This window comes from Coturnix japonica, chromosome 8 (assembly GCF_054131305.1).
Source record: "Coturnix japonica strain WE chromosome 8, WE-NBRP24, whole genome shotgun sequence".
NCBI lineage: Eukaryota > Metazoa > Chordata > Aves > Galliformes > Phasianidae > Coturnix > Coturnix japonica.
The window spans coordinates 18,253,969-18,324,113 of record NC_140670.1 but is presented as its reverse complement, the minus strand read 5'-3'; the positions used below and the strand labels follow the sequence as shown (position 1 = coordinate 18,324,113).

The following is a 70,145-nucleotide window of genomic DNA, read 5'->3' as shown; positions in this document are numbered from 1 at the left end:
CTGAAAGGCCATAATGAAGTCTCCCTGGAGCCTTCTCATCTCCAGAAATGAGCAAGTCCAGCTTCTGCAGTCTGTCTTCACAGGAGAGGTGCTCCAGCCCTCTGAGTGTCTTGATGGCCCTACTCTGGATTCTCTCCAAAAGTCTTTCCTGTGCTGGAGGCCCCAGGGCTGGATGCAATACTCCAGGTGGTGCCTCATGAGAGCAGAGTACAGTGGGACAATCACCCGCTCACTCTGCTGGCTGCTCCTCTTCTGACACAGCCCAGAATTACAGCTGGCCTATGGGCTGCAAGTGAACACCGTTGGCTTAAGTTCAGCTTGACTGGACTGCTCTCAAGGAGTTCTTCCAGTCTGTAATCATATCTGGGATTGCTCTGACCTAAGTAGAACACCTTGCATTTGGCTTTGTTGACTCTCGTAAAGTTCCCATGGGCCCACCTTTTGGGTATATCAAAGTCCCTTTGGATGGCTGCATTATTTTCCTTACCAGCAGATGTCCTTGCGTGTTTCCTACTATGCAAATTGAGATCAGATTTCTGAAGGATCCAACTCCAGAAACAGTTACCATGTAACAACCTGACTTTTCAGTTTCTTCGCAGTTCTGCCTTTGAAAGATTTTGAACCAAAGATGAAGTTGTTGACCTACTCGCTGTGCTGTTTTGATTTATGCTTGGGGTTTGTTGTTTTTCTACGCTCACAAGTACAGTTGTCTTCATCTTAACTTTGTGTTCTCTGGTTTGTGTATGTTGACTTATAACCCTGTTCTTCAGTAGACAATAGATTTGCCCTAAAACACAATTTAAGGAGGACAACAGTTCTACTTGGACAACCTGATTTGGATGAAAAGGGAGGAAATTGTGAGAGAACATTAGAAATATTCAATGACTGTAAGTGTTGTTTTCTACATTGCAGTGTGATGTAGCCTGTTCCTAAAATGTCAGGATCGCTCTTCACCCTTTCTAAAATGATACTGATAACCACTTGGGTTGGTGGTATAGTGAAAGGTTCTTTATCAGATGATGTGGTAGCAAAGCCCCAAACACCCTGTAATCATGACAGCATAGAAATGGGAAAGCAGTGTATCAACAGAGAAGTTTGTAAACTTTACTGCTTCCTGTGTTGTTCTATAAGGCTGCTGCTCTGTGGTGTCAATCAAAAAGATTGGGGAGTTCCAGCATGTTCCTGTCAGAAGAAATAGTAGTTGGATAATCAGGTGTGTAGAGCCATAGATTATGGTATATTTAAAAGAAAAAAAAAAGGGGGGGGGGGGAAGGGAGTAAATGTAAAAATCTCACTGGTGACAGAAGTATCAGTAGTAGGACTGCTGGAATGGGGGATATAGATGGTGTCTGAACCCGGGTGAGATCCAGGGTTGCAGCTGTGTTTGGCTGTAAGAAAACATCAGGAAACTGAAACTTGTTACAAGTCACTTGTCCCTTTAGCAGTTCTCTTCTAGAGGGGATGAATAAAACCTGAGAACTGTCCCTGGCACTGAAAGCTAAAATATATGCGTACCCTTACTCCCACCATTCAGCTTCTTGACGCCACTCCTGCTCCATGCTTTTGTTCAGCAGTCCCGGTTTGATGACGTCAATGCATTCTTCACAGCAGGAAAAAAAAATCATTTTTCAAACAAACCGAGCATTTCTTTAGACTGGAAAAGCAAATTGGCTGGATGCCTGGTAGCTCTCACAGCCAATCACTATAACCTTACCATAAATGTAGATGTATTTCTATCTTAGGGTTGATCATTGATTTTATTTTAGCCCTGGGACTGTCCCGTCCCAGTTGTTTGGGTGTGCGCCCTACAACTGCGAGTGCTGAGATCCTGAAAGCTGCACTTCTTAGCAAATATTTTGTACATCTCACTCACTCTGATAAAGTTTGACTTTGTGACTATCCCATATATCATAAATGCATCTCTTTGGAATCTTTTGCAGACCTCTGTCCTTATCCAGAGTTTGCAGCTGGCAGCTTAGCTTCAAGTGTCTTGCTGGCAGGTTTTTTTCTCTTAGCTGCTTTTTTTTGCAGGTAGTAATACTGAGATCAAATTTTCTTCTTGCAAAGCTTGGTATAAAGCAAATGCTAACTATCAAATGTGTTACAGATGAACTGTAAATGCTCAAGAGATAACGTGCAAGGCAGTCTAGATGTCTTCCAGGGAATTAGTGAGGAAGTGCTTAAGCCTGTTTCTTTGAGCACTGCCTGGCATAATTTGGTCTTTGATTTCTGTTACTGTTTCCTACAACTGTGAATTATATCCAAGGCTGAATCATAACAGTGACAGTAAGACAGACATATCTGTAGATAAATGTCTGGAGTCAATGGGTAAATGTGTGTAAAAGGAGGTATTTAGTTTTGCTTTTAACTGTTGGTCCAAAGGTGAAAGTAATAAGCTTGGCAGATGGCTTAGTTTCAGGTATTAAGTGACACAAAACCAACCGCACACTGGGAAAAAGCATTTTCTTCATAACATGTTTAAAGTTAACAAAGATTATATTAAAGGCGACAGTGAAGAAGAGAAACTAAAAGTGAAAGATCTTAGTATACTGTCCTTGATTACAGCTTCTAAAACTAGCAAATACTGTGCCTTTGTGATTAGGACCTCCAGTCCACTTTATTCTGTCATGCTCCTATATGGGGATATAATCTGACAAGTAAGATTAGCACATTGGATAATGCAGTGCCTGGTGGCTGATGCTTCCAACTCTCTTGTGTTTTTAATATCATTTAACCTTTAAAATTCTTCTGGGGGTGGAACATAAAGGGGAAAATTTTATCCCTCCCACTAGCATCTCAGATGCAATTTGCCATCCTCTGCAACATCAAACATTCTTCAGAGTGAGAACAGGATGCAGTGTTCTCACTCTGAATATTAGTCTCCAGGCACTGATGTGTGCTTTTTCAGTGGGGTTTGAGCTTCAGGGAGATGATCAAGAGCGAAATGTTGGTAAAGTGGACTTGTGACAGAGGCAGATTTGGACCTGGTGGACTATCACCGTTCCCTGCCCTCACCCATACACCCACATCCACTACACATCTGCACAAACAAGCCTGGGCAGATCACACAGCGACAGGAATGAGTCATATCTCCTCTGCTCAGCTGCACAAGCTCTTCTGAGTTGAGCTTCTGTGAGAATGAAGCAGATAAAAGGAGTACATACAGACTATTTTATTATTCTGTGAAAAAACAGTTGATTGTTTTCTGTCAGTCTCATCAGCAATTAAATGATGGGTTTAGAATCCTGCATGTCTTCAGGGGTGGTTGTAACAAGGGATACAGTAATGTTAGTGTTTGATGAAGCAGTCTGTTTAGTTCCTGGATAGGATGTTCATGATACTTTTCAGCTGACTCATTTCTCATATACATTCTTCTTTGAAGCCAAGCATCCCCAAAATGGCATTCTTTCCACTCTGCATGGGATCTCCTCTCCTGCTGCCACCAGCCTCTGTCTCCCTCAAGAAGTGATGGGATGAAGGATCCTGAAGGAGAACAAGCAGAAAGGTTCTCCACTCTTATTGAGTCACTTTGGTGAGCCATGTGTGAGATCAGTGGTCATTTTGATGTTTTCTTCAGCGAAGCTAAGATTTTACCACATGTGCACTAAGCGGATGTCAAGATGTGTTGTGTCAGTAACAGGGGACTTCCCTCCCTCTGCAGGCAGGGCTGGCTCCCTTCTCCCTCAGCCTCACAAAAGGGCAGATGCTCTGCCCTGTGCCTCACACATGTCAGAGCCTGGACCATCATGGCTTGGTGCATTGGCTTTTACCATGAGGAGCATCTTCTTGGTTCTCCCAGGCACAGTTCCTCTACTCCTGGGTGACCTGGTTCAGAACCCACCACTCTGATTTCTCTTTAGAGGGCCTACATGTAAAAAGGGATCTGGCAAAAAAGTCTGCCAAAGAATAAATATAAATTATTAAAAATGAACCAAATAGGGAAGATTTAACTTCATGGAAACAACCGTCTGTATGGTGTAAGCAGAGAAAAACAAAACAGATGAAAGCCCTTTTTCCCAAGTGGTGTTGTCCCCCACTCCCCCCTGCAGCTTGTGTTTCTGAGGAGGCCAGGCTGTTTGCAATGGGAGTGGTGCTGAGTTTTTAATGATGCCACTACTATGCCTACACTGCTTTACTTTTATACAGTCCAGAAAGGGAAACGTGTTTATGCTGCAGACCTGCTAATTATAGAATTTTCTCCTTTTGTTAAGCACTATGTTCATGCTGTGTAATGCAGACCAATCAGAGTGCAAAGGAAAGATTTATGCTGTGTTGAAGAGGTATGAGCATTTGGCCTTGTCAGTGAATTCCCAGAGACAGCTAAGTACAATACAGGAAGTGACAGACTCTAATTAGGATGCCAAAAGATGTGTGTGTAGTTCTGGTATCCTCCTGTGAAAGCTATCCAGGCTTTTTCAGATGCCTGGACAACAGCATTTTGCAGCAGCAAAAGAAGTTACTATGTCTGTTCAAGGAGTTACTAGCGAGGAACTGAAAGAAAAACCTGGGAAGTACCCAAAACAGTGACAACGTGGTAGAAACAGTAATTCCGAGACAGAAGTATACAAAAGCTTTTATTTAGTGCTGTTAGACTTGTTAGAAGAGCAGAACATGGACAAGGAGGTTATATTGTTTTCTGCTCATGAATACTTGGGATACTCATGAAGTCCTGATAAACTTAGTGAAACTGGGCAGATGTTAGCCTTCCATCTGTGGAACAGAGACCAATGTGCAGCAAGAGCTGTGTCTATAACAGTCTGTATGTGTGCAGTACATGTGTATGGGCATTACAGAACAGTACCTGTGTTCTTTTCCTTGTTAAGAAATACATCGAAAAGCAGTTGAGGTCAGAGAAGACTGCAGCTGGACAACCAGCAGATCAGATCCAAGTCCTCTCGTTTTCCACCCCTTAAGAAGCCAGAAGTTGTCTTGCCATTGATTCCAGTGAAAAACTGACCTTGAAATAGGCTGGAATGAATGAAAACTCTGTAGAGTTCTGTTTGTTTGTTTGTTTCTCTTACATTTGTTTCAGAAATCTATGTCTGACTCTCTCTTATATTCATAAAAGGAAAACAGTAAAATATTCTTTGGTCTGATAAAGAATTTGGGTAAATAAAGGTGGGGATGTAAAACACATTTTGTGGGAAAGGAAAAAGGAGCATTTGGCTGGAAAACTGTGAAACACTTTCAGAAAACCAAGCAAATTATTAAACAAAAATGACATTATCTTGTGCTTCTCAATAGTTGTCAAGACTGTCTGCATGAAAGAGGAAGACCTACCTTATGTAAAAAAAGATGCATCTGCAAAGTAAAGGTGAAAACCTGCTTACCTCAGTCTTTTTGTGAGACTTGGTTGTCATTTGGGGAGGAGTTCATAAACTGGAAGTGCTGGAGTAGGAACAACAGCTGTGTGGTAAGTTTATCCTGGCTAAGTGACCGAACCATCTTTGGCCATCAGTTGACTGGAGCACTATAGAGAATAACAGAGAGGATATTCTAGGCCCAAGCAGAGGCCAAGATGTCTGTGGGGAGATGTCACAGAGGCAGTTGGACACTGCTCAGAGGACAGAGAGTGGCACCAGTGTTGTTCTGTCCTTCCTACCACCAGCACTGAGTTAGGCACCCCTTTGCCAGGTGTGTTTGTCTGCACCCTGTTTGTATCAACCAAAGTGACACCCAGCAAAAATCCTACAGATAGAGGTGGAAATTCCTTTGCACAGTTCAGAGATGCAAAGGTTTTTTTCAGGGCTTCATATTATATACAGTATCCTGCAGGGGAGGACTCTTCTAGATCTGCAACACAGATTATAGCAAGTTGTAAATATACTTGCAGACACTTTGTTGATCTGTAATTGTTATCACTCAGACGACTGCTAAAATCATTAAATGTCATAACCAGTGATGAGAAGGGAAGGTCCCACACAGTCACACCCACTCAGCAGTGACATCCCTGCCCTGCTGTGTTGTGAGACTTACAGACATCTGCTTGTCAATTCTGTATCGGCCTGATTTTTAACAGCACTATGTTTTAGAAAGTTAGAAACTTTAGGAATAACTTTTTACACCTGAATTTGTAATATTTCTCTTTAAAGAAATATCTTTCTCCCTGTTTTGTAAAATCCCCTTAATCACTTCTAAGGGCTAATGAAAAGAAGCATTAACTGCTCAGTTCAGCCTATTGTCTTGGGCTACCTGGATGGATATGGGCTATCCAGAACTGCTGCACTACACATGCCTAACTTTACTGCCTGTTCTTTCAGTTTCCTGCAGTGGAGATGAAATAGCCCCAGTCCATTTTACAATGCTTTGAATTCCCACATGGCTCTTTTCTGATACAAAAAACACACGTGTTAAACATGCTTGCATTTGGTGCATTGTTTTTTACAATTACATGTAAGAGCACTTATTTCCACATAGTGCTATGCTGGTCTCAAAAGTGCATTTCCTTTTTTTCCTAAGATATTTTAAAAATATGTGTTAATTTCACTCTTACTGGTTGTATATTTCCACTTGTTTTCATGTTCTTCAGTTTATTGATATTTGATGCTCATCTCTTCATTGTGACATAGTGTTTCTCGTGGAAGTTTAAAAAACAAAAAAGTTCAACTGTACTCAGCTCTCAGGAGTTGTTTGTTAGTTGTGCTGAGTAACTGATCCAGGAATTTGCTGTGAGGACAGGTTTCCTGGTCCTGCCTGGCAGTGACACCTAATTATGCTGCATGTGCCCAGTCCAGGAGCCAGGAGAAAAGAGTTTGAAGCCATGGCTGGCTCACCTGGGAGAGGTAACTACCTGCTTGGGAAAGTCTGTCTTGAGGGGAACTCCACAGTTTGCTATCAGCCAGAGCCTGCATGCAGAGAAGCTGTGCGCTGGTCAGAAAAGAAGAATTGGTACATTCAGTTGCGGAAAAAAAATGCCCTCTAGTGGTCCTTTTCCTTGCTGCTCTCTGGAGGGGCATCTTGACTGGCTGATACAGGCACTGTACATTGTGGAACTGTGATTTGACTAAACATGCAATGAATCCAATGAAAGTAGTAGCCTTATGAAACCTGCTTCCAGAACATATTTTCTGATGAGAAATATCTGATCTCTCATAATGCACAAGCTCATCTTGAAACTTTTCTTTTGGTGAGAGAACAGTAGGGCTTCTCTTCCACGCAGCTGTTTGGTTTTCTTATTGCTGCCAGCACAGGAATATGCTAATTAAGGAGCTAAGAATGTATGTGAATGAAGAGAGGAGGAAGAACCCCTGCTTTCTGCCTGCCCATGTACACATGTCATGTGGGTCTGAGTTTCTTACAAGTCCAGTGCTTGCTTTTCACAGTAATGTGGTGGGGAATATGTCATTTGTATTGGGCAAGTTTCAAGTGTGTTATCAGAGTGGTTCTGATTCTGGGGGAATCTGTTCTCTCATGACACTTAGGAAATGTGCTTATGTAATGTTATCAGAAACCCTTGTGTGCAGTGTCATTTAGGGAAGATCAGTCTTCATGAACTGTGGACTAGCTACTGAGCAGCTGCTGCGCTAAGACACAGTAGGGCAGAACTCAGCCTTGGCTAGTGGCTTGAGTCCTGATCCAGGATCTCTGGTGGATTTGCAGCTCTTGGTACAGAGACAGTGTTCCTTTGGCTGTGCTTCTGATATATTTAATGTGTTATTTCTGACATGAGGCATGTCCACTCCAGCTGCTATTTGAGATGTGGGTGGTGCCTTGCAGATGCAACATAGAGCTTCTTTCCAGAGCAAATCATGGAGAACAATGTCTCTCCAAAACTGTGTTTAAACTGAGCACATTTTTGGAGGAAAAAATCTGTCAGCAGCTACTACACATGGTGATATTGATACAAACTCTTGTCTTGAGAAATCCTTCTGCTGCTCATATGAAAGCTGGAAGGGTATAGAAAGAAAATTATCACTGCCCCCTTTCATTCTTGAAACTTTGCTTAAGATGGAAGGAAATCACAGAGACATGATATCAGCCTGATGAAGCAGGACTCATTCTTATGGTCTGTTTATTTTTCAAAGAAGGATTGGGGGAGGGGGGGGGAGGGAGCTGTTAGCTCATTTTTACTTTGAGTATTTTCCTTTGATTATTGAATGAGGGGCAACTTTACTTAATGTTATCATGGGGGAAGATCCCTGTTAAGAAGATGAAATTGTGAATTAAAATGCTCATCACCCCACCCTTCAGGCACTTGTCCTTTAGCTCTTAAACAGCACTGACAAAACTGTTTTCCAAATTTTGCAAGTTGAAAACTCCTGTGTTTTACTGTCTTGAGAAAGATTTGAGCTGTTTTGTCTTAAGATATTAGAGCCTAACAGTGATAGAGCAAGTCAGTCTGTGTAGCTGACAGGTAATGGTTGCTCTGACACTTTACAGATGTGCACCACATGACAGCTGGAATGAATCAGGTTATTAGGACTTTCTGCTTCCTAAAGCTTATTTATTCCTGGCATTCTTAAAAGGATGGGGGGAGGGGAAGAAGAAAAGCGTAAAGCCTATCAGTGAGATAGAAGAGAGGGCCTGAAGCCAGACAAACAGAAACATTTTGGGATTCTGCTAATGCTGATAAGATGAAAGGAATCCCCAAATAAAAGGGAGTCAGAGACATATTTAGCAGTCTCATTCCTAAGCAGCCAATTAGATTTAAGCAGGAAGGTTTTCATGCACATCTGAGACGCTTTTTTCCCTTATAAAGTAATGAGTTGTAATGTTATGAGTAAAGGAGGTACTTTTTTCCCAGTTTTCTATAGCAGTTGTGATAAAACTTCAGCTTCTGCCTTTCTTTACCAAAAAAGTATGACATCTACAAGCTAGTGCATGGCCTTTGAGCCTGCATTCCTCGGGACAGCCAAAGACTGTTTCCTAGGCAGAGCAATGCAGCTCCTGTTGGCATGCAGTCCTAAGCATATTTTCTGTTCAGATGAAAATATGTGCAAGTTACTAAAAAATGAAGAACTTTTCTTAAGAAGCACGTAGCTAAGACTTTCCACTGACACCTTGAAAGATAGACATTGAAGAAGTTTCCATTGTACATGGGAGCTTTGCTCGTAATACTACAAAGATCAGGGGAAAGTATATGGAAAAAAAGCAATAAAATTGCTTTTTCAGTTATTTTCCTTTCCCTCAGTGTATTCCAGACATACTCCTCTGATGGACAACATTTTGGATAGATAAACAACATGAAAACAGTTTTTGGCAATGGTTGCGGTGAAAGAAGTGAGCCTTGGGGTATAAACACACCAGGTAAATTGTACTTGGTGGTTTCTATACAAATGAACACTGTAAGTACTTAAAAGTAGAGGGGAAAAAGTGGTGATGGAAGTGGCCTCCTCAGGGGGAGCTTGGCTGCTTTCAGAAGTGATAATTTGGTATTTGTTCTTTTTCTGGTGAAAACAGAAACATGACTGGGCTAAGCTGGTATGTGTCTGTAGCCATAGAGGAAAGTTCAGAGATTTTATCCCCGACACTTAGATTTGGTTCTCAGAATTCTTGTTCTGCCCTGTTCTATTTAGGTTCTTATTCCTATCTCATGCCACATACATTCACTCCCTATTTCCCACCCCTCTGACAATGACCTATGTCTCTGAGAAGAAAGGTATAAACTATTAATATCATTTGATTCCCCATGTGTTTTTATTTAGCAATATCTGTGATCATATCTTAAGCAATGGAATCACTATAAAGAAAAGAAATGCCTGTATTTTGTAATGTCCCTCAAGCTGTACTGAGCTCATTTCCTTGCATAGTTTACCTGTTTGCCTGCCTTCCTTCCTGCCTCGGGACCTTCCATAGTGTAACACCCCAGAGACAGCAGTCTGCAGAGCGCTGGCTCTCCTTTGTGTACTGGAGGCATGGTTGTGCTGTGTCTTGAGAGTTTTACTGTGCTGCTTCTGTTTATCCACAACTACTGCTAAGTTATCTTCTGGGCTTACATCTCCCTTCCAGTCTGCACAGTCCTAACTCTAGCAGACACCCTGGAAGCAGTCCAACCAAACACTGTATCCTCCTTGCTGTATCAATAACTGCTTTCTCAGGGTAAGCTTCTGTGTCACCTGTATTTTTCACAAGAACCATGAAAGCTGGAATTCCCAAATCTTTGATGACTCTGACATGCAAGGTATTTCAAAGTGGTGCATGTTCCCCACCCATACAACCACTCCTCACAGCAGCTATTGCCCCAACTGGTATTGGGATATGCACGAGGCTAAGCTGCTCAGAGTATGATGAAGTTTAACAGAGAGAAGAAACAGTATAATATCTGCATGACCACTGCCTCCCATGGTGTCTACAGAGGTTTCCTGCAGAAGACTGTTTCCTGTATTTCTAGCTATGCAGAGGTGTTTTGTGAGCTGACTGGCAGTCCTGCTGAAGGAGCGTTTACTTGGCTTTGCAGTCTCATACATGCTGTACCCAATAGAGCATCACCACCAGGTTTATAAGTGAACCTTCTCTTGTTTAGGTCTCCACCTTAATTTGGATTCTTCTGGATGTAAAAGCCTTGGATTATTCTTTCTCCACTAATTAATGCTTTTCTCAAAATCTAATGTTACTGCAGTGAAGGGTTTTGCTGCATGAAATTCTTCTTCCCCTTGACCTGATTTGCTGATTTAATGTAGTTATGTGAAAACTGCATGATTTCCATCTGCTATGTTTTGAATGTTGTTTGAAAAGAAATTATTTATTTTTGGCTGTCATTTAAGGGTCTGCTGAAGATATGCAAGAAAGTTATCTATGATCCTCTGCAGTAGATTCCTTACCTTGGTAGGCTGTGTGTTGTTTGCTTAATATCTACTATCTTTTGTGTCCAAGTGCTAAAAATTGAAATTATAAATAGCTTCTGCATGGCTCATGATCCAACACTTGTTAACTTCTGTATCTGTGCCTCCAAGGCAGTTACATTCTTTAGAAGCTCCTTTCCTTAGAAGTTAAATTCCTTTTGGTGTCTAGTCCATAATTCTTCCTATCTGCTGTCTTTACGTGTTGCCTTGTACTCAAATCTCTGCATCAGAAGAAATCCCAAAGTTGTTGTATGGGAGATCTCTTGCATTAAGATCTCAGTTAGGCAGCACTCCATAAGCAAACACATAGTGCTTCTCCCTGTTGCAACAAGACTCACAAAGCAAGGATTGCGTTTAGATCCACGTGTCCTCCTTGGCTCATGTGCGTAGGCCATTTTTGAATTTGTAGTGGTTTAGTGATAGAGTTTAGAGATGCTAATTTCTGATCTCCAGTGATAACTCAAGGGCAATGTATTGTTGACTGTGAAAGGGCTGCTCATGAGACACAGTCTGCCTAGAGAACAGCTGGCTGTAGCCATAGAAATCCAGCCCTCTGAAAATAGCTCATACATTGAGAACCTTTGCTTTAGTTACTAAAAATATGCTCAGGGGCAAAGTTAGCTGGAAGTTATGAAATTCAACAACTTTATTACGAATGTTTTGAGACAGGAGTTTACAATTTGTGTCCATCAGTGGAGCTGACACTAGGACAAAACTCTTCCACAGTTCCTAGTGCTTTGGAAATAAGCTGATGGAGACAGGATATTGATTCTCACCTATCACAGGCTATGGGGGCACCGTAGCAGTCTGTCAGGAGAACACTTACACAACCTTCAAAGACCTTGCCATGAACCCTATGTAACAGCAGGTACCTTTTTCAGTATCCCTAAGTGAGGACCTTTTAAGTGAATTTGTGAAAAATTTGGCAGCTGTTTAGCTCGCCAAAAGTATTCTCATTGCTTTGGCCCAAACCTTTAACAAAAGTGAAGTGTCTCCTTAAAAACGCCTTCCCTATTACAAATGTCTGCTCTTTCAGTTTTCACTGCCTCTTGAATGTAACTGTGGAGGCCTGGACCTCTCTCTGTTGTTCGAAAGTGTGCTCTTCCTGCCAGAGAGTGTCTGCCATGGGCACGGTTTTCTTGCTGCATTTTAGCAACACTCCTGACGTTCTGCAGTGTTTATCTTACACAGCTGAAAGTCTCCTCCTGTTTCATGAGCTCTGCATTGGAATGCAGTAGAAGGGACTCAGGGCCTGTGGCCACCCAGATTAGAGGTTTTTGTAATAAGGTCCCTATATGGTTTTGTTAGAGACTTCAGCTCTGTCTCTCTCGTCTCTGCTCCTTGTTTGGGAGGCTGGTGGGAGGAGAAGAGCTGAAGGGACTATATAACCCTGGTGCATCTGGATACAGTGCACCATCCTAGAGCTGCTACCCCAGCCAAGCACTGTCAGGGTAAGTGGCACTGAACCAACAGTGTGATTTATGGTTTTCTGGATTACTTTAATTATGTAATGTCAAATGGAAGCTATTCAGGAGGATGTACTGCTGTGCTGCAGTTTGCTTAGGCATTTCTTACTAGAATTGAATTGGTAGAATGCTTTTAATGTACAACGCTGAGTTGTATTTGTTTTATAGCACTTTTGGAAGGGAAATGGATCTGATGATTTTGCCGATTCCACCAACACACCAACAGCAATATTAAGACACAGACTGTGTAATGGCACAGCTGGAATTTAAGTGAACCTGTGTGCCCTTGGGGAGTTAGTTTTGGACAGAACAGAGTTCCTGAATGGGTGAATTTGCATGCTGTGTAGTGGTTTCTCAGCAGCTTTGCTTCGGTGCTCTTAAATAAAGCTTAAACTGACATGAGTGTTTTGGAGTGTGACTGTAAGAGAAGGTGGAAGATGCAAAATAGCAGTATCTAGTCTGATGCGATGAGGGTGCATGTGCATATATATATACATCTGTCTATGTATATATATGAAACTGTGTTCTACAAAGTGCCAAACATTTTATTAAAGGTTGTGTTACACACAGTGTTTCCCTGTGAGGCTGGAGTTGTTCTCGTGATAGCATGCTGTGAAGGCTGGGAAAGTGAATGATTATCTTTCACTGTAAAGCAGATAGAAGTAAGAGGCTAAATACTGTATTAATTGCTGGGGAGAATATTTTCCTTTATTCTGCAGTGCTGAGTGACTTTTGCTGCTGGAGGATGTTACTACTGCATACCATGACAGTCCTGAGCTGTAACTCACTCCTTGGAAGCAGTGTCCTGCCTGAATGATTCAGTTTTGGTTTTCCAGCTTTTTGTACTTTATTACTAAATATGGTTTTCATTAGAGTCCACCAAGCTCAGAAATGTAGCCTTTCCTGCTCCCTCCTCCCCCCTCCCCCAAGTGATTTTTGGCATTGCATTCTCTGCATTGGTTTGAGCAAACCCCCTGACCTCAAACTCTGTTCCAAAAACAGACTGTTGGAAAGCATATTTCCTAATTAGGAAATGGTTTGTCTAAACCACTCTGTTCATTCATGTTAGATAACAATTGTACTCCATTGACTAAATGCTTAAATATAAAGAGCCTGTTTTCCCAAGAGTTTAATAAATGCAAAAATTGCAACCTATTTTCCTTTCCTGGGAATAATGACAAAATATCTGGAGCACATCAAGGTGGGATTTCCTTGTCTGTGCCTTCTCCTGGGAGCTACAATGCCTGTACAGAACTGCAGCCTGCAGTGGCAGCCCAGCAGCCATGTCTTGTGGCTGTGAAGGGTCAGCAGCGAAGGGTTTGGTGGAGGCTGTCCCTGCTTGTCCACCTATGGTGGAGTCCGAACGCTGCCTCGTGCTCCCATACTCATCAGCCATGGCTCTCACTGACTCCACTGCTGCTTTGTCCTGCGCTTTCAGCATTCCCATGGCAGTAGGTTTGAGTGGCTGCATGAGGAGCCAGCTGGGCTGCAGGATGACATCTGTCTCCTTTAGCTGTTAACACATTGCAATTTGTTGAACTCTGCATGGAAGTCCGGGCTCCCAGCTAGTCAAGTGATTCCCTGACACACTATAAATTGTGGGCAAATAGTTTTTCTCAAGTGCTGGTATTCAGGGCTTGTTTCCATAATTGACTTTAATACAAACCCTTTAAAGCATTTTTATTACCCTTGTTATCTTCCTGTTGCCTGAGGAGAAAAGCAATTTCTGTTTTAGTGAAGCAGGGAGCCAGCATAAATTACTCTGTTATTCTACAAATGCAGCTTATTAGCTGGTTTGAAATGATGATGGAGCACATACTATGGACAGTTTTAAAACACACGCTGTCCTTGACTGCATTTTAAAGTCAGGTTATCATCTTTCTACATGCTTCAGTCTTGTCAGGATGATAGAGGCAGGGGACATCAGGCTGATTCTGATGCAATGGGACCTTTGTTTATGCAGCTGTCAGTCCAGCAGTCATCTTTATCTCCCACCTACTCCCCAGCGGTGGATTTCCGTGGCTGAATTTAGATAAACATTTGCTGTCTCAAAGCTGTTATTTACTTGTCTGTCCATGCAGCAGGACTGCAATTGTTCTATGGAATACCTTGAATTATGTCTGGTGCATACAACCCTCCTGAGCATCAGTTCTTTTTATACCATATTCACTCTTACGGTGATACCTCACTTTGTTGTTTGTTTGGTTTTTTTTCAATTATTCTTTTCCTGTTGTTTTCATAGGGCTGTTTTCTGCTTGGAGCACCTGCAGACACTGACATAGAAGATGTGTGAGGAGGAAGACAGCACTGCCCTTGTCTGTGACAATGGGTCAGGGCTTTGTAAGGCCGGCTTCGCTGGGGATGATGCTCCAAGAGCAGTTTTCCCCTCCATCGTGGGTCGTCCCAGGCACCAGGTGATGAAGTGCTTTAGTTATTCCATACTGGGCTTGGACACACGCCCCATCCCCAGCTCTCCATCCCAGAGTTACCTTTTCCTGCATCTGGGGCTAACCAGATGGTCTGAGTAACATGGTATTTATAGGCAAAATGTGTCCAGCAGTCCAAGCAGATTTGTTAGCCTTGTGAGAGGAATCCTCAGTTTCTTGCACTTCCTTCTATGCTCTTTCTCCCTCTACTTTGCATCTCCCAGAGAACTTGGTGAGTACAGGCAGTTTAAAAGCAAAGGATACTGGAGAAATATCTCCAATTTTTGACTGCTCTAAAACTGACAATAGATGAAATGCAGGGAACTAAGGGAGGAAGGAGAAGTTGTCAGTTCGCTTCCTATCAACCTTCCTTCTACTTTTAACTGTGTTACAGACAGACACCTCTCTGGGGTTTCTAGGAATTATTTTCTTATTCTTAGTTTTTGGTTTTTTTTCTTCTAGTTTATGCTTTTTTTTTTTTTTTTTTTTAGGTTTTTTTTTTTTTTTTTTTTAGTTTTACGTTTGAGCATATGATACATTCCCATCAATTTTAATAGTTTGCAAACTGTACTTATTAGCTGAGTTGTTAAACACAAGGTTGCTGAGCCATATCAACATTACAAACTAAGCTGGCTGCTGGGTTTAAAATCCAACTAATATCTTCTGTGTCACCTAAGGACATGTTGAAATAAGAAGAGATAGGCTGTAAGATGAGTCACTTTATGCACCTTGCTAATAAGTTTTCAAGCCATTGAGGGCAAGTGAAATACGTGCCTTTTGGTATAGCCTAATTGAATTTGGTATAGCTTCTAAATGAAGCTTCTGAACATTACCATGATTTTAAAAAGTAAATATTCAAATGTTATCTTCTATAGACAGGATTAATTATATTAATTGCTCAAAAATAAATCAGACAGTCATAAAAGGAAAATATACAGCAGATTTCTAGCGTCTTGGAGCACAAAATGACTGAAGTTCTGGTAAGAGTGTTAGGTAGTCAAAGCATCCTACAGTATACTATTTTTAACAGTATTTCTAACTTAAAGCATAGAGACTACCGTACATCCAGAGTAGTTTCCAACTTCCTGTACATAGACTTAGAAAATCTGAATTGTGTATTGCCGCATTCTGGCCCTTAGATGGCAGTGTCCCCTTCCGATGTCTTACACTTCAGCAGACAGGTTATCCCTGAGTAACAACAAAACAAGCCTATTACTCTATTTCATCCTGATGAATTTAACACTGTACTTCTTCTGTGTGAATACAATTGAATATCATATAAAAAATGTACTTGTTTGCTGTTTACTTTAATTGTAGTGGAAAAATGAACTCAAGAGATTTGAGTTGGCTTAATATTCCATTTTGGAAATTAAAGAACAATTGATTCTCCAGTCATTAGTATTTGTGAAGTATTTGGTAATTTGTATTATTGGCAACTGAATTTATCTCAGCTGATGTAACTATTCTGTGGCACCTCTCCTCGAGAGACTAACTCTATTTGTGTTATTTTATAGGGTGTGATGGTTGGTATGGGTCAAAAAGACAGCTATGTAGGTGATGAAGCTCAAAGCAAGAGAGGAATCCTGACCTTGAAATACCCCATAGAACATGGCATCATTACCAACTGGGATGACATGGAGAAGGTACATCAGAACTGAAATAATGTGCATCATTGGTAGACAATCACTTGAACAGAATGTTTAACACATTACTTGGTAAATTTTAGATGAAAGTGTTGTGCTGTCAGGTGTGGTTTAATGAGAAGCTTGTTAGCAGCAAGCTGTAATTAAGCCTGTGCATTTCTCTTTCCTGTTATAAGATTCTATTTATTTTCATTCATTTTTGTGCCCTTTGAAGATATAGATTATCATTAGCAGTGATATTTCTAACCTGAGGATTGAGTGTTTCCTTTTTCAGGTACCTTGGTAATTTCTACCGAGGCTGTAAGAACAAATGCATGCGAAACATACCTTACCATTCTCTAAAGTCCTATAAGCAGAATGCTGGAGCATTAAACCTGTCTGAAAGTCATGCTGAGCTGTTAGTTGATGGTATTTTTCTCCTTTGCCTTCTGTCATTGTCCTCAGATCTGGCATCACTCCTTCTATAATGAGCTCCGTGTTGCACCTGAGGAGCACCCAACTCTGCTGACTGAAGCACCACTGAATCCCAAAGCCAATCGAGAGAAAATGACCCAGGTAATCTCATCCTGCAGCTATGGAATAATTCCAAGTTTGTAGATTCAGCAGAGTGTGAACATCATCATTTCAGTTAGCTGTGACGACTTGAATGTTCTGTAGTGTTTATCTCTCAGTAAGGGAAAATAGAAAGTGACTCTGTATCTGTTTTCTGTGTTACTACATTTACTTGAGAAAGTCTTTGTATCAGTTTTGGATGTGAGAACTCCAGTCTGTCCAAGTGTTGTCACTTTCATCTTTTTCTGTGTGTGTGTCCAGGCCTACTATAAAATGATCTTCAATGTGTCTGTATTAATACATCATAGATATAGATCAGATACAGAGGGGTCTGAAAGGACAAACATTTTATTCAAATGTATTTTCCTTCCTTGTTATTACCAACCATCACTAAATATGAAAAATTTGTGTTTTCCCTTTTCTTTGTTGTAATGCTACAACTAAGCTAAAATCCCTACTGCTAAGCTAATTATGTTAATTGCATTTCAGATTATGTTTGAGACTTTCAATGTCCCAGCCATGTATGTAGCTATTCAAGCTGTTCTGTCCCTGTATGCTTCTGGACGTACCACAGGTAGGCTTCTGGGGTGGCACTGGTGTTCAGAACAGTTGTGTGTGAGCGCCTGAGTATAATTGTGTGTTATCTTCTCAAAGGGATTGTGCTTGACTCTGGGGATGGTGTCACCCACAACGTGCCCATCTATGAAGGCTATGCTTTGCCCCATGCCATCATGCGTCTGGACCTGGCTGGCCGTGACCTGACAGACTACCTCATGAAGATCCTGACAGAACGTGGCTACTCCTTTGTGACCACTGGTAAGGACATTCTGCTAGATGAGAAGGGAAGTTGTTTAACGTGCAATGTTTCTAGTGGCCTTAGAAGGAATAGCAGTGGTTCTGCGGTTGTTTTATTATCAAGAAAGAATCCAACAGGGAAAAAGTAGTTTCTCTGCAGGACTGGCAGAGAGGATCCGTGTTATAATGGAGAGGATGTTGGAGAATGAAAGTGTGGCTGAATGCCATTCTAAAAACTGAATCTTCTCAACAGCGGAGCGTGAAATTGTCCGTGATATCAAGGAGAAACTGTGTTATGTGGCCCTGGACTTTGAAAATGAGATGGCCACTGCTGCCTCTTCCTCCTCTCTGGAAAAAAGCTATGAGCTTCCTGATGGCCAGGTCATCACCATTGGAAATGAACGTTTCCGCTGCCCAGAGACTCTCTTCCAGCCATCTTTCATTGGTAGGTTGCATGACTGTTGTGCTTTGCTAAGCTGCTCATAAATATTGAGTCTCTATTTTCTTCTGATTGTATCCCACTTCTTGCTCATTTAGATATATACCCAAGTATGTCCCCGTGCCCATTATAAAATAATCTTTCAGAACAGTACTATTAATACACTGGGAGGAACTTTATGTCAAGCAGTAAAACAAAATGCTTTCTCAAAATAAACCCTGAGTGTTTATTTCTGGCTTTGAGCCCACACCACTTTGTATATTATGTATTGGTTACTATGAAACTTTTGGCAGCAGAAACACTTTTCTAAATAGTATGAGGGTTATAGTCTGAATGTGCTTTCAGAGAGGGATTAAAAAACAAACAAACAAACAAAAATCACTACTTTTATTCTACTGATAGACTGTCCCAAAATCTGAATCCAGAGTGCATCACATTTGCATAACAAATCAATGGTCAGGGATGCAAGCTTGCAGCAAGGTCACATAAAAGTCCAATTTGATAGAATATCAGCTCAGAAATAGATTAAGTTACTGAATAATGAGAAGCATTGGGACATGTTTTGACTGTTTTGTCTCTGAGCTGGCTCAGTTTAAGAAGAGCGAAAAAAAAGGGGGGAAAAGTAAGAAAAAGAAAACAAATTATTCCAGCACCATATAAGGAATTCTTAGGACATATGAGATTGTCTGCAAAAGCCTACTGGAAACTGTATTGCTCCATACCCATAGAGTTTCTTCTCAGTGAGGAGTTGAGTGTGTACACAGGGGTGGTGAAAGAAGGCTGTTCCTGAAGGAGCTCCCTAGCAAATAATTCAAACAGATGCAGAATGACTTTTCATATTTCAGCAGGCTTGAAGACTGTTGTCTTCCAAAGACAAACTGCAGCTCACACTGTCTGTTCGGTGTTAACAATTTAAATCTCTGTACGGAGTTGCTTTCTCAGAGTTTTGCTGTCATTTCCATAGGGATGGAATCTGCTGGCATTCATGAAACCACTTACAACAGCATCATGAAGTGTGACATAGACATCAGAAAGGATCTTTATGCCAACAATGTGCTTTCTGGTGGCACTACAATGTACCCGGGCATTGCAGACAGGATGCAAAAGGAAATAACTGCTCTAGCTCCCAGCACCATGAAGATCAAGGTACAGTGCAATTATTTGTAAACTACTTAAGGAGGCATGTAAAAAATCCTCAAAAATCTAACAAAAAAATAACAACTCTTTACAAAGGGCTTTGTACATATTTTTAGTCAAGTCTGTATGTTCTACTAAATCATCTCCTGGTAACTGGACTAGTTACCCTGGTTGCTGAAAAAAGAGAGGAGCCTTCTCTCTTCTCCCTTCCTTTCTTATGCTGAGTTCTGCAAACTGACCTAGCAAGGCCAAGGAAAAATAGCATGGAATCAGCAACATACATTTTTGTAGAGCAGCAACTTCTTCAGCAATTTTTGGCTAATGGAATTCAGGTGTAGGAAATGCTGCTTCTGTCCTTGGCTTATAAGTTAAGAAAAAGACTCTAACAAGTTATTTGTCCTTCTGCTGCTTCAGCTCTCCCCTTCTTTGCTTTGCAAACATTTTGTCAGCTGTATCACTAGGAATGTTCCATTGGTCTTTCATTCTTCCAGTCCCCCCTGGGCTACCATTAATGTTTGTCTCATGCCATGACAGCGGTTGCCTCCCCTTTAATCTTTCATGGTCATGAATGCACATACACACATATGTTGCTGTGTTGGGCAGTCTGATTCAACCAGAAGAACTAAGGGTATAGGCTCAGGCTCAGGCAACAACTTTGTAACTTCATGGCTTGCTGCAATGGCTAACTGACATTAGTGCTTGCATACAGTGTTTTCACTAATATAAAGCATTACTGCTTTAATAGTTTTGTGTAACAAATTCATAGCTTAACGTTGTGTTTAATGGTTTCATTTCTTATCAGATCATTGCTCCTCCTGAACGTAAGTACTCCGTCTGGATTGGAGGCTCTATTCTTGCCTCCCTCTCTACCTTCCAGCAGATGTGGATCAGCAAACAGGAATATGATGAAGCTGGACCATCCATTGTTCACCGCAAATGCTTTTAAATCGCTTTATCCTTGTATATCTTTTTAGATATTACTGTGAATGTATTCAGGAAAATACATTCTTAAATTTCATTCCATAAATCTTTCATCGTAATGGCTGGTTAATTGGATATGGTGTATTTTTTGGAATAAATTTTAAATATCCAAATGAAATTGCTGCTCCTATTTTAGAGATGCAGTTGTGGAGTTGCCATTACAGCTGGTGTGAAGCTCCATCTTGTGGCGTAAAGTTGTTACTGAGCTGTGGGCTTAGAAGTGGTACCTGTTGCCCAATGGTATGAACACCAGAAAACACTCAGCTCCCAGCCTGTATGGTGCCAGTGTTCAGCCTTGGTATGCATTTCAGTCTGCAAGCAGAACTAGTCATGGTGTTCCCAAAGTTCTGGGCATCACCAGAGGGGCACAGCATCTGCTTGATACCAGGAGGAGCACGTGTGCTCTGCTTTGCAACTGCTCTGCAGAAATATTCTCTGTCCACATCACTTAGCAGTTCACAGCTACTGTGCTGAAAAAGGCACTTCTTATATTCTGTGGCCCAGAAGTGTATGATGCTTGACATATCTTTTCAATGATCATTTTCTTTTGTTTTATTTTTAATGGAAATTAAACCTTCTGGGAGCTTATCTATGTTCTGATATTAGCTTGAATAGGTGACTTTGCTATTATATGTCCTCAGAATGAGTGTAGCTTACATTGTTGTGATTTTCAGCAAAGTCTAAAGGGTAATTAAGCTGGCTTAATACAATTGCTCTTCAGAAGTTTGTTTGTTTGTTTTTCTGGAGGGGAGGATGTAATGTAATCAGAGCAGATAAAATGGTTTTAGACAATGTTCTTTTTCTATGTCTTTTCTGATTCCACTTATTGTCTTAAATACATTGAGACTGATTTTAAGAGAAGCATACACATAAATGTTGAAGCCAATACTGCTGTTTTAGAAGTATATATAAATAAATAAATATATGTTTATGACCAAAGAATTAATTGAGACAGACCTGAAAAAGGTTTAGTTCTAAGGACCTTGCTGCAATCCATATTCATTAGAGTTCAGGATAAAGGATACTATTTATTATTGTTACTTATTTTTCTGCCTTAAACTCAACTGTTTACTTACCTCACCTACCTGTTACTCCTTACCTTTCAACCTGTAAGCTTTTTGCAGCTACACCTGTTATTTACCACAGCTGCACAACTGCTGGGTTGCAGATCTTGTCCATCTTCAGATTCAGTGCATATTCCATACTCTTTTGTACTAACCTTGTTATTTAAAGTCTAGATCATCTAGGTTCTTGGAACAGATACTAAATAAACTCTTATAAGAGCAAATACCTTTGTATGGTTCTTCCTTTTAACTCTAGATAGAACTTTTTTACCTAACTCTAGCCATGTCCGGGAAATCACTGTCAGGATCAGAGCTTGATTTCAAATAGGAGTTTCTGCTAGAGAGTTGCTGGAAAAAACACAGTTATCCAAAGGACTCTGATTCTTCTCTACTCTTCCAGGATACAATGAGAGTCAGCACTCAGGTGAAGGACTTAACTGTGTCTTCTGTTAATGACTTAGCAGAAACTTGAGATATGTAGGAGTGAAAACAAAATCTCTGAATTGATGTGTTTGCCTCTGCTACATACAATGTAAATTCAGGGAAGCTATGAAGAGATTAATTAGATAAATAGATAAAAAGCCAACCCCGGTTAAAAATATCTGTAATTCTCAGTTAATAATAACAAAAGACAAAAGGAGCATTACTTATTTCAACTTTGTTACTGTAACTTGAAGTTCATTTTATTGTTGTTTTTAGTGAGATGATACATCTACAGTTTCAGGAGTAACGCCACTGAATTCCATCTTGCCAGGGCAACAAAATAACTCCAAAACAGGCAAAAGCAATAAATACCAAACCATTCAATCTAAAATGTATAAATATAAAAGTCATTTTTGAAAACGTAAGAAAAACAGGAAGCCATTTTTCTCTTTTGGCCACTTTATAGCAACATTGCGACTGTCCATCCATATCACCTCAGATCCAGCACAATTATCTTTATGTCTTTCCCAACCACATGGGTGCATGGCTGTGGAAGAAGATACATTATTGACAAACCATTTTCAGTAAATTAGTAGCATATTTCAGACTATTTCTTCCTGTGTCTGCTTAATAATTTGCCTATACATCCAGCCTTAACTCTGCCTACCACTGTGCCTGTTGACAGACAAACCACGCCTTCACAGCTGTGTACTGCCTATACTGCTGTATAAAGCAAGGACTGTAATATAGAAAAAGAAATAAATTTCAGTAGAGGATATTTCTTCATGCATGGTTGTGACACAGTGTAGTGTACAGTAGAGTAGTACAGTGTGATCCTTTGCATATCCCGGCAGCAGATACCTGAAATAAGAGGAGGAAGGAGCTGCGTGCTGTGTTAGAACATGTGCATGGAGGACAGCTGCAAGGGAAGCTTGAGCTCTCTCACTTCCTGCAGAAGTGTCTGCCCATACATTTTTGGGGGTGTTTTTTAAAGCATTTAGGATTGTGTCCTCTGACACAGCCATGACAAAATGAGAATGCATGTTGGATTTGTGGAGAAGTGGTTTTGTTGTAAATCAGAGAGTCTCACATAAAGGTTGTTTCAGAAAGCTTCCTCTATTAGCACCCCTAATATTTTTCCCTCAGGAAAAAAAATACTGTGTTCTTACTGTTCTTGTTGGAAGATGAATGTGTTTTGGGAATTATATTTGACAGGATGTTTTGTATTCAGCATGCCAGCAACATGTCTAATGTTTATGAAACAGTACACAGTAACTTCACTCACACACTAGGTCAGTAAAGGACCATTAAAAAGATTTTGTCTAGAACAAAAGCTTTAGGATTTTGTATCAGACTTGGACGACCTTCTCAGTCCCCCTAGAGTCAGTTGTAAAGGAATAAAGCAAAACACAGAACCCAAGCTCTCTTACTTTCTGAGTAGTACTGATATTCCCAGAGTCCTACAACAAAGAAGTAATGTTTAAAGTCTTTTAGTTACATATTTTGAGCCAGAGGCATCAACTGTTTTTTTTTGTTTGTTTGTTTTTCCAGATAGCAGTGACATTTCTGATAATTCTGAAAGGCTGTGCTATTGAGCCATACACATAGCATGCTATGCTCCTAAAACATCAGAAGATAACAGTAGTTACTAAAAAAAGCCTATGAGAAGGTAGAAAAAAAAATGGAAAATGAACTGTTCAGCAACTGGAATGCTGTGTTGGGATGACACAGTGGGAGAGATGAGCTAATTTTTTTGTTGTTGTTGTTAAAAACTGGAGGGCTCAGGAACAACTCCTATTGAAACTGTGGCTTTTATTTCTGAAAGTAAGTGGTGTGTAGGGGAGCTGTTATGTCACGGCCTGTAGTGATGATTGAGCACCTGGTGAAGGGCTGGAGGTGGCTGACTCAGAGAACACAGATGCAAGCAATTCACCTGTGCTTCCCTCCTGACTAGAAGGGGTGGGCTCTGGATCCCCCTGGGCTCATTTAAGAGCTAGCCTAAGACAGGAGATCATTTGCTGGATGAAGGCTGCTTCCTGAGAAGGAATGTTCCCTGATCACTGCTCCTCACTACGTGCTGGGTGAGTCAACTTTTTTTTCCTGCTTTATGATTTTTGGTATTCCTAACAATATTTTGCCTATTATTGCAAAGAGCTTGTCAGAAGTAATTCTGCTGCTTTGTAGAACAAACAGGGTGACTGATGGCAGCTGCTTGTGGTTAGGTGCTATTTGAATGACAGAGCGTAACAAAAGTCTTATGGCTGCTACTGACTGCTTAAGTCCTGATGTCTACCTTAGATGGTGAAATATGTGCAAAGAGTCATTAGGATAGAAGAAATGTACAAAGGAAGCTAAACTGCAGCAGGTTTAATTTCTGCTTGCAGGACTATGCACAAGAACTCAATCAAAAATATGTTGGATTACATACTTACGTCAAACAACCTAGGGTCCTTTGTATGTGGATGAAATCCCTTCTTTTTGCAAGCAGAAACTTCAAGCATGCCAGCATTAGTCAGCCTGAAGATGCCAGTACTGGAAAACAAACATTAAACTACTGTTACACAATGTCTGTGTAATGCAAGTACAGAAATTCATGCACAAATAATTTAACAAAAGGTATCAGTCACCTCTGATACCTTGGACTCATGTTAAACTATGCTTATTTTCACCAAGAAACAGTAATAATCTAATAACTACAAGATGACACCAGATTAATTAATGTTACAGACAGGAGTAACAGGTTAGAGTTGGTTACAGGGTACCAGCTGAAGCTATGAAGATTATGAGACTACAGAGATTGGAGAAGGTATGCAGACACTGTTGTGTAGTGCTTGTGCACTTACCATTCCAGCTGTATTTACAGCTCTGCTATCTGAATGGCTCATACAAAAAGCTGGCCAACTAGAATGGGATTCATAGAAGTTATCTACAGAAGCAGAAGGCCAGAAAGACAGTCTCAAGAAATGCGCAGCCTACATATCAAAGTTAACCATCAGGCCTTGAAATGTCAAACACATTGAACAATAACCATAGAGCTTTTGAAACTGAAAGGAACCTCTGAAGATTAGCTGGTCTGACCTCCCTTCACAAGCCGAGTCACATTGAATAGGCTGTCCAGGACAGTGTCCACTCAGGTTCTGAGTATGGAGTTTAAACAGTGTCTCTGGACATCTTCTAACAGTATATCTCATTTGTTCTTACAGTTTCAATTTTTACTAGGTTCTTACTGCTTGTATTTTATGAAATAAGAAAATAGAATCTTGTTAGGCAAAGAGTGACCTTTAACAACCTATTCCCAAAGCTCAGGCTTTCACACCATCCTACAGAAGTATGTCTAACACTTCCACTTCCTCCATCAGATGGAATGAAGATAGGTCTGTGGTAGGCCACTGGCAATGAAGTCTACAGAAACAGCTCCTGTCATTAGTACTTGTTTGAGCAGAGTATAAAAATAAATCAAAATCTAAAACCTGGAGGTGGGAATGGAGGAGGAAAAAGAAGCCAGAAAAAATATTGTGCTTTTACAGACTGAGTGGAATGCAAGTCTAAATAGGTCAAAGAAAACAAACTTGTGATACACTCCTTCATCCCAGCTGACACGTGCTGTTTGTATTTGATCCTGTTTTAAGATAAGGAGTAGGCAAATATAACACCATATTAACTTAGAAAAATCAGAACTCACTCATTATGTTTTGGTGAACAAACAATTGCAATGGCCTCTGGTAACATTAGCTGATAAGAACAATGAGTATGAAGATCAACACTGGATAAGAATGCGGTTTGTGTTGGATGTGTCTACAAAAAGAAGGAAAATTCAGTATAGTGAAATATTTCTTGAAAGATAAGGACAACGTGCATTCAACAAGGGACAATAATTCTTAACAAGTAAAAGCATTGGTACTTCCCAGGTTGGCATTTTCTTTATTAATACAGATTCATGGTTGTTAGGGTGGCTTATCAGTTCATGGGACTTAATCTCAAGAAGATGCACAAACCATTTTTCAATTATTAAGAAAAAGAAGTGGAAAGAAGTACAAGATAAGAGGGAAATTATTTTATTGTTCAAAATCTCTAGAGTGAAACCCAAATAATTAATGAAGTTAAATCACACAATACCCTCAGATTTTTCAGTGGATTTTGAATACAGTGGAAAACAGATGGCACTAGAAAGTAATAACATATCCCAAAAATGAGAGAAACAAATCCCTATGATTAGAATTAAACAAAGAAATTCATTTGAATCATGTCAGTTATTTCTTTGGTTCATCATTTCCAGGATTAAACATAATATGCAGAACTGATACAAGAAAGCTAGAATCTGTGACATACGTACATGTATCCAGCCCAAAGTGAGGAGATCAAACTGGTCCTGAATACCAAATAATTCTTCCACGTTCTCCATGTCACAGTAGTCTGGTCCTGAAGATTGCTTTGGCACTATTACATGGGTAATAGTAAATTCGTTGTGTGTCTGTAAAACAAACACTGAGATGGTAACTTGAAGTGGAAGGAGGAGTGTCTTCCCCATACAAATGTGAAAGTTAACTGTACCAGTTTTCCACAGAGAATTCCACATGTCTCTATTCCTCTCAATGTATTCGCCTCTGCCAGCAGCAGAAATCTGTGACAGAGATCCCTGGGTAAAATTACACCTCTGAGTGCTTCAGCCAATTGAGCTAGCAAACAAATGAGAGAGAGAGAGATAAAAATGCATATATAGCCTATGCAGTGACTCTCCCTATAAGTCATTATCCACAGAGGAAGTTATTGAAGATTAAGAAATTAATCTCACCACATCACAGATCTCTAAAACGAGATTACACCAACACTACAAGTACATCATGCTAAACTGAGGTTACCAACTCATAAGATATGCTATAGCCTGCCTCTTGTGGTGACAGGGAGTTGATCTCGTTTTTCAGGCCAGGGCTTCTGAAAAATATCTAACTGAAGCAACTGCAAGTTCTGTTTCTGTTCTCAAGATTCAAGTGGACTTCATGCTATAGGAACACTGAGGCTCCATCTCCAGATGCATCTACTGGTGCTCAGATGGAAATTGTAGAACTGTAAACATCTTTCTTAAAATGAGGAAACTGTAGAACTGTTGAGGGTACATTTAGTTATTTATACTTATTCCACTACAGATGCTCTCAAAGTGTGCAAACCATGGAATCATTAGGTTGGAAAAGACCTCTGAGTCTAACCATTATCACATGCATGTGCAACACATGGTCTGCTATAAGAAGTAGAGATGCAGATAAGGAGTACAGAACATGTGCACTTACTCTGGACAGCACTTAAAGCAGCTGCTGGCTTTAGGGCCTGGTTTGCTGGAGGTGAATCTCCAGTAGAGACACATATGCCACTCTTCTCTTTTTTCTCTAGTAGCGTGGTAGGTGAGGAACTGTTCCCAGGTACAGAAATGCAGGATAGCATACTTCCATCTATCTGCTCAGACATAACCATGCTCTCTTTGATCTTCTGATCTCGAGCCAGTTCTTGCTTCTTAAGCTGATCCTCAAAGAATTGAAACTGTTCTGATTCAAGCTGCTGCTGTCGCATATGTGCGATTCTTTTCTTCTCTGCCTCTATCAGCTTCTGCTGCTCTAGTTTCTTCAGAGATTCAGTTTTACACTTGTTCTGAAACATATGCAAAATACACGGTTGCTAAAATAAGCTATAAAAAGGAGGGAAAAGCAGCAATCTAACTGTATTAGAGAATATTATTAGTATATTATATTAAAACTCACTTCTTAAAAAGCCTTCTGGCAGCTGTTAGCTGAAGTGCCAAATACAACCCTATCCCCCAGAGTAGTATGATACAGAATGAAGTATTGTAAACAAAGAAGTCCTAACACAAACCTTCTAACCTGCGTACCTGTGATGGTTTGTGTTTTACTTAAGCAGTGAGATCGCTGTCCTCACTAAATCAGTTTACTAAAAAAATAGTTTTCAGAATAGCAGTGGTAAATTGATGAGACACAAGTATAACTCCTTAGAGTTTTCAATGCAACAAATGATGTTAGCACAGGTTGGTTGACTTTCTCCTGTTTATTTCTTTCCTTAACTTGCTCTGAATTACTCCCTGTGCTGAGGGGGGCTTAACCCCAATGCTGTGTATATGCCCACCCCAGCCTCAGACACGCTAGATGCCATCTCTTCCATCCCTCTGGTCTGAAAGCCAATATGCATTTTCTACAGACTCATGAAAGTGTCTGAACAATGTCCTTCCTATGAAACTGAACCTAAGCGTATCAAAGATCTGTTTTGAACTTCTTTGGCTATTATGCAGCTACCACAGCACATCTATTTCCAAGCTCACACTTGCTCTGCTTACTTTCAAATGTCCAACTGATCAGATTCTAGGTCACTCTAAGCAGTGACTAGGTTTGTACAGGGTGGATATTTTATTTCTTTCCCTTATGAAGTTGTATAGATGCAAAAAATATTCATACAGCAGTGATTTTATAACCAAGTAAAACTTACTTTGTTTTGCATGTATTCTTGATATTCTAAGCTATATTTTTTTAAAAGATCTCTCTTCAGTTCATCTGTCCGTGGAAATGCAACCTCCTTCAGTTTCTTTGGGTAGGGTAGAAAGATACGCAAGTTAACTTTTCACTTTATAAAAGCATCACCTGAAAAGCAAACTCATCTGTGATATGCATATAAAACAATTAAGAAAACCTACTCTTCTTCCAGGAAAGCAATAAGGAATTACACAGTGAACAATAAGCTTATTACACTTAAATTGCACATCGGTTACATAGCACACTGATAAGCTATATTAATTTACATCACTAGAAGCTTTTATAAGACTACTTGTTATGTAATGGAAAGATTGTTGGATTGTTTTTCCAGTAGTCTGTTACCCCTGTTTAACAGGTGTGTGATGACTAACATCACTTTTTTTCTTTAAGTAGACATATTTTATAAATAAAGCCAGGGCTAACTTTCAGTGTTTCATGTAGGATCAACTCATTTACTCTGGAGCACCCTGTACAGAAATAAAGCATAAAATGCCCATTTCTATGTGGAGAAAAAAAAGAAAGGCTATAGTTGCACATGTGGGTCCTGTGAAAGCTCAGGCAGATTCTTAACTTAAAACCAGCATTGTCAATGTTTATAGCTGATACAGAGGCTGCTATGGAATAAGTTAGAGGCTGTAAGCAAGGGAGGGGAAGTAACTGCGTGCAATAGAGGAGAACATACATTAGAGCCCTTGCCCCTTTCTCAGCAGGGATGTTATCCCGGATTGTGGATAACAATCAACATCTGGCAAGAAGGATTTTAGCTTTGAATATGACATTATGTAACTTTAATGGTAGAAAAATCCATGCAAATACAGCAGCATAAAGCAGAAAAGACACTAATTATTGTTCTAACAATTCTCAGTGAGTAACTCCAGATGTTTTAAGTTCTTTATAAGGCTGTATTTGAAATCTGATATTGATAAACTATGTTGGAGGGGGAAAAAAACTGATAGAAACTTAAAAATACAGGTATATATATTTGGTAATATGCAAAAGTATTCTTTGACTCTTAAGCTGGTAAGCAAATAATGTGCAGACAATAGTAAGGTGTCTCTCTTTCCTTCTGTTTCCAGTGGAGTTTGGATCAGCCATTCATACAGTTAGGATCAGAATGAAACTATGCAGTTAGGTTAGTGTGTTTTCTTGAAGTAAATTTTCCAAAATAGATGTACCTGGGTTTCAGCAATCTACCAGCATATTCAGAGGTTGGTCTTACTCACCTTTTGGAATGTGTAGCAATGACCAAGTGGTTAAACTAAGATAAAACACAACCATCTCGTAGAGAAAGTTATCAGAATTTCAAGCTCTGTTGACTGCCTTAGGCTAAGTATGCAGTGGGGGGAAAAGGAATGATAAGAAAGAACAGAAATGGGGGAAACACATCTCAAAGTTCAGGAAATGGGAACCCTACCTTAATAATAACTTGTTTTTCTGGTACTGCACATTGGTGATAGTCTCGGTGACTGGGCAGCTTCTCCACAAACAAGCTAGAAAATTAAACATGCGTATTTGCCTTGATAGCCAGAGGAATATCTCTGTTCGCTTTTCTTTGGCAGAAAAATCAGTTTCACATATTATAGCTGTTAAACACTGGATTCTAGATAATTTTGGAGCAGACTTCTACACCATTTGTTTGTTTAAACTATTGCTTAAACTTTTGTATGGCCTGGTATGAGACATGTGGGTTAATGACAGGAGGTTATTTTCTACATCTGAATATATTTTGTTTCTCATTATCAGTGGGCTGGGTTAAAAAAGGATTAAGTAGCACTCAGCACCTGCAAATACCCTCCACACCAGCCACTGTTACTAAATCTTATTTCTGCCATCTTCATCTGTTTCCTCAGCTGAAATGCTGAATCTTAAGTAAAACTCGATCATTAAAGCAGCTATTTCTACCAGATTAAGCTGTACAGCTAAATACAGCATTATTAACCCATCCAGACATCTAAATTATGGCAACACTCAGCTGCAGAAAAGTTTGGAATTCACAGGTGCTATCATTTTTCCAGCAATTTATGCTATGTTCACCTCTAGACATTCTTTCCAGACAGATGTGTGTGTTTAACATAGTTGAGGAAAGATTTGGTTTAGTTTTCAGAATACTGGGAAGGGGAGGGAAGGTTTCTTCTGAAAAAAATCTAGAAAGACTTTTCTTATATGCATATTTTAGAAGCAGCAAAATAAATCGATCACTGCTACAGCAAGGAGTGCTACTTAAATTTTACCTCTGCCACTGAGACAGTTTTCAACTGATTACTTCGGAAGTTGTAATGAAAGCTGCCCAGATTTTTTTATTTAATTTTTTTTTTATTATTATTATTATTATTTTGTGATGGAGAACACAATCATACAATGAATGTATATTGTGGATTTTGCATTTACTGCTTTAAGAAGCAGTAAATAATGCTTTAATCCTTTGGGGCAAAAAGCTGGGGTTTTTTTTCCATGTTTTTTTTTTCCTTTTGAATACTGTGCCATGTTTTCTCCTTTAAAATCTGCTGAGGCTCATGGGGCTTAATGATTAGTCTCAGAAATCTTATGCAAACATTGATTGTTAAGGCTTATGCTGTATTTTAACAACATGCTGATCTATACACAGTAACCTGTGGGGAATGGTGCTCATGGTATAGCCTGGTACTGCAAGCTTCAGCCTCCTTACATAATGTTAATTCACCTTGGCAGTCAGAAAGCAAGTAAGGCTACTCCACTAGCAGTAGAGAAGACATTATAATAAAGACTGAAGTTAGATTGAAGATCTCAAAAGAAGGGAGTTATTCTGCAAGAAAACAGTGAGCTTTTCTTCTCCCAAGCTAAAAGGGTGCTCAATTTCATTGCAAATATTTTTTTCCCCTTCACTTACAACTACAGCTATAGTACTGTAGTTTAGAATAGTTGCTACAATTACTATAACCTGTTTCTTACGTTATGAACTTGTTATAAAAAACAAAAGCATTCTCCAGATTTCCCTCCTCCATATATATCGATGCCATTCGCTCCATTTCTACTCCAGATCTGAAGTAACGACGTGGAGTGATGTCCTCATTGATTGCAATATTGCTGCCAAGTTTGCTTAAGGCACGCACTCTCTCTTCTGGTGTCACAGAGATATCCGTGTGGTCAGGAATAGCTACGAGCTTTTTCTGAAAAAGAACAGTGTAGTGAGGAGAACCAGGTACTGTATTTCACTTTCTGTAAATGATCTCATTCAAGAAACTCAAAGGAAATCTTCAGAATAGGTATCAGTTTCCACTCTGCTAGTAGCTGTTAAAGTGTCCCAATGTTTCTCAGTTGCATTACAAAAAAGAAAGGATCCTTTCACTAATTTTTCAAACTGTAAGAAAATCTCAGAAATTAAGTTATGAAAAAAGTAAGTAAACCCCATCAGAAACGATCAAAGGCAACACAAAGCATGTCTTCTTCAAAAATCTTCAAAAATGAGATAAGGTTCTCCCTTCAGTTATTGAAGTAATCTAGTGGAAGGCCTGAAGGTGCAAATCACTGTTACACGCTTCTGTATTGTACTGTGTACAACTTCCAGGTACAGCTCAGCTAATGAAGAGCTGTGTGTTTTCCTGAGCAGACAACAGTTTGTTTTACAGCATTAGATGAAGCAGTACAAGTCTAAGGATCTAGAACCGACTCTGCTAAAGAAACAGGGCTGCTTATTGTAGTAATTACTTTCCTGCTAAGTGGTTAAATAAGTGACTACTGCAAGTTTCCTCTTAGACTGCTGAAAAGGTTTACCTTTTCTATTTTAAATGTTTGCTTCAACTCTTTAAAACTGTGACCACTGAAACAAACTAAAACCCTAAAGGCCATATATATGGAAACAAAATTCCAGTGAAACCAACAGGAAGAAGAGGTGAGAAGCTGTCAGAATTCAAGAAAATTCTCTTTCAGCTGACATCAGTGCTGCTAAACTGTTCTGAAACTGTTGCCTACTTGAAGAGGTGCTAAGCCATTAAAGCATCACTTTGTGATACATACCAAGGAACTAATACTAAATGGTTGTTCCATGTTGCCCTCTGTTTGCAAACCAAGGAGGTCGCTCTTTTTCTCCAGAGCCTCCATCTGGCTGCGAAGGACACGCTGCCTCAAGTATTAATCCAGTGCTTGGTATTTGCAGCCAGCTGCCTCAGAGCCCAGGGGAAACTTGAACAGAGGTAGGCTGATTGTGGTCAGGTGCTGGATGAAACAGGACAAATCATTCTGGTTAGAAATACATTCAAATGTCACATCAGTTTGCATGCCTGTATCCATTCATTAATTCAGTTTCAAGTGCTTACATGCTTACTAGCAATCTAAAATTTAGCAGGCATCTCGAGTTTGAAGTAGGGAATGCACGGGGTCTCACAGAACATTTGTGAACAAGCTGACTTACTCCAGCATTATCAAAGTGGACTCAAACACAACATATCAAATTATCTTTACAATCTTTACAGCAACTTGGATTTAAAAAAAAAAAAAAGCCCAAGAAAATAAACCAACTTATAAGCATTAAGTCTTAAAAGTTCAAAGACTAAGCACAGAGTCTATTTCCTTGTGCACAAGTCATGACAAGCATTATTTAAACCAGCATGAATCTCCCATATTTTTTCCTGCTAAGCCTATAATTAAAACAGCATACAAACTCATATCAGTAATATGAAGTACCACGTGCTCAAACTGTATAACTTGTTGACTCCAACTCTGCTCAAATTACAATGAAATATGACAAGTTGACTGATGGTAATTACTCCTTGAGCAGCTCTGAACAAGTAAAGACAAATATTTAGAGTCACTGTGGTCATAAAAAAGAAGAAAATTAATTATCTAAATTATACTGGAAATATAAATGTGAAGCTGCTAATGTGGCCTTTTACTTCTGTGCTCTCAAACCTAACAGACTTTATTCTGAATGTCAAAGATGCTTCATATGAAGTAATATATGTATTGCATCATATTTTAAGCATACACTGTAGGTTCAGCACAGATCTTTTCTCAGAGTTTCCCTCTCTGGAAGCCAGAGGGCTCTGGGTTGGAGGAGAACAATCCTAACGTGTTTTCAGCATCGATTTCTGAATCTGGGTCTTCCTCGTTTTTATAGGAACTACCACTACCTGTTAGGTCAGCCTTCAGTTTTAACCATTAATGTTATAATGAAACATTATAGGAGAAACTGAATCTACATCAGCAATGTATTTTCTTTAAAAATAATTTGAATTGTCCTGCTTAATTGCAAAATTCCTTACTTGTCACGCTTGCTGAATGAGTCTTACCCTGTTTTTATGTATCATCCCCTAATCTCAAGTAACTTATTCTTGCTTGACTTTACTGCCGTGTTTTCCATTTTCAAGAATTTTATTCATGTCATCTGGCATACCACAGGTCTGTGCACCTAATTTAAAGACCATCTTTTTTCAGTGTAAGGCATTCAAAGCCCTTGCAAAATTTGTGACACACCAATGGATGTTAAAAAAACAAACAAATGATGAAGCTTGGCTTTTACACCCAAGACATCAATATTAGCTGTGGTGGTAGCACCAATGGAAAATGTTCTCTAAATGATTTAATTTTATACAAATGGAGCTCTGGTGCAAATGATCATCTTGGCAGGAGAGTCCTATTCATTGCTGATTCACAGTCTGCAGAGGCCCCATGGGACCACAGTAATGAAATAGCCTTGGCTAAAGGAAAACTAAGCTTATAGTTCCCTGTGGCTAGTTCCACCCAAACTTAGCTGGATCATGGCAGCCCTAGTAGGCTGTGAAAGGGGAGGACTGCCAGCCTGGAGAGTGAAGAGTTTACATCAGCCTTCTTTCCCTGCAGCTCTGATGCTCAGCACAAGTTACAGCTTCAATAAGAGGCTCTGCATTCATACTGTCTGGCTTAGGAAAACTAATAAAAAAAACCCTCAGTTCTAAAAAGCGTGCATTTTAATCACAGAATCATGGAGTCATAGAACATTCCATGTTGGCACTCCCACAAGAATGATCAACTCCAATTCCCTGTTCTACACAGGGCCATCCAAAATGCAGACCCTGTGTCTGAGATGAGAGCATTGCTCAGATGTTCCTTAAATTCTGGCATTTGGGTCTGTGCTTCGATGGGAAGACTGATTCTCAAGCACCATGTCCCTTATGGGCCTTCTCCAAAATCTAGCATGGAAATGGGCACAAGATGAGATATGGATTATACACTTCTTTCAATTGATCCCGCAGCTTAAAGGCCTTACAGCCTTGCTGGTCAAAAAATGGGAAAATCTTAGGGCTGCAATTGAGAAACATGTAAGTTTCATTTTTATTTTTATTTTTTTTTCCATTTGTTCTTCCTCCATCATTACCAAAAAAGTCTGTTAAAGAAGCTTGTGGTATCTCCAAGCCAAAATCTTGTGAACTAGTAAGAGAGTGTCATGGAACATCTTGGATGCCTCTAAGAATACTAAGGCTAAAAGAAGAAGTTATTTGAGCCATTTTTAACCAAAAGAAGCATTATTAATAAGAACAAAAACCCACATATGACACTGGATATTTTAAAGAGAAGAAGAAACTCCCACTTCCTCAAATTGTGCCAGCGCTCGGAAAGGATGCAGTGTCTGTGCAGAGAGTCAGGCACCGAGCACAGCCAGGTCACTGAGTATGGGGGAGCAGGGGAATCACAACAGATGAAAGAGGAAATGCATTTTTTAAACTCAGCTTCAGGGGCTCTGAACAATGGCTCCTTGTCTTGTGGAAACAATTTCAAGTTTTACTCTACAACAGCAAAGAGAAACACAAGAAACTGAAACAGATTTTATATTCAGAAATACAAAATAGTTATGCTAATACAGGGAACAAAATTCCAGCCCCAAGCATGGAGGATAAATGCCAACAGCAGCTTGGAGCTGTCGTCATCTATTACAGCATAAAGTGCTCTAAAGTCTAAGAGTGAACATGCAATTTTCTGCTGTACGGTTTCAGGCACTCCAATTAATTTAGATGGACTTAGGTAATGTCTGATTAAGAAGAAATGTCAGAGCAAAGAAAAATACTGTTTAAAATGTTATTGAAAACTATTCTTTCAGTTCAGTTTAAAAAGCACAGAATCAAGTGGAAGGCAAAGGAAAAACAGAGAGCACTTTTAATATAGAGCATACTGAAACATCAAGCTACATGAAACATATCAACATGTATCAAGAGTAGGCTTACGAGATAGAAGTCTTAATGAGAAGATGTGGAGAACATACTTATGGTTTTCTGAGAGGTAAAACTGCATAATTCATTATAAACTCTCCAGCACTCTCACAGGAAACTGCACAAGATTTAGCAAGTAGTGTGAGCACAAAGAGCAAGTTCCTTTGCCTGAGCCTAGCTAAGGTGGCAAGCTGCAGAACCATGACCTGCGGTAGCAGCAGGTGGTACGCTTGGCTGCACGGCAAGGCTAATTAGCCCTGGTGAAGTACTGAACTAACAAAGTCACATGGTTTGTGTCTGCAATGGCTGTGCACAGCCAGCTTGGTCTGGGCAAAAGGAGCTCACGCCACCTACACCCAGCCCTAGGCAGGCTCTGGAACACCAGCGGGCCTCACAACCAGTCCATGTGAGATTGTAGCATGCCAACAAGACTGGCCAGGCCACCAGCCACAAGCACTGTGGAGGAAGAAGCGGCCACACAGCTCTGGGCCTCTGAGTGCAGAGAGGAGCTCAGAGAGCTGCTGCCACTTGAAGGCTGCAGAAGCATGAGGATGAAATTGCACCAGGTTTTATTGCCAGCTTGAGGTTGCTTGTCTTTCTTGTGTCTTCAGATGAGATTTTTAGATGTTGAATGATCTTTTAGATCTATAAATAATGAACAGCTGAACTTCAATATATTACTAGTTTAATCGCTGGTTTTCACTTTGCCTCCCTGTAACATACTGTTTACATTTCAAGAGATGAAGTTGCATTACACTGACTTCCCTTCCACCAGCAGTGCTTGTCAATAAACAAAGCTTTGTTACAGAGATCACCAGTAAAACTTTACAGAGCATGTCTTAATGTGCAAGCCAAACTTCTGCTAAAACTTACAGGAGCCTGGGGCAGTAGCAATCATTTACTCTCTGCATGTTTTTAACAGTAGATTATTTTAGAAATATTCACCCTTTGTTAGACACTTTGGTAGAATGTAAAGCACATTGATTCTTTTGCTTCAGTTCTTTGCAATCAAGGTGTAGAGATGTTAGCTAATATAAGAGCTAAAATGTGTCACGGTTCCACCTTTCTACAAGATACTCTCAAAAGTATTGCTCTATATTCATATCATGATTACAAAAAAAGCTTACTTTAATACTGCAATAATAAGCTAGAACTCTGTAAAGCTCTGGTTTACTACTCTACGAAGTGTGATGGTTATAGAACTCTAAAATAAAGATGTCTCAAACCACAAGAAGGTCACTTCTCACTAAAATAGTCAAATAAGCAAGTGCAAAAAAACCCTTTTAATTTCCCATGATGGGACTTAATCATCTCATGAAACATGAAATAGAGAACATCCAGTCATTGCTAGATGAAGGCAAAGGATGTTTTCATGCCAACAAGTCACCCATGGTGCAAATATTCATACTTCTGCATTTTGAAGTTGATGTTTGGCTAAATTTGGTGGAGAGAAAAAAAATTAGCTAGAAAAGCAGGCATCTAACTCATTCGAGCTCTGTTTGAAACACCAAGCATATTGGTACGGCATATAATCATTTCCACACATGCTTGGGTTTGATACAGAATATGCTAAAAACAGCCTAAAAAGCAAATGGCCTTCTGTTGGTTCTCTCCAAAAAGAAACAGCATGTTTATCTGTCAGCATGTGTTCTGAAACAGCAGTTTCCTATCACAGCAAGTGATTCAGCCCGTAGAGTAAGTAGTCTCTTCTGGAAAAAAAACACAAAGCACTGAACGTCACAGCAAGACCATTCTCTTGTGCAGAGAAAAAAGGCAGCTAACAATAAACAACAGAAGGGCCTTTTAATGAAGAGAAGCACAAGGAACTTCTTGCTGACTGCCCCAGCTTGCTCAATGGAGAAGCTGCTCTTCATAGGCTGGGCTCAGTAAAAGATTGTCCCAATAAATGTTCATAATTTAACACAACAAAATCTTTTATTCATTCACATTTTATGTCCATGGCAAGAAATAAACCCATTCAACCATCCATGAGCAAACTCTCTTATCTTTACCCACAAGAAATAAAATGCATCTCATCAGCTCCCCTTCTGCAAAAAGGCAGCTCACAAAAGCCTTACCTGCCATTCTGAGCAATCACTCAAAACTGACTATTTATTCCACCACTCAATCCTCTTCCAGTTTAGCATGATCTTAATTTAGGATGATGTTATTTCAGTTCCTCTCTAACATATGGCACACAGAATGCTAATGCAGCCCATGGAGGTTAGCTGCTAGAGGCTAGCAACTGGATGGGACCATGTGCTGATATATGCTTAAAATTTAGGGTAAGAATATATGGAATAAGAAATGGAATTAATTGTCCTCAGGACAAACATTGCTGCTGCAGAGAACATGAATGTGGAACCTACAGACATTTCTCATTGCTTCAGAGCACAAAGGACTCCGACCTTCATGTTTCTCCTTCAGTTTTAAGTAGATTTCTGAAGTCAAGATCTGTAGTGCCCGTGTTGCAGCAAAACAAACAAAAAACCCATGCATCTGAGCTGTCAGTGAAGGCTTGCTACCAGATTTATTAATGTGCTCTGCCTGCAATGATACTGGCCATTTATAAAACAACGTCCTGAAAAACAGTCTGGAAATTCTGAACACTGAAACCTGCACCTGTGAACTACTGACCAGTGAGCCCACAGGGTTCTTTTCTATAATGGCTTCTTGTGTTGAAACAAAACTTAATCCCTCCCTTCCTCTCTCTTTCCGGCAACACCATTCCCCATTTTTGATGTAACAAAGTATCACCAGAATGCCTTGAATCTGTAGCACCTTCAGGCTGCCGGCAGCACAGGATGGCTTCTCTCCAATGACCTATTACAAGGTTAATTTAGACAAGGCATGGAGGAACAAAACCCAGTCCTTCATCAACAGTCTCCCACCAATGTGACTGTACCAAGGTATATTAAACTAGAAGAGGGAAGAAATGAAGGAAATAGCCGTTATGATGAGATTTGTTCTTTGATGATTCAGCTGAAGTACTGAGAGAAGATACCTGCAATACATGTCATAGTGGATAAAACTAACCTTGAACATCATGAAGACAAGAAGCTGTGTTGCCAAGGGAAACAAATGAAAGGCTAAGATCAGCACAGCGGTCTGTGACACATTAGAGGTTCCCAAGAAACAAACAGAGCAGGATTACTTCCAAATTCTCAGGATTCATAGCTTCCCTGCCTGCAGCCCTACTTGTCTCAAAGACAAAGGAAAGGTAATGGTTCTTCTGCTATTTAATTGTATAACAATTCCAAATTCTGTAACTACTAATAAGGACACTTTTCAGTAGGGTAACCATGCGCAACAATCCATCTTGGCTTCTGTTGGCAGACAATTTCCTATTGTCTTATTTATTACAGCTCATAATGCACATGATGAGAAAAAGGAAAATTAAATTTATCAGACATTTCTGGCACAAATTCACAGTCCACCTGGAGTCAAATTATCTGCACAGTGCCATGCCTGTCCTGTGGCATCAAATCTAAAAAATAAAAATAATAATAATAAAAAAAATTGGAGCATTAGTTCAATAGATTCTGACTACTTTGCATCCTAATGTTTAAGTGAGCAAAATGCAGGTAAAAACCTGATAGTGCCATTACCTATGGAATGGAGTGTGGTCAACTAACACAAATACCCACCAGTTAATCAGGTGTAAGCACCATGCTGCAGAAACATGTTAAGATAATACTGTAAGTATTTCATAATGAATTTCATGATTTCATAATGAAGTCTTTGACCTCCTTCTCTAACCTAGCTGCAGGATCTCTTGTGCTATGAGCAGATGGGGGAAAAAAAACCAAAAGTGTTTGCCTTTACAGGAAGGATTCACTGTGCTTTAGTCTGTTTTTTTCTCGTTGTTAAAGAAGGATTTCTAATTTCTTGTTTGTAAGTTTCTAAGGCTGACGACAATAGACACACTCCTCAGAGCAGCACTGAATGTAACTGAGCAGCTGCCCTTAAACCAGCTGGATTACCCAGAGTCTGAAAGCCAAGCACAGTGCTGTGTAGCTCACCCATGGAAGCTATGCACAGTCCATCTCTGGACCAAAATAATTTCCCATTTAAATACTTGCCCTTTCAGGATGAATCTGATAATATTAACCCTCCCCCCCTCCCAATCCAGGCTTTACTCTTAGTCCATGGAAAAAGCTGGAGATCACTGGAGGTCTTCTGACAGTGATCCAGAGATTCTGAAACAGGCAGGTATCTTCTCCAATGATTATGCAGAGTCCACTGCCTCCCTAGCTCAGTTCAACATTGTGAGTCACCTGGAGCTGCCAGTAGGAAGTGATAGGCAAAGGATGAGTCTGAGCAGGTGCCTGACCCATGGCATCACTGAGAGGTATCATAACATCACCCACGGAAGATCTAAAATGCTGACTTTTTTTTATACAAAGGATCTCCATGCAGTAACAGTGCTAAGAAATATGTGGATCAGTCAGGATCTGGACTGTACTGGTAAGATCACTTGCTTCCATGGACAGACACTCCTAGTTGAAACTTCCCCCTGAAAGTTTGTTTTTTTGGCACGGCAATGCCAGTGTTAGATATTTATTGAAATGATATAGAAAAAGGCTTCCATTACAAGGCAGCAACCTGCTATTCAGAATACAAACTGGAAATGTAACCTTTGATACAGAAATAAAATATTGGGAGCCAGATAAGACCAGGAAAAAGAAACACCCTACGCATACAAGTTGGGCAAACACAGATGAAGCAATAATTTTTATACTGCATTCCCTTCAGTGTCTTCACACATAAATCACTTTGCCACTCTCTGAGCTGCTGAGGATTTCATGACTTTCCTCACCTTGAGCTGCAATTTCCCTTGGCATGGTGATCAACTTCCAGGAAATACCTTAAGGCCTCACTGAGAATCTATTCAGACACATAAAGAGAACCACAAGAAACACCTTTCCGGTAGTCTCATTGATCGAGCCACTGACTCCTACTTTCAAACCTAAAACCATGCACTAAAACTCCTTGCTCTTTCAGGCTCTTAAGAGTACTACTGGAAAAAAACAAGCATGTAATTTGTGCCTATGGTGTTGTATTGCATTTGGGAACAATGCTTCTTGTACTCTCCATGATCTAAAAACTTCTGGATTTGTCAGTTGTGGCACTTGGTTTAGTGATTGGTGCCCTGAGCACATAGAAATGCAATATACGAGACAAAAAAATGCATTGCCCCAGCAGCATCCACCTTCTAGGAGTACTTCACAAGGTTGTGGGCCTGTATACAACTTCCTAGGTCCTGCTGCTCTAAGGCAGTTCATCCAACATACGCAAGCTCCAGCTTTGTGCACTCCATCATGTCAGCCTACCACAAGGAAAAACCTGCTCACGTGAAAACAGACCACACAGCACCAGGTATACCACTTCTGCCCATAGCTTCTTGGATCTTCTTGGATATACACTCTGCACTGCACGCATAGTAAATAAAAGAAATCCAGAGTAAATGGACTTCTCCCAAAGGGACTTTCTGTCATCCTTCTGAAATGGGAGCATGCATTCACATAACAGAACCATTAAGTTACACTGCTTGGTGCGCATCTGAGAGATACCTGAGATCCTACAGAGATCACCTCGACACAGGTACAAAATGAGGAAGAGCAGCAGCAGCACCTCACAAGACAGTTACGGGTGCACCAAGTAACATCACTTCTTCCTTTTTTACATTCTTTCACCTTCTGATCCGATGACAATATTTCATAGGTACATGGCTGGAGACAGGAAGGATTTACAAACGGAGTATGGGCACAAGCTGTGCTTTACCTCCGCAGCTGGGCCAGGCACTGACGGCTGACAGCTCCCTCCGGGCACACGCTGCGGCCCCGGCAGGCTGTCAGTGATCGCGGCTCCGCCCGGGGCGGTTGTGACCGCGGGCTGCCGGCACCTGCGAGCAGGCAGAGCAGAAGGGAGGTGGCGGGGCTGATGGAGCAGCGCACCCCGGAAAGGCACGGCGCGGCGCGACCTCTTTTCCCTTAGCAAGCACCGGCGCAAAGCAGCGGGAGGGAGGCAGGGAGGGAGGCCGGGGAAGGTGGCGGCTGCTTACCGCCGAACCGGGTCTCGCAAGCCCGTGGCCGACCCTGGCGGGAGACAAAGCGAAGGCGCCCGGCAGCGGAGGCGGCCCGGGCCTCTCCTGCGCTCCGCCGGCGCCGCGGAAAGGAGCGAAGCGCAGCGCAGCGCAGCCCCCCACGCTGCCGCAGCCGGCCCGGGTCACGGCGTGGTGCGGGGCGAAGGGAGGAGCCTGCGCGGCGCCGGGCAGCGCGGCAGGGCCGCTGCCTGCATGCCCAGCGGCCGGGGCGCCGCCGTGCGCCCGTGGCGGCCGTTACAGCCCGGAGGCGAGCGGGGCTCTCCGCACGGCTGCCGCCCCCAGCGCCGGGCACCTGGAGCCGCATCCCTTCCGAGCTCCGGTCCGTAGGGCAGGGCAGGGCAGGCGCCTTTTCAGTACGTTCACGTCTGCCCGAGTGTAGTAGCAGGCTCACACGGTTCATTCGGGCGAATCTAAGTCTCCTTTAGGTAAGGAGCAACAGCGGTCGCTAACCGTCTGAGGGAAGAGTCGTGGACATACCTAAAGATGTGCTTGAAGAGATATCAGGAAGGACTGGCCTCCCTGGCCTCCCCCCGGGGCTTTTTGTTTAACCAAGTGTCCCTCGGAGAGAATGGAAGAAGCTTTTAAGGGAATCAACATATCAACACGATAAGAGTACCGAGACATCTTGGAAACAAACAGCAGGATGGCGACTGCCTGGCACAAGATAGAACATAAATTAACAAGTGTCAGAATGTCATTAATAAATGCAAACCTCGGATAAAATTGTAACCCGGAGTACCCAATTAAAGGGGAAACAGGGGAGGGGAAACGCATGGGAGACAAGGTATACAGACTGTAATAGCGTGTCCCTAGGCACGCTTCTGCTAGCAGGGCACCTGCCATTGCTATCATGAATAAAAACTGCTTTTATCAGACATACCTTCCTGACCAAAATTATTGGGGTATATCCAACAGGAGCAAGGGTCCCTCACAGTACTGCAGGGATGTAGTCTGGGTAGCTGAAAGTCTACTGACAGGACATACAAGAGGTGAATGCTTTCTTGTGCTGACACAAGCCCTTACAGGATTGTGTTCCTGATGGATTCTAATATGAAGATAATGATTGTTTGTGGGAATCCTTATCATCAAGTGTCAAGCCTATCTAATTGTTTGGAATTTGTTTTTGTCTTCTGTAAGAAATTTTGGCAACCCTTTATAAACCTTGGGCCAGAGGTGGTGTTAGACTAATTGCTTTCTTTTCTGAGTAGTGCTTCACTGACTCAAATGCTTCCCTGTGACCACTCAGAGCGTACCTGTGGCTGCTTCTTCCGGTTGAACATGGAAAGGCTCTCTGGATAAGCTGATTTCCTTGAGTGCCCCTCGGTATCCAGTTCTGGGCTGTGTGTGCTTGATCTTAGCCCTGTATTCACACAACTGGCTTTTGGAGAGCTGCTATATTCTTGTTTTTGTCACCCAGGAAGCATGGTCCCCATTGCCTGCCCTCTGCTTTCTTCAGTGGGGCAGAGCCATGTGCACTGTCAAAAGAGAATGTGAGCTAGCTCCTGTTCAGCCCTACTTCTGCATCAGGGAAAATGCACCACTGATGAGGCTGGAATGAGTTTGATTTTGTGATCTGTTGTTTCTTATCCTGCCTCATATGTGTTTTGTGCAGTGTCATGGCATTCAGTTCACAGTGTGAAGCATGTCTGTGTGTTGTTTGGTTCTGAAGGAGTGTGAGGGTACAGGCGAAGGGCTTTGCTATGTTGGAAGAGGCACTCACTTCCTTTTTACCTGAGCTCAAGTTTGTGGTCTTGCTCCCGGCCCTTCAGACCCAAAGCTCATGTTTGTATGGGGGTGTATGGGAAGTTGGTAATCACAGCCTGAACCTCTGATTAATCAGCTGAGCCAAGTGTTGGGTCAGCTGTGGGAGCACAGGTGAGAGTAATTTAGCTGTGCTCCCGGAAGGGATGGAGCTTGACTCCACCTCCTCTAGACCTCATTTAAGGGCTGACCACCACTAAGGTAGTATCTCTTGGAGATTGCTTCCTGGTGCAGACTGCTTCAGCATTTCCCAGTGAGGGCATCCATCTCAGTGAGTCTTTCCTTACATATAACCTTTTGAATATCTGTTATCATCATTGTATCATTCCACCTTACAAGGGGTAGTGCTGTGTCTCCTGTGCTCCCCTGAGGAGCAGGAGTAGGTCTGTTCAGAATTCTCTGAGGTGCTCAGGGTGCTGGTAGATGGTAGGTGATGTGGTGTGGGTGAGAATCCACTCTCAGTTCTGGACTATAAACCTCTCTGTATGTTGTAAGTTCAGTTCCTAGTGGTAGGTGCTAGATGAGGTGTTTCATCTCTTTTGTGTACATTTTCTCTATTACATGGGACAAACGCATTTTGTTTTTATATTGATTATTGTCTCCAGATAGCGATCAAATGGATTTCATTTACCACAAATCTTGCTTGAGGAATCTGGGCTTAACCTCACACCCAGGAACACCCACAGTACCTGGATTACTCTTACTTGGGGTGTACTGCTGAACCCTTGGTGTGATCTTTCACCTTCTGGATTATTTTGTAGGTGAATGGCAGAACATGTGGACACAGTGAACTGAGAAGTTAGAAAATCCCGAAATAAGCTTAATTACAATGTCAGGAATGTTTCTTGAGGTGGGTGCTCTAGTCACTGATGTGCAGGCTCCCTCATACAGCTGCATTTCCTCAGTCCTCAGTTGCCAGGTTATAGCTGCAGAGATGTCTGTACACTTTGTACTCACAGAGTAAACAAAACAGTTGCTGATATGTGGGTACAAAGGAAGAGAAAGTACCTGCATCTCTCTAACAAGTGGTTTCTCTCTAACATAGGTACATAAGGCAAATTACTGTACGTTCAGATGCTAGGGTAGCCTTATGACAGAAAATCTTGGTTCAGGCTTCTTGTTCTTGATAACATGAGAAAACAGAAACAGGCCAAGCACTTAAAGAAGAGGATAATGATTTAATTTAAGCAAAGATCAGTAATAATTAAACAGAGAAATGACTATTTCCGATTTTCATGTTTTTATGATAACACCTCTGTCTCGAGTGGAATGTATAATACTAATATACAAGGGAGATAAAAGCTTGTTTGTAGCAAAATCAGCCCTGTAACTGTTAAAATATTCCTAAGTAACTCGCACTGCCTTCTAAATTGTGTATCCAGTGATCATCCTCATGTTTCTTATCTTCCTAACATACCTAACCCTACCTCCCTACCCATCTTCACCAAAATACCATAAAACCCAGGAATACAATGCAAGAAAGAAACAAACCCCTATACCAATCCCTATACCTACGTTCTACTGCTAAACACAAATCTTTGAGGTCTTTTCTGGATGAAGGAGCTTTCTGTATGAATCTTTAAGGCTATTTTCTGATTAGTTCAGCAATTTTCCAATACATTTTCTCAGCTGCATCAAGGCCCCAAACAAAATCAAGATGTCCCCAGAAAGGAAAATTCTCTTGGTAATAGAGATTATTAATCTGAGAAAGTAGTTTTGACATGTCTTTGGGATCTGCAAATTTGTCTTGTCCACCACTCCAAACTGCAATGGGTGTGCTTATCTTCTCTATCTCATATGCAGGAGGAGTAGTCTGTAAGAAAGGGAGGGCATCTGAGTAAATGCTCTTATATCAGAAACTGTGTTTAGAAAAATGATTCTGTGCAGACAATGAACTTCTGTTAGTTGTCTACAAGGATCTGCCTGTGCTTTTTGCACTTAATAGTGTTAGGTTCAGGTGAAACGTTATCTCAGATCCCTCCCTCCTTCTTTCTGCAGCATGTGAGGTCATGTGTTCTTAGCTTTTCCAGGACCAAGGGAAATAGTCTCAGGGAAACTGTATTGCCTTACCTGGTTGTATTTCTGCATGTTTACCCTCGAGCCATAGTCAAAAGCTTGGAATTGGTCTGCATAGGATAGCTGTAGTTATTGAACGAAGACAGATAAAATTGAAGTGTTAAGAGAGAAAGCAGAGTGCTGGTGGTATTTTCCTCCCTGTGATTGAACACGAGAATCCACACAGTGGAATGAGAGTTCCTCCTTGCCCTTCCTCCAGTGGCACGCTTTCCCAGGTACTGAGGATGGGCCATAGGATGAGTGGCTTTTTGCCCTTGCTAACATTCTGTCCTGTTCCTCAGCTGCCACCATTGGGATGTCTTATTTTTCAAATTTGGCTGCAGTCATTTCTGTTAGTTGTGATGTGGGGCTGTGTTTGGTTTTCACATTGGGAAGCAGACCTGCCTAGAACCTGTCACGGCTATTATTAGGTTTGTAGCTAAAATGTGCTTTGGGGTCTGATAGTGAAAGGACAGTTTGGGTAATGGTGTGGGAAGCAGTGCTCCCCAATGAGTCTGTTTTGCCCACGATGGTAGTTTGTGAATCAAACTCCCTGTCCTTGTCTCAACCCTTGCACCTTTTTTCACCATATTTTCTCCCCCTTTCCTTTGAAGCAGAGAGGGTGAGAGAGAGGTGGTGATATTTAGCTGTCCATCAGTGTGAAACCACAAAAGGAGGCTATGGTGAGTCATGCTCAGTGTTTGGACAAGGCTAGGAAGAGATGAATGAGCAGCTGTTGAAATAGGCTGGTCTGGTTAATAAGACACTGAAACTAATTATACCAGGAAATCTCTTTAATAGGGTATGGGATCTTACTCAGCCTACCTCTGAGGTTTCCTTCTAAAGAGTTTGGGATTTATAAGCAGAAAGTAGTCTGAGTGGCAAACTGCCTATCATTCTTAGTTACTTCTTTTCACCTTTTTCCCTTCCTTTCTTCACTAGTGTATTTTTCTTCCTTCTCTCCTCCCTCCCTACCCTCCATCCCCTCCCCAGCCTATTTTGCTGCTTTCCTTTTTTGGTAACCAGAGGCTCTTGCTGCAAAGATGACAAAGGGAAATGCTTCTCTCTGTTGTAACTTGTTCTGTCAGTCTCCTGTAGGCTGCTGTTCCCACGTTTACCTTGCTGGGCTGGGTTTCTGAAGACAATTGTTTCATACCACCAAGTAGAAAGCACAGAAGACAAATGTAACTTAAGAGTGATTCCTGTGTTTTAAGTTAAATGTTAACCAGATTCAAACAAGTTCAAGATCATTTCGAGTGACGTTAACTTGCTTGGCTGGTGAGCAAGAAAGAACTCAAGCAGTGGAGAATAGGCATGGGGATACTTTATTCAGAGGTACGTGGTCATTTTCTGCACAGTATCTGAATCTATTGAAGCTGTGGATGTATGTTGGTTTTAGTTTGTTCCCTTCATGCTGTCATGTACACGGGCTTAAAAAATATGGCAGTTCTTTTCCTTTGGAATACTGTGCTTTAGCTATTACATGGAAGTGCCGTTTGTAGGAGCAAAATAAGCACAACAACCAGTATAATTACTGTGGCTTTGTAGACGTTTGCTCAGCATTCTTTGTTCTGTGTTGAGATCAGAGTGATTTTGAGCACTGTGCATGGATAACTATGAACTGCAAGCGGACTCCTTAACTTACACTGAATACAGAAAATAAAGCTGGTATTTAAAGAAACATTATCTAGGGAAGCTTTGGTGATTTAAAAGAAATTTTTTCGCTCTTATGAGTTTTTTCCCAGAATGTAATTACATCAGCACAACCACGGATTTCAGCATTGCTACATAAGCATATTCATTATTTCATAAACTTTCCATTTACACTCTAGGAAACAAATGAAGATTTCAGTTCTTTTTTGATTGTGAGTACAACGTGTAGCACTGCTGCTTCTCTTTCTGGAGATAGCATTGCGTCTGTCTATTTAAAAGGTCACATTTTCATCCTGAAAGATGCTCTTAATTTTAAAAGGCTATTCAATGAAATCTTTTCCTTCAGTGTTATAGGGAGCTTGAATCTGCACATTCACACACTGATGGGATGAGTAGATTGCATCACATTCTTTGTTGTCTCTCTCCAATTTGGCTACCCAGAGATAGTATTCTACAAGAAACCAGTCATCTAGTAGAATTAAAATGGTTTTAAGGGAGTTTTTATATGCGGTGTTTTCTGTGCTTTCTAGTTAATAATTTTATGCAGTGGTTTCTTGTCTTGAAGTGCTCTTAGTGCGATGTTGGTTTTTTTGTAAGATAGTGTTTATTTATAGCTGATAGAAATCTATAGACGTGTAAATAGAGTGCAAGCTTTATTTGCTGAGAAGTATGGAAGGGATATTAGTACAGTCATCAGTATCTCAAATATGGTTTAAATTTTCACATTTAGTTTGTAGAAGGCCTTTGCATGAATTTTACCAGACAGGAAAAGGCTGTGAATTGATTCAGAATATCTTTATAACATAAAGTAGTTCCTTTTTGCCTAAACAGCTGCAAATGTCTGATGTAACTTTGGCTGTCCCTTGCAGCTCTCAAAAGAGAAGGCAATTACCACTTGAAGTTCTTGTCCCAGCTTTACCTTTAGCCGCCACCCTGGTGACTGAATGCTTTGTCCTTCATGTTGTGACTTGAACCTTTATCTTAGTATCTCAGAATCATTTGGTTTGGAAGAGACCTTTGAAGACCATTCAGTCCAACTCCCCTACAATGGGTAGGGACACCTACAGCTTGTTCAAGTTGCTTAGAGTCCCATCCAGCCTGACTTTGGGTGTCCCCAGTGATGGGACACCCACTAACTCTCTGGGCAATCTGTTCCAATGCCTCACTGCCTTCATTTTAACAAACTTTTATTTCATATTTGGCAGAACTTGCTGGTCAGCTAGCTGGTGGTTTATTACTACTTCAGCAAATCTAAGCAAGGAACCACTGAGAACAAGTAGGAAAATTTAAATGCACAATTCATCTGGATCTGAGTAAACTACCAGGTACTGATTCCATCCATGTGGCCTATAACTGATACCAGAAACAGTCAGTTCTATAGGGGTGTTGTCCTTCTATCTGACAGCTAATTTTTTTGGTGATCTTGCACTGAATGATTTTAGCCATGAAAGTTATTGCTTAACCTGTGTCCCTATTAGCATGCATTTTGTGTGGTGTCATGCTGTTAGGTACATGGTGTGTGGCATTTTGAGTGGTTCTGCAGGACTGTGATGGTGGAGGCAAAGGGTTTTGCTGTGTCTGAAGAGGCGCTCACTTCCTCTTTACCTAAGATCAAGTTCTTGGAGTAGGTCTGTTAAGAGTACTCTGGGGTGGTTAGGTTACTGGAAGCTGGCAGGTGATGTGGTGTGGGTGAGAGTTCCCCTCAACTATTTGCCTCTCACCTCCTTTTAGATGTTTATAAATGTTTATCAGATCCCCCTCCTCGGTCAGCCCCCTCCCCCCCCCCCCCCAGTCATCTTTTCCCCAGACTGAACAGAACCAGGTTACTTAGCCTTTCCTGTTAAGGAGATGCTCCAGGCCCTTTATTTTCTTTGCTGCCCTCCGCTGGACAACTTCTAGGAGATCCCTGCCTGTTTTGAACTGGCAAGCCCAGAAATGGGCAAGGTACTCCAGACGTGGCCTCACTAGGGCTGAATAGGTAGGGGGGAGTCACCTCCTTCACCCTGCTGGCTCTCTCTATTACACCCCAGGACATCATTGGCCGTCTTGGCCACAAAGGCACACTACTGGCTCATGGCCAACCTGTTGGCCACCAGAACACCCGGGTCCTTCTCCACAGAGCTCAATACTAAATACTATTGTGATGCCCTGAATACTACTGTGATCAAAACAGTGTGCTCATAGTTGTTTGGCTTCCTTTGTTAAATATCCTGCTTCTATCTTTGCTCCTCTGGTCTTGTTTGTCAGGTTTGGATGTATATCATACTTCAGAGCTATGGTCTTTTCACCTTTAATACATTTTCTTTAATTAAAATAGACATTTCATAGAATGCAGATGTGCAGAATAAAGATGGGCCTTAGGAGAAGCCCACAAAACCTGTTTGGTGTGTGTGTGATGTTTTTTGTTTGTTTTAATGAATGGAATGTAGTAATTTATTAAAGAGATAATTCTAAAAAAGCCACCCCCCACCCCCCCCCCCCCCACTTCCCTGGAAAGGTAATCGTTTAAAAGATACTTTAAGTACCTCAATTACCCATGTTTTAGCTGGTGAAATGGTTGGGAATTGCTTCCTTAAATTATCTGTGCTTGGAATGTTCTGTTAGAACTGCCAATTTCAGAAGATAAAAGAGAGTGTGTGACTCTTGCATGCCTGTCTCTGTGGATGACAGCAGTTCTAAGTAATGTACTCTGTAAGGGTTTAGCAATTTCATCACTATTCATGTTTGTAGAACTAGATTCTACAGTAGTGTAAGGTTTAGAAAAAAGTTCTGTGGGTCAGTGAAAATATCAGTCAAAAAATACCTTGAAGTCAGTGGCCGTGAGGCGGTGTGGAAAGAAAAACGCTACAGTGTGTCATCTGATGACGTTAGCTGCTGGCATAGCAAGAATCCGAGTAGAAAGGAGTAAGGTTGTGTAGTAAACGCCTGGGATTTGAGCTAGTGCTCAATCAAGCAGCAAATCTCCTGCATCTTTAAATGAACAGAGCTGTATTTAAAAGCAATAGTGACAGTCTACTGACAGACTGCACTGGAGCTTCTCTTCTGTGGATGTGAAGGTGTAGTTCTAGACAAAAGCATGAATAAGAAAGAGGTTATTAGCCAAACTGATTAATTAAATGGCACAGATATACAAGGTTCTTATGCCAATAGGCCATTTAAAAGGGGGATTTCTGCTCTAAATCATTAAAACAGATTTTGGGTTTTTTGTTTGAATATTTGTTTTTCTGAAAGAAAAACAAACAAACCCTTTTGGCTCAACTTTCACCTGCATGTGGTTCTGCTCTGTGAATTGATGAGTCAGGAATGACACCTCTTCTTCAAGCAGTGCTCAAACAAAGGAAAAGTTTGCTGTAAGCTTGGCTAGGTGTGGGCTTGTCAGGGCTTGCTGCTTGGTACGGTAACCAAGTCCTGTCAGACCAGAGGCCATCTTTAATAGCTGAAAATGAACCGCATTTGTTTCTTGGACTATAGAAATATCATCCAGAATGAACAGAAAATTCATTCTACTGTAGGCGGTCCGTGTCGAACCTCACGCTGAGCTGTAGGGCAGCCTCGGGTGTATCTCGTACCGCCATCTTCTGGAAGATGCTCGGAATGACACCCTCGGTCGTGGCAGCCGGGGGGGCTTTGTGGTGTGCAAGCAGAAAGTCGGGAAGGACAGTACAGAACTGTTACTGAATGGTGTGTGCTGACAAACATTCTCTTCTTTCTTCAGCCCATTTGTCAGGCAGCTTATAATAACGATTTCAATGAAGTTCAGCTCCTTTTGGATAAAAGCAGCAGCTACCTGAATATCCAGGACAGCTTTGGTGGAGATACCCCCTTAATCTGTGCATGCAAGCGGGGCAACAACAGAATAGCTAGTTATCTGCTTAAAAAGAACGCTGATGTCAACCTTAGAAACAAGGTAAGTGGTCACAGACTCAGCCTTTGCACTGACTGCTCTTTTGAGTACATATTTGTGAACACTAGCAGTACTGCTTATCCTTAGTTTCGTTTGCAGTTCAGGCATGTCTAATCCTGACATTGTAATCCAGTAAACATCTATGTTTCTATTTATTTCCTTATCTCTTTTCCCAAGTTGACAGTGCACACAAGATGTAATAAGCACTGTCAACTTCAGTTTCTCTCTACGTTTGTTTCCCATTTAGTCAGTGCTACATGACATCCCCAGTCCCCAGTGGATCCTGCCTGCAGCACTCTGCATTCATCCTGCCCTCTAGCTTATATCTGTTCTTTCTGTAGCCTTTCTTTTCCATCTGTCTTTATCTTCACCCTATACTTAAAAGGAAGATCTGAAGGACAGACTGTCCATTCCTCTCAACATTTAGTAAGTTCCTATGCACTCATACTATTTTACGCCTCTGATGTCCAGCACATATTTTTTCACAGCAAATGTGTATGAGGTCAGTGGAATGTTCACTTTTATCTGCTCTATTTGATTCAGATAACTGTCTCACCTCAAAGTCCCTTCAAAATGGTTTGGTACTTTGCAGTGAGATGGTTCTTGTTGCATTGGCAGCCATTTCTTAGCCTTGTGTAGTTTTCTTAGATTATTTTCTGCTTCACCTTCACAGATGGAATTAAGTCCTTGGGTGCAGAGCTTGACTGGTGCTCAGAACTGAGAATAGGAAGCAGAGGATTATGCAGAAAGGCTTCTGAGCTTATTTTGGGCCATGATATAACACCATAACCTAATTTTCAGACTCCAGTTTAGTGAGTTGTAGGACACTTGACATGCAGCTTCCTTAATGTCCAAGTTAACAGCTCTTTTTCTTCAGTAGATACAATATTTGAAAACTGTTAAACTCTTCTCACTGGAAGTCTGCCATGGGTGTTGTTAATTTCCTGTTTCACACAGAGACATAGAAGAGCTAATGTCATCTGCTTCAGTAACCAAATCATCTGTAAATGAGAAGCTTCAGGGAATCTTCCTACTGATTTAACTTGCTGGGTCAGGGTAGACTTCCACTCTGCAATCTTTCTCTCAGCAGTCAAGTCTGCAGCTGTATTCATGAAATCCTTTGGATCTCCCATCATTCTTGCATGTGGAGCCTAAATTCTGTGAGTCTGTATGAGTCAAATGTGCATCCACTTGAAGGAACTGCACGTGCCTTTTTCTGCTTGAAAATCAGAGAACTACTTCTAGTTGATAACCTTAAAAAAAGAAATGTTTTTGAAATACAGAAAGGTTTCCAGTGTTGTCAATATTACACAAACATAATCAGAGAAGTAATTTTGATACTAATCAGAGTTATTTTATGTTTAGAAACACCGCACTTGTCTGCATTATGCTGTCAGAAAACGGTTCAGCTTTCTTGATTATGTGCTCATCATAATCCTCATGCCAGTTTTGCTTATTGGATATCTCCTCATGGTGAGTCTGGATGAAAGCAAAAATCCCCTACACATTTAATTCTCCCCTAATTGCCTTTCTTATGGGCTGCTGTTTTGGAGCAAACACTTATGAAGAGCAACAGAAAAAGCAAAGTTTTTGCTATGAATGTAGCTGGTGAAGGGCTTGTGTCACTGTATTAGTCTGGTATTTGCAGAAGCCAGACACTTCTATTTCAGAGAAAATAATATCTAACCAACATCTACTTACTTGTGTACGCAAGTGAAGTTTCTCACTGTGTAACTTTTCCCCTTCCACCAAGCAGATCTCAAAGACGAAACAGAATGAAAACCTGGTCAAGATGTTGCTTCAAGCTGGAGCTGATGTTAATGCTACAGACTGTGTAAGTGGATTTATACAAATGTAGATGAGTCTTGTATGCATGCAGTGTTAGTAAAAGCAGACTTAAGTCTTCTAGCTGCACAACACGGCTTTCAGAGTAGTATCAGAGACTGAACTGATAAAACAGGAAGATTTGGTGTTTGTCCTTGACACTGTAGCAAACTTTTTGTGATGTACTTAGAAATAATTCTCCACTGACAGCTTAGTGTAGTTTTTTGATCAAACTTATTTTTCTATGTTCTATGGAACAGTTGTTCCAAACATAGCATCTAAAACCTAGCATGACATTGTTAGACGTGTGCTTTTACCATATGCTTTGACCATTGTGAGTATCAACTTCTTGACTGCTGTGGTGTGTACTCCTGGAGGGAGTGTTTCACTGGGTTTTCAACTTTATCAGGACCTTTCCAACCAAAGTCATTTTAAAAGCAAATACAGGCCAGCTGGGTTGAAATACTCGTGTATTAAATAGTAATCCTATAAATAATCTGGTGAGATAAAGTTCTGAGTTTATCACCATTTCTGAGCCCTTAGGCTAAGGCTGATCTCTGGGCAAAGGTCATGTATTAGAGCTAGACCCTGTGTCTTTTCTTTTCTTGGTCTTTAGAGTGTGCTGATCCTGACACGTGTAGTGTTTGTGTTGACTATTCTGTTTTGGTGTGGCAAAGCGCTCCTTTCCTCCAAAGTACAAAAGGATAAACTACAATATTAACAGAAACCAAATTCTAAAATTCTGAGGTTTGAGCAAAAGACATCAATTAAGAAATAGTTATTGACCTAAGGATCATGGAGTCCTCTGAAGTAAGGATCTGTTGGCTTATACCAATAGCTGATACCTGCTAATGGTATCAGACTTGCTTTAGCAGCTGCATCCTAGAAGAGGATTTTTTTTTTCCTATTACTACACTGAGATTACGTTTTATTGTGTTTCGGATTGGAACATGAGATTATATATATATTTTTTTATTCGTCCAATTCTTAGGGTAAAATTATAAGGTATATGGGGAGATTGCTAGCACTATTTATCTAATTTCTGTTAAAGAAGGAATAAAGCTAAAATCCATCTGCTACTGTTTCCCTTCAGTCTGGTAGCACAGCCCTCCACTATGCTTGTGAAATGAGAAATCAGGCAGTCATTCCTCTATTGCTTGGAGCTCACGCAGACGTTTCTGTAAAGAATCAGGTAAGAAGATGAAGCTAATAACTGGGTAACCTTATCAGGAGGGTGAATCAATATGTTGTAGGCCTTGGTTGGTGTGTAGCAATTTAGAAAAACCATGAAGTGCACAGCTTCCTGGCAGCAGACTTGTTTGCTGTGGGGTTTAAAGCAGTATTTGCCCCACTGCTTTTATTGGCAACAGCAACTTTAAGCCCAAGTTCTTCATGCTGAATTTCTACCTTCAGCAACATTCTACACATTCACTGGATTGGTGAATCTACTTAACTCAGAGCTATGCTACAGTTGTTCCTAAGATGCAGGATGCAGAGAAGTTTTAAGAGCCTTCCAAGGAGCAGTGTGTGGCACCAGACACCGTTCTACTGAAAGGGACTAAGTCCAGCTGCTGCTGCTGTCCTTTAAGAAGCTCAAATACTGTCGAAAGACATATCCAGGAGTATCTGTATTGTTTAGTTGAGACAAATGAAGTTAACTGCCTTGCACCTGAAGTTAGCTCTTAATTCTGCAATGTCTTTAGACATCATCCCCAGGGAATGGTAGATTGGCTGTCGCTACTGGAGCAGAGGCAAGGATGCTGCCCTTGACTTCAGTAAGAGTTCTGTTAGACCAAGCACATCCTGAAATATTTTCTTGAGGTCAAGGATGTGACAATGAAATTCATGCAGAACACCAAGTTCAGGGAAGTTCTTTGTACTTATATTTATCATGTTCTGTTGTATTTCATTTGTTTCTTTCAGGATGGGGAGACTCCTTTAGACATTGCAAGAAGACTACAGTTCAGCAACATCGAAAGCATGCTAAGAAAAACTTCCTAATGCTTGGTGGGACTTCATCAAGGACTGTTGGAAGTGCAGAAAATCACTCCATCAGGCAATACATCCTATATAGCTGCAAGAGTCCTTTAGAGGGCTGTAGACTGATAACTGATAGATACTTGGTCCAAATTGTTGTAGACTTCGACTGTTTTGTATGAGACTTGTGAGTATCCTCAGGACTGTGTGGACTGAAAGTTTATTTGATTTTACTAAGCTGTGAATGAGCACAACTGCATTCAAAATATTGCTCTTCCCATTCACTCCTCCAGTTTTACTGCTTGACTTGCACAGATAAGGCTTCTGGAAACCTAAGCACCACATGCGATAAGTAGCTAATGAAGAAATAAAATATCCTTTACAGTCTGTTACAGCTCCCTTAGGGGATGCAACTGAGCAGTATGCCACAGCAGTTTATACAAGGTCATTTTTCTGACCTCTTTCACTTAGTCATTCCCGTGGTAGGAAAAGAAATACTGTTCAAATAGATTGCTCTCCTTAGCACTTCCTCCTTCTTTCCTACAAATTTCACACACCTTAATTCTCAAGATGTTGCTACGAGAGAAGGATTATCTTATGTATTTACATTATATATATATATATATATATATATATATATATAAATCAAGAAGAGATTGAATTATTGGAGTTCAATAAAAAAGACAGTTTCCAAGTTGCTTTAATACATTAATAAATAACAGTAAAAATCTGTTTGAAGCAAGTATTTTGCCTACCTTTCCAATATAATAAAAATTATTAGATGAAATGAAACAGTGAAATGCTGTTGATGAGAGTCAGATATATTATTCTCAGGGAACTGGAAAGGATAGTATGCTCTTAAGAGTGGTGCATGCAGCAGAGAATGCACGTACCAGAATAATAATAATTTATTCATGAATCTTTTATTGCATAGGTAAAGGCAGTAGAAAACTAGCAGCGGTAAGCAATTTGTTAGCATGGCCTGCCACTTTGTGGTTTAATAATGCACTTATAAATGGGAGTCTGCTTTCAAACACTGCTGTATCTTGTTTCCTTGGTCTAACGGATCTTTATCTCTCTTGGCAGTTTTGGCCATTTTGTGTAAGCTGTCATAAGTTTGGAAGATAGGCACTGTGATCAGCACTGCTAATGTAGAGGTGACCACTTTGTGTGTAACTTGTGAACAGGTACTCTACCAGATAAACATATATGTCAGTAGATGTAAAGTCATAGTATCGTAGTCCTTGCATGGCGCCATAGATTGAAGATACTATATCTTTCAGCTAATGGCTTGGAATGGAAAATCATTGACTGCTTTCACATATTTCAGAAATTCCATGAACAAACTGTGGCCAAGACACGAAGTTATGTAGAATTCAAACCAATAGCGCACAGTGCTTTCAACAAATTAATTGCACATGTTAAGATTACCACATGAGGTAACAGCTGTACTGGTTGGAGTGTGGCTTGCTTTATGTATGTGCATCCTCTTATTCCTCATCTACAACCCATGGTCATTTTAGCTGGGGTTTTAGATTGCATGAACAAACCTTTGGGTGATGTGTGGCAAGGAGGGCAGAGAATACTTGGATAAGTCCAAAAAACAGGGTTGAGATTTTTTTAAATTTTATTTTATTTTTAATTGAATTCCTTGGTATTTGGAAATCACTGATTGCCTGCTCCAGCTCTTGTCACTGAAGGTTTCTTGTTCATCATGGCAATGTTAGTAAGTATGAGGAGGGAAAAGAAGAAAAGCTAAGTGCTCTGTCAGGTAGATAAAAGGTTCAGTTTAAACATAAGATAATGGCACTGTGGAGTATGTAAGATATACAAGAGAAAATATAATTTAGGTTTAGGAAAATCAATCTTGTATGAATAAGAGCTGTCCAAACCAAGTCATCCTCGAAGAATGTGACCTAATATATTTGTATTTTCAGTTTTTATTTTCTTAGGAAGATAGCAGTCACAGTAATGTCATGGTAAACCTCAAACCATACAGAAAGCAAGAAATAAGTGTAGGTAAATACCTATACTAGCATTCTTTACTATTGTCTCTGTGTTTATCTTTTCCTCAGGCATCATCCATACTGTGAAATAAAAGATTTGGAGTTTTTACTGAATGGATCGACACTGTATATGTGGTTTCAAAGGTATTTTATTAGTAGCTCAATGATTTTCATATACATTTTCTCAGTTGCATCATGGCCCCAAATGAAATCAAGATGTCCCCAGTCAGGAAAATGCTTATGGTAACAGAGATTATTGATCCGAGAAAGCAGCTTTGCCATGTCTCTGAAATCTGCAAATTTGTCTTGTCCACCACTCCAAACTGCAATGGGTGTGCTTATCTTCTCTATCTCATATGCAGGAGGAGTAGTCTGTAAGAAAGGGAGGGCATCTGAGTGAATGCCGCTATGTTGGGAAATGTTTAAAAAAATGATTCTGTGCAGACTTCTGTTTCTCTTCTGCATTCACTAAAGGAAAACAGTAGAGATTAAGTCCACTCTCTTAATGTATGTTTCCCTACACCCAATCCCTACATATCATGGAAGGGATCCATCCTATTCTTAGACTCTTTCTGCAGTGCATGGCTATGAGTTGTCCTGAACATTGATACCTGCTTATTCTGATTGTAGGTGGGGATGTAGAAAGAGCAGTATCTCTGCTTACCATGAAAGGTCTGTGGGGCTTATTCTTGTGTTTACCCAGCATAGGAACATCTTTAAATTTTGCTGGTGTGAGAATTCCAACTACTGGGCTGAGTTGTTATATTTAGGACTGAAGTAGCAACAATGTACTTTGGCCATTTGAAATTTGGTGGATGGACAGAACTGATGCCTTTGCAGCTTTTCAATCTGTAAAAAGCAACCTGTTGTAGTACAGAACAGCAGGTTCCTAGTAAAATGTGCTAATTGAAAGTGAAATGATTGTCAACCATATGGAGAGGTCACAGATGGAGGGTCTTCCCTAACTCAAAGAAAGCCCTTAAGGATTTTTTTTGGAGCTTCATACTCATCTAGCCCTAGGACTTGGTAAATCAGCATATCAGTGAATACATCCCTGCCTCAGTAGGGAAACAAAAATGTTAGCTGTCTGCAAGGAACTCTCTGTGCTTTGCCTGTGAGTAATAAACTTTTAAGATTTGGTAGTAGGTTCAGGTCCACGTAAAACATCATCACAGAACACTTTAGACATTCTGTAGCAGCTGAGGTTGTGTGTGTTGATGTTTTGTGTTCTTAGTTTTGCCAGAACACAAAAAGTTGTTCTCGGGAAAACTATATTGCCTTACCTGGTTGTACTTCTTCATGTTTTCCTTCGAGCCATAGTCGTATGCTTGGAATCGGTCTGCATAAAATACCTGTGGGTATCGTAACAAGGACAGGTAAATGAAAGTGTTAAGAGAGAAAGCAGAGTGCTGGTGGTATTTTCCTCCCTGTGATTGAACACGAGGATCCACACAGTGGAATGAAATTTCCTCCTAGCCCTTCCTCCAGTGGCTGAGAAGGTACTGAGAATGGGCCATAGGATGAGTGGCTTTGTCACCTTTGCCCTTGCTAACATTCTGTTCTGTTCCTCAGCTGCCACCATTGGGATGATTCATTTTTCAAATTTGGCTGCAGTTACTTCTGTTGTGATGTGGGGCCGTGTTCAGTTTTCACACTGGGAACTGGACCTGCCTAGAACCTATCAGGGCTATTATTAGCTTTGTAGAGTAATATATGATATCTCCTCACATCACACTGATACATTATTTCTGTGCCAGTGTTGTCTGATCTTCTCACAGTAGTGATGACCTTTCCAAACACTTGGTTATTCTTACAGGAGTTCAGCTACTGTAGGTGGATTGTAATCAGCCTGTCACTTATCAGTAGTCTTCTTGAATTTGTTTTGTTACCAAAAGTAATTAAGTTGAATCTGTCTTACTGGAAGGGTGAGTGCATTTTTCAAATTAAATGCTGATTAGTGATTTGATTAGTGAGTGGTTTTAGATAATGAAAGGTGAGAGGCGTTATGGAGCTCTTCCTCAGCTATTCCCACGTGGGCTGAATTGAAGGTTTTGTAATTGAGGGTGCCATAGAAATCTGCTGACTTGCTTTCATTTACCGAGTCTGGGTGCTGATGGTGTGAATGCTGGAGATATGAACTCTTTATCTAGTGCTGGTAAAAACAGTCACAGTGCTGAGCTGGCACTCTCTTGCCATGTTCTGGTTCAAACTCAGGTCTGAGTGAAGGATGCCAGCTGAAAAGGCTGTTCCCCATTGTCCCAGCAGAAGCCTTTGTTTGGGTGGCTGGGTTCTGGGAGGTGATCCAGACTACAGTTAACCCCCTGGGGGAGGGATCACATCTGTGTTCTGGCTCATTCCCTGGCTGCTCAGATTTCTACTGTCCTCCTACTGCCTGCCAAGTGCCTAGGCTGTGCTTGAGCACTCTTCTGCAACTTTCAAAGCAAAAACAAAGCTGAAGGCTGGAAGCTGCTGGAGCCCAGCTGCAGAGAGGCTTGATGTGCTTTGGGAAAGCCTCAGTGCCTGATAGTGAAGGGACAATTTGGGTAATGGTGTAGGAAGCAGTGCTCCCCTGGTGGTAGCTGCTTAGTGCATTATGTGAGAAGATATGGTAGGAATTTCCCCAAACCACTGCCTCTGGACTTCCCCATAGTCTGTCAGTTGCATAAAAAGCTGTAGTAAGCGTCTGTATTTCAGCAAGCAGTTATACCTGATGCCAATGAATAATATTCTGTGCTGATGTCCCAGCTGGTGAATGTCCTACGTATACATCTATTCGGCTCTAGAGAGAAAGCAAAAATGTTATAAAGGCAAGGATCAAGTGTTGAGCAACACCATGCTCTGTGTTATAGTCTCATTTTAATAGAATGTTCTTCAAATACCAAAAAGAAAATTGATAGGCAGATTGATAGAAGTATCGATCTGTACACAAATCCTTCTCCTGAAAGTTACTAACACTGAGGATGTAATACAGTACCACTGTGGAATCCTGTGGTCCTCAACAGCAGAAAAAACTCTTCCTTTCCTTTCTGTGTAGAATCCTTGCTTAACCTCCGCACATATACAAGTCTTTGAAGACTGATTTTCTTTTTACTTTTCTCTTGGTGCCAAAGAAGAAGTCTTATGAATCACAGGCTGACTTTTCATCTGCTTGTGTTTATTGCTTTCTTAAAGGGATGTTCTAATTCCATTTCCTCAGTTCCTTTCTCAGACTTACCTTGCCCTGCACAGAACATTAGTGACTTAATCCAAATCAATTACTGACTGTCTCTAGGAATCTCACAGTGTTGCCTTCCTCAGGCACAGGGCAAGGAATTTCTGTATCTCTCTTTGTTGTATTGAACTGCTGGGCTCATTTCTGAGATCAGTAAAAATGGGACATGCTCCTTAGTATAGTTCTTTGGGACTCAGTTCTGGCTCAAGCAGCCTGAAATTTGGAAAGAGAAGCAGAGCTTTCCCAGTTTTTAAATTATTGTTCAAAGAACCATAGTGTCTGCATGCTAAGGAAGAACACTGAAGTCTGATTCCATCATCCATTGGCTCTTTTTAAAGAGTATGTGTACATGACCAAACTCTGGTCTGGTTGGCTCCCAGAGAGGACATACCTAGAGATGTATACAATATGGCTGCAGACTGAATTCAGCCTTTTCTTTCTGGGACAGAGTATGTCTGCTTGTTGATCTCGTTATCAGCTCTAGTCCTAGTCCCCACAGTGTCCCATATTCACTCTGCTGTGAACTATGCTGTGTTTTATGTTCATTAATATGTATGACAAAAAGTTAAGGATGTAGTGCATGATATAATTTCTAAAATCACTTTAATTTTACTTTGAATATGTGTTTTTGCATATACTTACCGTGTTCAGATTTTCTATGTCGCCCCCAGCTATATAACAGAGCACTTTGCCGCAAAATTTATCACTGTTTGCACACATCTGTGTCACAGGTCCTTGCATAAATCCAATCTGGTGCAGGGCTCCTTTCCAGCCAAATATTAACTGAGGGAAGGGAAAAGTGCAACACTTCTTTTTTTCTGTTACAAAAGCATTTTATGCAGGAAACTGTTGGTAACAGCCTAGCCTCCCAACTCTGTATTCAAAGATTGCTGAAACAGTTTGCCTTCCTAGTACCCACTGAAGTGTTCTTTTCCCCATGGTGTACCACAAGTGATTCCTGCTCATTTTCCTCTCTTCAGTCCTGGAGGAAGCCATCATTTAATTTCTAATGTTGTGGCTTCAGTGCTGACTTATTTCTGAATTCTGAGATTGTTATGGCTGTTATTGCAGCTCTGTTTTACTTCCTCCTGTACAAGGCCAGCAAAACCATTAACAGCAACAGTCCTATGATGTGACAGTTTTCTGCTTCGCTGGACCTGCTGAAAGCCCAGCTTTCTCTTCTCCAGTGTTTCTCTCAGCCCAGAGTTTCAGAAGAGAATTTTCAGAAGCACACAGTTCATCCCAAGCTCAGTATCAGCATCTTGCCCCTTTTGTTCTGACTGAGCAGGCTGGACCCTGAGATGAGATGGTAAGCTGGGCCTTGTGGGGGGAAGAGAGACATACCCTGAGCATTGCTGCGGGAAGTTTTGCCAACTTCATCAAAGGGCCTATAGCATACGTGCAAGTGGTTACTGGGCCCAGAGCAAAGAATACTTTCACCCTTTTAGCCAGCTCAGGGTATGTAGAAAATGCAATGAAGCCTGCAAACAGAGAAGAGATGCCCTAAGTTAGCAAAAACATCTCCAAAAGGCAAAAATAAACAAGTATGAAGTAGGTAGCAAACAAAGAAGTGAGACAAGATTTGTAGCCCATTGTCTGTATTTGTATGTGCAGTATTTCCTAGCAAAGGCAAGTACTAATGCCAGATCCTGAAATGAATTTATCTGGGAGGCAGAGTTCATCCTGAACATGACTGGGAGCCTGAATATTGCCTTTATCGGAATGGTTTTTGCAGATGACATAGCAGAGAGTTTTGGGTGACAAGATCAGATTTCCTCTAGAGTTCATAAAACTCTCTATAAAAAGAAATGAAAAATTCATATTATAGCCTTTAAATGACTGTAGATGTTTATATGTCCATGGAGCAGTAGAATAATAAGCTGAATACTGGAACGCCAAGCATTTTCAGCAATAGTTTGTTTACACCAGAGGCATCTGTATGATTAGTTAGCTTTGCCTTGAGAATCTTTTTGTAGTCTTATGTGAGGATAAGAAAGGAAAGGACTGGACATGTGATGTTATTTTTCTTCCCCCCCCCCCCCAGTTTTCTCTAATGTGTGGTTCTTTGCCCATTTTCAACCAACATCTGCTTATGAACCTTGCAAATGAGCTGTAAACATCAGAAATATTTAGCTGATGACAAAAAAAAGTTGCACTCAAAAGCCATAAATTTGATTAATGCTAAAGGCTGGCTCTAGGAGAAAATAACTTATTAATGCTTTTTAGTTTCTAATTTTCAGCCTCTGGCAATACATTTTTAGATGGTAAAGTGGCCAGTTACTACTTAAAGCATAGTTCATGAGTGTTTATAAGATAGGTGTTAAGTCACACAACATGGTAATGTTAAGATTCTTCTTCCTTGTCCTCTTTTATTTAAAATTGTATATCTCATATGCATTTTTTTTTCCTTATTAGTTTTTCCTTACAGTTCACCAGGAAAATAATTGTATATCTTAATACAGAAGATTAACTTAATGAAAATTCCATGTGCAGAGAATTTAATAAAAATGCCCTGTGCCAGTATCTGGAGTACACACTAAGGAATGGCTTTTAAGTCTCTAGTTATTTAAAAAGTTGGACTACATTTCTAACTACTGTCAGATTTATTTGTTTATTAATGACAATCAAAGCTGTTTTTAGAAAAGTTTCACATGTTTTGCAATCTCAGAAGGCGCTTCTCCACAGACAAGAAAATCAGCAGTCAGTGGGGAAATGCACCTCCTGATCAGCTGGGAACACAAATGATTGTGAACCATAAACATCTTGTCCTTACCTGATGCAGTGCCTTCAGAGTGACCAATATAGTATACATCCTTTTGTCCAGTTTTATTCATGATGAAGTACAGCTCTGCTGGAATATCATATTTACCCATTTCATCAAAGCTAGAGAGGAGAAATACAGAAATACAGTTGAGCTATCACAGTGTGAATTACTGAATGTCAATTTCATTCATTGTATTGAGCAGGATCCACTCAAAGACAAGAAAGGGACAGAAAGACACATCTGTTCTGACAGGTTGCTTGATGCCTTGGAGTATCTGCAGAGGAGGTGCAGAACTGTCATCTGTGGCCCTTGGTAAAGTGAATGTAATCAGGGCTTTCACTAGCAAGGATTTCAAAATACATTTATCTTTTGGTTGACTTCAGCTGTGAGAGATCAGAGATCTCCAGATAAGGCTGCTCAACCTGTTCCTGTTGAGCTTCTTGATCTCCTTTTCTCAGTGCTGCCTCCCTTTTTCTCAGCATCCCCTTTCATTTTCCAGGGCCTGGAATTCCTTCCTCAGCCAGTGCTCCCAACTGTGAGTACTAGTGTGCATCCTTCTTTGTTTGGCTCTTTAATTTTCCTTGGATTTTGTAGACCCTGTTTTGTGATGCTAAGCAAAAACCCCATCAGGATGAAGCTATCTAGTACTATTGGGACATTCTGTCTTGAGTAATTCCCCCACCACACAGTACCTGAATTGCCAGAACTCTTTCTGGGAGGGCTGAAGGGTCTTGTGTTTTAAAGACCAGGTGTTCCCTCGGCTGTTTCCTAACCAGACATCATAGCCAGCATCTGCAAGGAGGAATCCCAGGCTGTTGTTGGGCAGGTTAGAAATCCAGTGGGTGGCATCTCCTAGAAAAGCATGCTGTAGGAAGACTGCAGGCTTTTGTCCTGGAAAATATTGGATATTGGAGCAGTAGTTAATGTTGTTTTAAGATCCGAGTGCAGAGTTGAGTTTGTGAGAAATTTTAAGTCTTTTAAGAAGCTCCCAGAAGAATTATGCATAGATACTGGGATGAGAAACCTGATGGGTTTGTACCATGCAAGATGTTTAACCCTTTCATGTCAGGATTTGGAAAAAAAAAAAAAAAAAAAAAAAAGAAGCAGCCAGTCCCCCACCTACTTTTGTATTGGACAGTCAATATACAAGCTGAAACCATTTATCTACAACTGAAAAATGCTGAAGGGAGCACAACATGTAGAAGAGAGGATTCCCAATCTAATTTTGGTTAGCCTTATTTTCAGGATGATGAGTCTGGTCCAGATCTCCAAGGAAGGTATCCAAAAAAAATTATAAAATAATTTTAAGGAGTAATACATGAAGTAGCACCTTGAATTTCAAGTTGAATTTTTTGTTTCTATTCAGATGAAATGCATTTGGTCTTCCATGATGACCTTATTTCTCATCACCTTTAAGAATATCTGTCATTCAGAAAAATGGGAATTTTTACTGATGTGCCTAACCAGTTGTCAAGCCTCAGTTTGCTACTTTAAGTCCATATTACTTAAAATGTTAATGGTAAACCTCTCTAAAACCCTCCTCTCAACACATGAGATTGAGAATCTGGAATATAGCAAAATTGTTGGAAAAATCTGAAACAAGGGCAGAGACGTTAAATGTGAGGGTTCTGACAGTTTCAGCATTTGGACTACATTCCTGGCTAGATGCTTTTGCTGAGATGGGAAAGCATGGAAAATGCAATTGCACGTGCAAGTGTGAAAGATGGGGGTACCCAAGTAGGAGTTGGATCCCAGATCTTCCTTGTGTGTTACAGATGTGTCACACCTGCATTATGCTTGTTCCTCCCACCAGGAATTCTGAAAACACCAAGTATGTATCCATCTTTCGTTGTAACTTCGTACTCCTCACATGGGTATCCATGATACCTGATCATTTCACTCTGTGGGAAGCCAAAGGAGAGCTTATTAACATGCAAGCCATCCCAATCTGAAGCAGAGGAAGGCAGGCAAGTAGCACTTGGCTGCACTCAGCATTCAGTGCATTGCAAATCTTGAAAGCTTTCACCTCCTCACTAGACCCATGTGTCTGAAAAGACAGGTAACAGATCAATTGCATGCTGTAAAGTGTGGTGATTGGGGAGAGGAGCATGAAAATTCAGGTTTCCTTGTGTTCAGGTGCTGTCTCCTCAAGCGAGACTGCCTCAGCTCTCACAACAAGTCTAAGGGAGATAATTTGTCACATTGCGCCAGGCTGATACAGATGGTACCTCTCTAGAGAGTAAACGTGCACCAGTATTGGTATAAGACTATGCAAAAAAAAAAAAAAAAAAAAAAAAAAAAAAAAGTTGTCTTTAGTCTATAAAAAGTCCTTTCCTGCCAAACTATGATTAGGTAAGCCACATAAACCTATTAAGAATTCACAGTACTTGCATTACTTAGTGCTGTGAGATTCTGCTTGTTGAAGGAAGGGTTCAGCCTCCCTTGCCACTGTAATGAGCACATAATCATAAAATCATTAAAGTTGATTGGAAAAGACCACTAAGGTCACCTAGTCCATCAACTCATTGCCACCCTGCTTGCTAACCATGTCCCTCAGTGCCACATCTACACATTACTCTCTAGTCACCTGCCTCCAGGTCAGTGACTTCACAACCTCCCTGCACTGCTATTCCAGTGCATCACTGCTCTTTCCAAGAACAGTTTTTTCCTAATATCCAACCTGAATCTCCTCTGGCACAGCTTAAGGCCATTATCTCCTGTCCTATCACTGTTACTTGCGAGAAGAGCCTGACCCCCACCTTGCCACAGCCTCCTAGCAGGGAGTTGTGGAGGGAGATAGTCTCCCCTGAGCCTCGTCTTCTCTACATTGAACAATCCCATTTCCCTCAGCTGCTCCTCAAAACATCTGTTCTTCACACCCTTGACAGTTTTGTTGCCCTTCTCAGGACACGCTCCATGGCCTTGGTGGCTTTCATGTAGTGAAAGTCCCCATTCTGAAAGCAGTACTTGAGCAGTGCCAAGTACAGAGAGACAATCACCTCTGTGCTGCTGCTGGCTGCATTATTTCTGATACAAGCCAGGATGCCATTGGCCTTCTTGGCTATCTGGGCACATTGCTGGCTCATGTTCAGCTGGTTGTCAACCAACACCTCCAAATCTTTTTCCTGTGTACAGCTTTAGCTGTCAAGATGTGTTGGGAGAGGTGACTGTGCAAACAAGAGTCACAGTTAAATGCCACAAGTTTGTCACATATCTGTTAGGATTCACCCTAAATGCAGGCAGAGAAATCCTATTGTTCAGGCTGAAACTGTGTATTGTGTTCTCTACCCAGCAGCCACACTGTGGGTACGTTGCATACTGGAGTGTGACACACCTCAGTTGCTCTTGAGGTTACAATTCAGTGGCCTGGATCTTCAGTGCTCACCAGCAGCTTCTGGGGAGTTAATGGACTTTTGAACCAAGAGCAGGAGCCAGCATGTTCTATTCCATTGCTGTGTCAGTGTCCTGGTGCAACGCACACATATCACGTCTGTCCCCACTGCATCCAGAGCTGGCCCTCTCTGCAGTTCTAAAGCTTTTGGAAATGCTTTGGAAAAGGCAGGTTGGGAAAATGGGCAATAGAAGCATGCCCTTCTTTAAGCCTCCTCACATAGCCTGTTAAAGATGGTACAGTGGTAGTGGTGTTGTGAAAGACACTTTAAGAAGGTGTGCAGAGAAAATGACACAACTTACAACGTTCATGAGGTTTTCAGGGTTGCGTTGCTTCCTGTGAACTCCTTCCTCTGATTTCATAGTGTGGGGTGATGTGAATCCTGCTGAAAAGGCAACGGCCTGGGAGAATAGCAGCACGAGGAGACACCACATCTTGGGCTGTGTGAAAGAGCAGATGCAGTGTGCTTGCTTTAGGAAGAGAGAGCTGCAATTTCACAGAAAGCCCTGCTTGCAGAGTTGTTTGACTCATCCATTTACCATAACCACAAGATTCTTCACCAGCCCGTTGCTGCCACTTCATCCAAGAACCTTCTCAGCTATCTTCATTTTTTTTCTGCATTTTTTCTACTGCTAGTTCTGAACCCAGTGTTTGTCTCTCTCAAACTGATGGCTGTTACACTACCGAGAAACCATGGAATCATTTATTCTGAGAGCAGTTTACGATGGAAACTGACTGTGCTTTGCAAGGGCCTCTATCTTTACTCCCTAAGAAGCAGGTGTCATTGAAAATCTTGTCTTAGTTGTTGTGAGATGACACCTTTCTCTTTGCTGGCTGGACTGCATGGCAGCTATTCTGAACAGGAACTGGAGAAGGCCGCCTGTCTAGAAACAGTTTATGACGATGCTTCCTACAGTAGACACAGTTCCAGGCTTTAGTCTTTGGTTTCTCAGAACCCAGTTGATGTCTACAGAACACTTCCCTCTGTGACTTCCCTGGACTTTTTGTCAGCATGCACATTTTATCTCCAAAGTTCCCCATAAATGGGAGGAGCATGCCACGTGTCATAGAAAGCTACCAGTTAGGGGACTGTGAGTTGAATCTGTTTGGATAGCAAAAGAAATACTGTTGTGTTCAGTGCTTCTTGCCTACAAAAAAGTTGCAGATAGGTGGGATAGGAATTTTCTTTCCAGTGTGAAGAAATTCACAAAAAGGATTCATCCGTGTAGCACATGATTGGGCTTACATTTCTGGAAAATCTCCAGTATATCTAATTATGATTGTGTGCTGTGTCTGCCTGTGTGAGGGGAGAGCAAGGGCTGGGAAAAGATAAGAAGCAGCCAGTCTGCAAGTGGATAACAATCTTAAAGTTCAGGAAGGCTACCTAAAGTTCAGCAACAGGATATATGGGACAAAAGTGATGAGTAGTGCAATGTAATATTTCAGCTCACCAAGGTTTCTTGTAAGACTGACACACCATTGTTGACTAGGGACATTACAGGTCTTGTAGGCTTGGTTTCCTCAGAACAGGGCATGCTTCTGTCACTGTGGGTGCTTATCTTTGTTCACTGTTCTGTCCATCCTGTTGTTACCTTTTGATGTCATTGATGAACTTCTGCTAAGTTCAACACTGAGATACAAGCCTCTGAAGTAATGGGGTTCCCAGATGCTCCTGAGGGGAAGGACTGTTCAGAGGCTTTGTGCCAGCTGTGACATGTTCTACAATGAGCTGAGCAGTCAGCACAAGTGACCCAGCCAGCTAACCAGCATTCATACAGCTTCGAGGCAGCTTGGTCATCAGGGTTTGTGAGGAAATTTAATAGGAGACCCATCTGCATTAGGAGGTTAAGCAGGCTTGGGTAACACATCTTCCTGAAACCATGCATTGCTAGGTACACTGAACACATGGAATCTAATTTTAGTGAAGGACAGAAGTTCTCCACATTCTGGATTCTGCTTCTAGTGTAAGACACCTGCTATAGCAAGACATGCCACCCTTATCTGGGCTTGGAAATTGAGCTATAGATCAAGGGAAAATGTGAGAGTATTCCCTGGCAAGTGATGAGGAAGATGATCAGGATTTATGGATGTGAGGGAGAGGTACCCAAGAGATTTTTGAACTCTGAATCTCATTATGAAAAAAGTGGTTCTGGCTTTTTTTGATCTTCAATTTAACCTTCAAATTTTACTGAACAAACTTAAAGAAGCAAAACCTCCTGAGTCATCAGAGAACTGCAATGAAGCAGTGTTTGGAAACACCCAAAGCTTTATACTTGGCACCAAAACAAAAACCATTAAGTTCTGTTTGTATATTGAATACTTCTTAATTTTTGTTGTCCAAACAGGAAGCCTCCCAGCTACACACTGAGTCAGCACAATACTCCTTTCTGCTTTCTGTTGTTTCACTCTGTCCCAATGAGAGTAAAATACTGCTCTGTCTCTGCACATGGAATCTCATTTGGAAAGAAAACACTTTGCTGGTGTCTCAGTGTGCTTTCAAATCACTAGTAAGTCATTCTGGGACAATGGAGAGGCTAAATCATTCTTCTTGTTAGAGCATTTTTTTCTCAAAGCACTCTATTATCACATAGCTTAGCTGGCATGCTTCACAGACTTGCAGGTATTCACCTTTTGAATCAGATGCAGCAGGCTAAGTAACATCAGTCTTAGGCCAGTGCTATAGTAAGCTTTAGGAGCAAAGACTTAAAGAGAAATGAAACCATAAGGAAACACTAGACATGGTAAACTGTCAGAAAAGAAACATACTTAGAAGGAAAAAAGTCAGAGAAAGAAATGCCCTTGAAAGCTCTTTTGGGACATTTAAGGGTTAGTGAAACTAAGCTACAAGACCTTCAGAAATTTATCCGTATAAATATGAGAACCTTCTGGTTTACTAACAAAATGTACATATGCATGGAACTTCAATAACTGAATGTTCAATTTACATACACTGCTTCAATACTCAGACTTTAATTCCTTTGTTCCTAGACTGAATAAATAAGTAGAGGAAAATGAAATAGTCACTATTTCTTTTTTCTCTGTGCAGGTTGAACTTATTTGTCTTCTAACTTGAGCAAAGGTACTTCCATGCATGGCTATAGGCTTACAGATCAGAGAGGAAATCTATTCTTACAATTAACTGCACAAAACCAAGACTGCATATCTTTAAGGAGGGAGGCAACAGAGAAATAGATCATGAACACACATGCACAAGCAACTTACCTCTGCTCTGACCGCCTTGCTTGTGTCTTCTGCTGCAGCTCCTTGTCTGTCTCCAGCAGCAGAATGATTCACTGGCAGAAACCTATGCCAATAAAAGGAAGTCCAAACACAATGAGCACTTCAGGATAGTGAGTGTCATGAGTTGGCAGCATGTATTGTAGAGCATGTTTGAGTGTTGATTTGGCAGTGCTTCAGAAGTGAGGCAATCATCATGATGCAAAAGATCTTCCAGCTAAATTCACAAAACCATTAACAATTGCTTGCATACCAGTGGTTATGATATTCAGCACTGACCTGGGCATTTCAGTTCCCTGGGGCTGTGGCAGACCTTGACCTGTACTGTTTCCCATCTTGAAGGCTGCTTTAAACATAATATTTTAGGACGAAGAGGAAGAAGTGTCTAATTTCTCTCAACATACTGTCTCAAGAATATTCTTTTTGCTACTGATTTGCATTTATTTATGTTAACTTTGAATTTATCATTGTACACGCATTCCTAAATGTGTTTTTGAGTGAGGACCACCACTCTGAATATCCGTATTATTCTCGATTAGTTTCCCAGAGTTGACATGGCACACATAGAGACACTCTCATGCCAAAGAAAGCTTGAATGATTTGTAAAACCTTTCTCCCAGGGAGAGAATAAACAAGAGTTATTGTTTCTCCTAAGCTATTTTCAGAAACTTTGAAAACACGGTATCTTTGGGGACTTCTTCCTAACTGCTGAATTAATTGCTCAGAAGTTCTTTCTCACTGAAACTAATGGCTAGAATGATGGCCAGAAGGGCATCTTGTTTTTATAGGCAGTACCACTTGTTCAGCCTGTTTTTACTGATTTCCCATGACAAAAATTTCAATATCCAGCCTCTTATTTGGA

The 70,145-nt window shown here is 40.9% G+C and overlaps 4 protein-coding genes across 7 annotated transcripts; 2 read left to right on the top strand and 2 right to left on the bottom strand.

Moving 5' to 3' along the window:
- Positions 1–12,191: 12,191 nt before the first annotated feature.
- Positions 12,192–21,508, top strand: ACTA2 (actin alpha 2, smooth muscle). Its single transcript, XM_015866808.3, has 9 exons — positions 12,192–12,232; positions 14,490–14,661; positions 16,188–16,316; positions 16,761–16,871; positions 17,358–17,442; positions 17,523–17,684; positions 17,917–18,108; positions 19,067–19,248; positions 20,042–21,508. Exons 2-9 carry the CDS (start codon positions 14,533–14,535, stop codon positions 20,183–20,185), a joined length of 1,134 nt encoding a protein of 377 aa, XP_015722294.1. The 5' UTR covers positions 12,192–12,232; positions 14,490–14,532; the 3' UTR covers positions 20,186–21,508.
- Positions 21,509–21,931: 423 nt separating this feature from the next.
- Positions 21,932–41,641, bottom strand: STAMBPL1 (STAM binding protein like 1). 3 transcript variants are annotated; one of them, XM_015866807.3, is made up of 11 exons: positions 41,179–41,641; positions 32,231–32,428; positions 31,166–31,383; positions 29,652–29,727; positions 28,194–28,289; positions 26,993–27,347; positions 26,259–26,383; positions 26,041–26,178; positions 25,390–25,502; positions 24,140–24,239; positions 21,932–22,254 (listed from the first exon to the last, which is right to left on the bottom strand). In XM_015866807.3, exons 2-11 carry the CDS (start codon positions 32,312–32,314, stop codon positions 22,198–22,200), a joined length of 1,362 nt encoding a protein of 453 aa, XP_015722293.1. In that variant the 5' UTR covers positions 32,315–32,428; positions 41,179–41,641; the 3' UTR covers positions 21,932–22,197. The 3 variants fall into 3 exon arrangements, with proteins under 3 accessions (XP_015722293.1, XP_015722292.1, XP_085411217.1); XM_015866806.3 differs by having other exon boundaries at positions 41,459–41,641; XM_085555091.1 differs by lacking the exons at positions 29,652–29,727; positions 32,231–32,428; positions 41,179–41,641 and having other exon boundaries at positions 31,166–31,300.
- Positions 41,642–46,325: 4,684 nt separating this feature from the next.
- ANKRD22 (ankyrin repeat domain 22) lies at positions 46,326–55,285 on the top strand. Its single transcript, XM_015866849.3, has 6 exons — positions 46,326–46,651; positions 50,685–50,876; positions 52,239–52,346; positions 52,630–52,707; positions 53,791–53,889; positions 54,621–55,285. Exons 1-6 carry the CDS (start codon positions 46,631–46,633, stop codon positions 54,696–54,698), a joined length of 576 nt encoding a protein of 191 aa, XP_015722335.1. The 5' UTR covers positions 46,326–46,630; the 3' UTR covers positions 54,699–55,285.
- Positions 55,286–56,811: 1,526 nt separating this feature from the next.
- LOC107315905 (lysosomal acid lipase/cholesteryl ester hydrolase-like) lies at positions 56,812–69,376 on the bottom strand. Of its 2 annotated transcripts, none has more exons than XM_015866847.2 (10): positions 69,269–69,376; positions 66,349–66,486; positions 64,442–64,556; positions 63,348–63,546; positions 62,665–62,774; positions 61,236–61,372; positions 60,534–60,674; positions 59,388–59,459; positions 57,964–58,032; positions 56,812–57,052 (listed from the first exon to the last, which is right to left on the bottom strand). In XM_015866847.2, exons 2-10 carry the CDS (start codon positions 66,478–66,480, stop codon positions 56,819–56,821), a joined length of 1,209 nt encoding a protein of 402 aa, XP_015722333.2. In that variant the 5' UTR covers positions 66,481–66,486; positions 69,269–69,376; the 3' UTR covers positions 56,812–56,818. The 2 variants fall into 2 exon arrangements, with proteins under 2 accessions (XP_015722333.2, XP_085411216.1); XM_085555090.1 differs by lacking the exon at positions 56,812–57,052 and adding an exon at positions 57,083–57,148.
- Between the last annotated feature and the right edge of the window lie 769 nt (positions 69,377–70,145).

Bases quoted from the DNA above. Each gene is read 5' to 3' on its own strand.
- ACTA2 (XM_015866808.3), top strand. From the start codon at position 14,533: ATGTGTGAGGAGGAAGACAGCACTGCCCTTGTCTGTGACAATGGGTCA. The intron at 16,872-17,357 runs GTAATCTCATCC...ATTGCATTTCAG, and splicing joins ATCGAGAGAAAATGACCCAG to ATTATGTTTGAGACTTTCAA. The intron at 18,109-19,066 runs GTAGGTTGCATG...TCATTTCCATAG, and splicing joins CTTCCAGCCATCTTTCATTG to GGATGGAATCTGCTGGCATT.
- STAMBPL1 (XM_015866807.3), bottom strand. From the start codon at position 32,314: ATGGAGGCTCTGGAGAAAAAGAGCGACCTCCTTGGTTTGCAAACAGAG. The intron at 28,290-29,651 runs GTAGGGTTCCCA...CCCTACCCAAAG, and splicing joins AAAAACAAGTTATTATTAAG to AAACTGAAGGAGGTTGCATT. The intron at 26,384-26,992 runs GTAAGTGCACAT...TTTGTTTGCTAG, and splicing joins TGCTTTAAGTGCTGTCCAGA to CTCAATTGGCTGAAGCACTC.
- ANKRD22 (XM_015866849.3), top strand. From the start codon at position 46,631: ATGGGGATACTTTATTCAGAG. The intron at 46,652-50,684 runs GTACGTGGTCAT...TTCTTTCTTCAG, and splicing joins TGGGGATACTTTATTCAGAG to CCCATTTGTCAGGCAGCTTA. The intron at 52,347-52,629 runs GTGAGTCTGGAT...TCCACCAAGCAG, and splicing joins TTATTGGATATCTCCTCATG to ATCTCAAAGACGAAACAGAA.
- LOC107315905 (XM_015866847.2), bottom strand. From the start codon at position 66,480: ATGTGGTGTCTCCTCGTGCTGCTATTCTCCCAGGCCGTTGCCTTTTCA. The intron at 63,547-64,441 runs GTGTGACACATC...AATATTTTCCAG, and splicing joins GAGGAACAAGCATAATGCAG to GACAAAAGCCTGCAGTCTTC. The intron at 60,675-61,235 runs GTATGTCTCTCT...CCCTTCCCTCAG, and splicing joins TTCCCGCAGCAATGCTCAGG to TTAATATTTGGCTGGAAAGG.